General features: G+C 45.7%; 1 protein-coding gene across 1 annotated transcript; it reads right to left on the reverse strand.

The window, feature by feature from the left end:
• Positions 1 to 29,369: 29,369 nt before the first annotated feature.
• LOC141050104 (olfactory receptor-like protein I9) lies at positions 29,370 to 30,299 on the reverse strand. The gene has a single exon (XM_073546936.1). The coding sequence runs from the start codon at positions 30,297 to 30,299 to the stop codon at positions 29,370 to 29,372; it is 930 nt and encodes a 309-aa protein (XP_073403037.1).
• Positions 30,300 to 72,089: the final 41,790 nt, after the last annotated feature.

Raw genomic sequence — 72,089 nt, forward strand, 5'->3', positions numbered from 1 at the left:
GGAAGAGTTCAGAAATCAATATTTTGTGGAGTAACCATGATTTTTAATCACAGCTTTCATGCGTCTTGGCATGATTTCCACCGGTCTACTCCTGGTACAAAAATTTGAGCAGTACTTCATTATTTGATGGCTTGTGACTAGTGTTGAGCATTCCGATACCGCAAGTATCGGGTATCGGCCGATATTCGCTGTATCGGAATTCCGATACTGAGTTCCGATACTTTTTTCATATCGAATACCGGAATCAGAAGTTCCCATAATGCTATGAGCCCGCTAGATTTGATTCAGCCAATGGGAATCCTCAGAAGTGTGTGCACATCCAGTTAGGCTTGTAGGCATGTTAAATAATGGCATGGCTGTGATTGGCTGCTGAAATGATGTCATGATGCACTATAAAAGCCACCACCGCCGCCATTTCTGTTCACTCTGCTGTGAATTCAGTAAGGGACAGGCTGCTGTTGAAGACTGTGAGGGACAGTTAGAAATAGCAATTCTCAAAAAAATATTGTGCTTTACCCAGGCTACATAATCCACCACTGTAGCTTTCTTTGCCCTAGCAGCAGTGTTCACAGCTGTCTGCAAGGGCTGTGTGAGTGCAGCTCACGTTGTGGAGTAGGTCCTGCAGCCACATCTGGTTGTAGGCCGCCCAGCGTGCATCACTGCTGCCTCATACATATTTTTCTTTTATAGCAGTTCATTTTTTATTCTCCTATTAGTATGCATCCATCCGTATCCATATACGGTGGTTGCAAACACTATAGGAGTAGACAGCGGAGCCTTTCTGCAGCCTTTCAGTGCTAGTGCCCACTTAGCTGCACTGTTCACGGCTGTCTGAGCGGTCTCTGACTGTGTGGGAGTGCAGCTCACGCTGAGTAGTGTGTCCTGCAGCTACGTCTGGTTGTAGGCCGCTCAGCGTGCGTCACTGCCTCACACATATATTTCTTTAATTGCAGCTCATTTTTATTCTCCTATTAGTGTGCATCCATCCGTATCCATCTACATTGGTTGGTTGCAAACACTATATAGGAGTAGATAGAGGAGCCTTTTTTCTGGCTTGTGCCCTTCAGCTGCACCCAGATTAGTATTACCCAATTTTTCCCATTACTAGTAGTGTGAATGAGGACAGAGCAGGAGACCTTGCCGGACACACATCAGGGGATCAACTGACGTCACTGAGCCCCAGTAACACAGGAACAAGTGTGGATTGTGCAGACGCCACTTCAGAGCTATAACTGGCGGGGTTGGAGGCCAGGGGAAATACTAGAGACAGTGGAGCCAGAGGCCATAGTGGAGCACGGTTACAATCAGTAGTAGTGCACAACCTATATAAAACCTGCTGCAAGTTCGCCTCCGCCTGCTGCATGATTGATCCTGTGCTCCAACAAGGCCAGTTGGTGTTCAGAAGTGACGTCTTCACAGAGAAAAACACACTAGCTCCTGTGTTAGTGGGGTTCAGTAACGTCTGCTGTTCCCCTGCTGTGTAGACGGCAATGTCTCCTGCTGCCTCCACATGCCAAAAACATAAGGCCTCAGCCAGGTCCATGCTTCATCCTGGGCTCCAACAATGCCAGTTGGTGTTCAGAAGTTCCGTCTTCACAGAGAAAAACACACTAGCTCCTGTGTTAGTGGGGTTCAGTAATGTCTGCTGTTCCCCTGCTGTGTAGACGGCAATGTCTCCTGCTGCCTCCACATGCTAAAAACATCAGGCCTCAGCCTGCTCCATGCCTCATCCTGGGCTCCAACAACGCCAGTTTGTGTTCAGAAGTGCCGTCTTCACAGAGAAAAACACACTAGCTCCTGTGTTAGTAGGGTTCAGTAATGTCTGCTGTTCCCCTGCTGTGTAGACGGCAATGTCTCCTGCTGCCTCCACATGCCAAAAACATCAGGCCTCAGCCTGCTCCATGCTTCATCCTGGGCTCCAACAACGCCAGTTGGTGTTCAGAAGTGCCATCTTCATAGAGAAAAACACACTATTTCCTGTGTTACTGGGGTTCAGTCACGTCAGTTGATCCCCTGATGTGTGTCCGCCAATGTCTCCAGCTCTGTCCAGATTCCCATTACTAGTAGTGGGAATGTGGACAGAGCAGGAGACCTTGCCGGACACACATCAGGGGATCCACTGACGGGACAGAGCCCCTGTAACCCAGGAACAAGTATGGATTGTGCAGACGCCACTTCAGAGCAGCAACTGGTGGGGTTGGAGGCCAGGGGAAGTAGTAGAGACAGTAGAGCCAGAGGCCTAAGTGGAGCACGGTTACAATCAGAATTAGTATACAACCGATACAAAACTTGCTCCAAGTAGGCCTCAGCCTGCTCCGTGATTGATCCTGGGCTTCAACACGGCCAGTTGTTGCTTGGAAGTGCCGTCTGCACAGATAAAAACACTCGCTCCTGTGTCAGTAGGGTTCAGTAACGCCAGCTGCTCCCCTGCTGTGTGGATGGCAAAGTCTCCTGCTGCCTCCCAAATCACACTACATCTTATTTTCTACTTGCTCCAAGTAGGCCTCAGCCTGCTCCGTGGTTGATCCTGGGCTTCAACACGGCCAGTTGATGCTTGGAAGTGCCGTCCGCACAGATATAAACACTCGCTCCTGTGTCAGTGGGGTTCAGTAACTCCAGCTGCTCCCCTGCTGTGTGGATGGCAAAGTCTCCTGCTGCCTACACATTCACACTACTAGTGATTTTTAACCATGCTCCACTTAGGCCTCTGGCTCCACTGTCTCTAGTGTTTCCCCTGGCCTCCAACCCTGCCAGTTGCTGCTCTGAAGTGGCGTCTGCAATATCCTGCTGTATGGATGGCAAAGTCTCCTGCTGTCTACACAGTCACACTACATCTTATTTTCTACTTGCTCCAAGTAGGCCTCAGCCTGCTGCATGATTGACCCTGGGCTCCAACATCGCCAGTTGCTGCTCGGAAGTGTCTTTGGCACGGGCACTCCCTCCTGCCCAGCCTGGTTCCAGCACGCCTGCTGTTTCCGGGTAGTGTCAACGTCACTTTGCCACCAATACATTGTCCTGTCGTGTTGCGGTCGGGTAGCCGAGTCTATAGTGCCAGCAGTTTCGGTGCTTCCTATGTGGGCTGTGGGTTCTGGTAATAAAGGCTGGTTCCGTATTGCCAATAGGACAAGCACCCCCTGTTGGACTGTGGGTTTCAATAACTGCGTCCTGCTCGTGGCCTTGCAACTTTGTTGATTATGGGTACCTTCTGCTGCCCCTCCGGGATCCAGCATCGTCAGCTGGTTTTCGGCAGAGCCTTTGGCCTAGGTGCCTCCTTCTCGGTATCCGAGTTCCAGCAACGTCTGCTGGTCCTTGGTAGTGCTTTGGAGCACAGGTACCTCCTGCTTGGTAACCGTGTTCCAGCTCCGTCAGCTGGTCCCCGGTTGTACCATTGGCTCTTGTTCCTTCTACTGCCCCTCCGGGTTCCAGCACCGTCAGCTGGTTCTTGGAAGTGTCTTTGGCACGGGCACTCCCTCCTGCCCAGCCTGGTTCCAGCACACCTGCTGTTTCCGGGTAGTGTCAACGTCACTTTGCCACCAATACGTTGTCCTGTCGTGTTGCGGTCGGGTTAGCCGAGTCTATAGTGCCAGCAGTTTCGGTGCTTCCTATGTGGGCTGCAGGTTCTGGTAATAAAGGCTGGTTCCATAGTGCCAATAGGACAAGCACCCCCTGTTGGACTGTGGGTTTCGGTAACTGCGGCCTTGCAACTTTGTTGATTATGGCACCTTGTGCTACCCAGCCGGGTTCCAGCACCGTCAGCTGGTTCTCGGCAGAGCCTTTTGCCTAGGTGCCTCCTTCTTGGTATCCGAGTTCCAGCAATGTCTGCTGGTCCTTGGTAGTGCTTTGGAGCACAGGTACCTCCTGGTTAGTAACCGTGTTCCAGCACCGTCAGCTGGTGCATGGTTGTGCCATTGGCTCTTGTTACTTCTGCTGCCCCTCCGGGTTCCAGCACCGTCAGCTGGTCCTCGCTAGTTCCATTTACTATTGTTCCATCTGCTACCCATCCAGGTTCAAGTACCGTCAGCTGGTTCTCGGCAGTTCCTCAGCCTTCTTGTACCTTCCGCTACTTTTCCAAGTTCAAGCTTGTGGAAATGGTTTTTGATTCTCACTCTGGATCTCCCTGACGATGACCATGAAGACGACGGCCCTGAAGACGACACCGAAGAAGACCAAAAATATAACCCTCAAGAAGATGACCAAGAGAACAAAGAACATGAAGACAACCACCAAGATGCAGAACAACAAGTGACAGAAGACCAAGAAGCAGAAAAACCAAAAGCAGAAGAACATTAAGCATAAGACTAAAAATAAGAGCTCATGATATTATCTAAATTATAAGCAGAAGAAGACTAAGCAGTGTATAGGGGTGAGTCCGTTCCTCCTTGTGGTGCCCCTTGAAAATGCCTGCTGCTGCAGGCCAAACTGAACGCGGACAAATCCTGTTGTAAATCTTTTGTGACTGGCAGACCGGAAGGTGTAATCTTCAAACTTTTATAGATAACAACTACAGGAATGCCTGACACAAATAAAAATATGATGAAGAAGAAGAAGAATAGGAAGAAGATGAAGAAGTAGAATTTGAAGAAGAATAATAGTTGAATAAGAAGAATATGAAGAATGTAAAAAAAAGAATAATAGGAAGAAGGTGAAGAAGAAGAAGATGAAAAAGATGCTGCTGAGGATGAAGAAGGAGAAAGTATGGGAGACGTAAAAAATAAGGTGAAGAGCATGGACGTAGTGAAACATACATATCTGACAAAATATTAAAGAGGTTAACATAGTCAATATCTTTGTAACTACGAACGTCTTTAAAAAAAAAAATAATTCCTGCTATTACATTTGATTGGGCTAAACCTCTATGGCTTTAATGTCTCCTACACCTCCCACAATACATTCTACATTATTATTAGTTGTTTTTCTTCATGTAGAATAAACCTACAATGAAAGAAAGGGGTTTTTTTCAGTTCCGATATTTCTGTTCCATTTACTTGAGTTGGACTTCTGGGATCGGAATCGGCGATACCCGATACTTTTTTTTAGATCGGCCGATCCAATCCGATCCGATATTTTTCAATATTGGGTGGTATCGCTCAACACTACTTGTGACTATTCATGTTCCACTCTATTACATTCCAGAGGTTTTCAGTGGGGTTCAGGTCTGGAGATTGGGCTGGCCATGACAGGGATTTGATGTGGTGGTCCTTCATCTACACATTGTTTGACCTACTGTAGCTGTGTGGCATGGTGCATTGTCCTGCTGGAAAAAACAGTCCCCAGAGTTGGGCAACATTGCCTGAGCAAAAGGATTCAACTGTTTTTCCAGGATAACCTTGCATGCGGCTTGATTCATATGTAGCCCTCTTCTGTCTTAGTTTGGCATTACAACTTGTTTTTCTGATTGGAAAATAAGTGGCAGTTGGAGGTGGTGTGAGAGACTGAAAACATGTTGTTACGTGTGGTCTTGGTGGTGAGAGGAGGTAGGAAATTGAGGCTCCTTGTCTAGGACAAGCAGGTAATACAAAGCAGCTTTTTCTTGGAGTGCCCCGCGTTTACAGCAACAGAATGCTGAGACAAGCGAAGGAGCTGCAGAGCTGTGCAGCAGATTATCCGGATACACTGATCCGATTAAGGTCAGCTAATCCTCCCCCTTCACGCAGCACAATGAGTTATATGAAAAGTTACTGCCATCATCCCAAGGCCGGAAACGAGAAAAGGCTTTGACTAACACAATGTTTAAGGAAAATTGTATCTGTTAACCCTGACTGTTTTATGGAAAAACATATGAATTGTTTCAAGCCTTCAGTAAAATTCACCTTTCAAGTTTGCACGGATCCTCTGGTGTATGCTTCTTTCCTCCGAGGCTTCATACCTTGCAGGTATCAACGTAACCCTCAGTCTCATATATCCGGAAACTCCCCCATTTATAACTGCCACCTAGAATAGGGATAGTTAGAGCCAACGGAGTCACCATGACTGAACCACCCTCCGAGATACTAGGCCTGCATCCCAACAAGGCTGTGTGACACATACATCCTTCCAAAGATTAGCCTGCCCAATTCCAGCCTTGATGAAGCATCCCCATATCATCACCAATCCTCCACAAAATTTCATAGTAGGTGCAAGACACTGTGGCTTGTATGCCTCTCCAGGTCTCCGTCTAACCATTAGACGACCAGGTGTTGGGCAAAGCTGAAAATTAGACTCATCAGAGAAGATTACCTTACTCCAGTCCTCTATGGTCCAATTCTTATGGTCATTGACAAATTTCAGCCTGGCTCTCCTTTGCTTCTCATTGAAGAAAGGCTTTTTTTCTAGCTTTACATGACTTGAGCCCTGCCTCTAGGAGCCTGTTACAAACTATTCTTGCCATGCACTTCACCCCAGCTGCCATTTGCCATTCCTTTTGTAGGTCACTTGATGTTGTTATCCTGTGGTTGCTGATTGACATTCGAATAAGATGACGTCATCCCGATCAGTGGAGAGTTGTTACCACCCTCTGCCGGTCTGTCATTTTCTTGTCCCAAATGTCTGCTGCTTGACCTTGTTGTAATGGACTGCCATCATTGAAATTTTAAGGATGGAGAAACATGACGCTCACTGTATCACTCTGCTAGTAAAGCCAGAATTGAGCCCTTCTTTTCCTCACTCAAGACTTTTCTTTTCAATTCCTTTGGCATGGTTAAAAGTTATTTTTTCATTCCTATTACTTTTGGGATATTACTAGCACTTGTTTTGCCATCCAGCTTGTCCTATTCCATGAGGATTGTGAACACCACAGCAGGGTTTTTTATACTTTTTCATTAATTAAGATTTGGTTCATGTGATCACCTAATCAGAAGCACATTAAGTAGAATGAGGAGTACTCTGACTGGAATTCAATTGACACTGGAATGGAATGGCGAGAAGCTGATTATTATAAAACTGTGTGTTGGTCTCTTAATTTTTGCCAGAGCTGTATATTGTCCAATCTGGATAAATTCTGTTTTGTATCACACTATACAAGTTTTATAAAATCAATCCTATTCAACCTATAGACCAACAATAATTTTTTTTCAAAGTTCTAATGGAAAACTAGTAAACCCTGTTTTGATTAAAAAAAAAAAGCAGAGAAGTCATCCCACCGCATCAAGGTGCACCACAATCGGGAATATGAAAACCTTACCATGTGTCAAAAATGACCTCAATGTTAATGAGATAGAGCAGGGCTGAGGCCCGACTGTTGATACCCAGCCATGGGAAGCTATATAAAGGTAAATAAAAAAAGAAAAGAACCAGCTTGTCCTTCAATAGAGTATGATCTGCACAGGAGCTCGTGATCCACGCCATTGCTGGACGTTGGGTAACACAGGGAAGAAAGGATCGATCCCGCTTCTAGTCCACAAATCCAAGATAAGTTGAAAATGATGAATTTTTTATTTCCATAATTAAAATGTAGTTTTAATATTTTTCTTTCTTGAGTAAACATGCAAAAAAAAGTTTTCAAACCAAATCTAAGACAGCACCTTTATTCGAAACCCATCTGTTAGCCTAATATTTTCTTTTTTTCGCCATGTGCCCCCTATCTTTAATACATTGTTTCTACATGGAAATAAATAATTCATCATTTTAATACATCTTGGATTTATAGTCTAGAATTTGGATCAATCCTTTCTTCCATATATAACTGTCAGTAGAAAAAGCTAAAGAAAAAAAACATGAAAAATGAGCAGTGGTATAAGGAGGTTCACTCTGGCCACTAAACCGACAAAACCTAACATGTAAACAAAATGAACACACACCCTGCTGTAATAAAGAAAGAAAGGCAATAGTGCATATAAATAACAGAGGGGACTTGGTTAACTCCGTTTCTTATTAAAAAAATGTAAAATATATGTACTATTATATTTTACTCTCAGCTCTGTTTGCTGATTTTATTTCTAAAGTACTAATGAAGTTATAAATTAATACTTTTCTTGCTGCATTTTTAAATTAATCACTGTTGATATGTTCCTGCTTTCTTGGCAGCAATAACACTGCATTCATGATGTCCGTTTCGTACCATTTTTACTGCGTTTTCGCAGGATTATTGTTGCATTTTATTATTGTACCATTTTTTTTTGCAGAGTCTTGTCGGTGCAGTTTACATTTATGCTATGTCTAAAGAACATGTTTAATAAAGCTACTTGTATTAACCAAAAACGCAAAGAAAAAAATGCTATGAAAATGCTGCAAAAACATTTCTTGTGTTTTCACAGCACGGTTCCACCTTCTCATTGCTTTCTATTGTTGAAAATATTTTGGAAAACACTGAATTTTAAAAACGCTGGAAAAAAAAAATAAATGCGTGCATGAGATTTCGGAAATCTCATACCTTTTGCTCGTTTTGTGAAAAGCAGTTTTTGATTTGCTTAAAAAAGAGCAGGAAGAAAAAGGCTGTAAAAACACCGCATGTGAACATAACCTAAACATGTGAAATACACTGTGAAGCAGAGGGGGAGAACGGATCATGTAACGCTTAAGTCAGGTCTTTCTTCTACATGATATTGTGAAAGCCTATGTTATACCATGCACATATATTAGACATTTCTGAGTCTTTTCCGGGTTAGTATTTTAAAAAAGTCTTTAAAATCTAATGTAAGAATTGTAATTATCAATGAAGGCATCGGCTCCATTATTAAAGAATGAATTGATGAATGCTTCCTGCAAAACCGAAGGGGAAAAATGGGACAACAAAAAATATACTTCAAGGATAAGAATAAAAGAAGATAAATTATTAAATTTGTATCCGGACATCAAGCCTCAACTTAGACGGGTCAAGTAGTATTGGGCACTTGATGGATTCCCGGTCCCAGGACTTACATTAGAAATGTTCATGTTTTAAGACTAAATTTTCATAAATCTGTCCAATTCTTAGGAAACTTCTGCCAGACAGGTAGACGCTCAGTGCGATTCAATATGTCACATGGCTGAGAAAGACACGGCCATCACACACAGTGGATACAGCGCACTGTATATACTCAGGCTGAAGCCGGGATATTGTGTGCGGTGAATCCATGGAGATTGTTCTCTTGTGTCTCATTTATTTCTGGTCATTACTGTATAGAAAGCTAAAATTGTCTATAGTAAATGTCACGTACAGCTTCATTATTGCTGTAAAATGACGGCTTCATGGGAAAGTAAATAGGAAATTAATTGTGATGAGCTAATACATTCGGCACTATTGGTTAATTGCTTGAATAGTACGCTATTCAGGCTACTCATTCATTATTCGGCGAGTGATTCGGTATTTGCCTCGGTATATTTGAGTGACCCGCTCAGAATGTTTGGCACTTTATTTGTAGCCAGTGTACATGCTGGACTGGCTTGTCATTCACAGTAATGCCGGCACCCTCTTTGGTGTGGCGTTACTGTGATTGGCTGGCCTTCCAGCGTCATAAGGGATATTTAAGGGCTGTGGGTGCCATCTTGTGCACATTGCAGCCAGAAACAGAGTAGGGAGTGTGACAGGAGTTTACAGTGAGCATAATTCATTCAAAAAAAAGCTCTTTTAATTGCTGAAGATTGTGAAGAATAGATTTTGTTAGGTGGGGATTAAGTAGTGAGAGATTTAATAAAATGGAGAGTAAAAGGCAGGCACCTGGGTGTCCTCATCATTGCCTGTGACACACCGCCTTGTGAGATGCAGGGCCTAGCACCTCGGAGGGTGGTTCAGTCACGGTGACTCCGATGGCTCTAACAATCCCTAGGTTAGGTGACAATTATAAAAGGCGGAGTTGACGGATATATGAGACTGAGGGTTATTTTGATGCCTGCAAGGTATGAGGCCGCTGATGAAAGAAGCATACACCAGGGGTCCCGTGAAAACTTGAAAGATTAATTTTACTTAATACTTGTAACAAGTCTTATGTTTTTCCATATAACAGTCATGGGTAGCAGATACAATTTTCATTACACATTGTGTCAGTCAAAGAATTTTCTCGTTTCCGGCCTTGGGATGATGGCAGTAATTTTTCATATAACTCACTGTGCTGCGTGAAGGGGGAGGATTAGCTGACTTTAATCGGATCGGAGTACCGAGAAAGTCTGCAGCTCTGCAGCTCCTTCGCTTGTCTCAGCACTCTGTTGCTGTAAATGCAAGGCATGCGTATTTGTACTACCTGCTTGTCCTAGATGAGGAGCCTCAATTTCCTACCTCCTTTCACCACCAAAACCGCACGTAGCACACCCTTTTCAGTCTCCTTCACACCTCCAACTGCCACTTATTTTCAAATCAGAAAATCAAGTTGCAATACCAAACTAAGGCAGAAGAGGGCAGCATAGTACTACAAGGTGTAATACCATAACAAGGCAGGAGAGAGCAGCAGAATAAATAATTTACCTCCTCCCAAGGCAAGACGGGAAACCGTTGTCACAAATGCAATCATGTAAGGAATAGAGGACACCCTTACCATATGACAAATAACATTCATTAGTAATGTTTTTTTTTGGTCACTACACAAGTACATGCTGCAGATCTCTGCTATTTTCCACTGTGTGGTATAGTAGATAGTAATAGGGGCAGACCGTCGAATTAGTATGAAATACGGAGGGTTTCATCCATTACAAAAATATAGAAATCAGCTATTTGTAGATGGAAATAATATTAGGTAGTACCAGCATATGCAAAACCATTTTTTGGGAGCTAAATAATATTCCTGTGTAGCAGCCTATAAAATTATTTTTTACAGCAAAATAATGTTCTTCAGAGGCAGCATATAGTAACATCCATTTTAAAATCTAATCGCTAAATAATATTCCTCATCTATTGCTTAAAATAGCGCATCTTTATTTAGCAGCTGTGCGACTGGTGCAATCTGGGAAGAGATAATCTTATGTGACAATTTAGCAAGGGCAACAATATTCATTACTTTGCATTTGGAGTGTGTTGGGCTAGTTTCACATTTGCATTTGGAGGCGCAGCGGATGCTCACTGTGAAGCTCCTCCCCCTGCCACGCCTCCTCCGTTCAGCTCCACCCATGGGCGCATGCCGCTGCATGCGGCCTGTGTACCCTATCTTTAGAATTGGGCATGCAGGCCGTGTGCAGGTATGCATTTGCCGCCACATGCATCGTTTTGACGGTGCGGCGACCTGCGCCAAACGCACCGTGTTGCATTTTGGTGCGGTCGCCGCACAGTCAAGATGACGCGTGCGGTGGCAATCGCATACCTGGGCATGGCCTGCATTCCCAATGCTAAAGATAGGGTATGCAGGCCGCATGCAGAGGCATGCGCCCATAGGCGGAGCTGACCAGAGGAGGCGTGGCAGGGGACAGAGCTTCACGGCGAGCGTCCGCTGCGGATCAAACGCAAATGTGAAACTAGCCTTAGCAAGGTGATCTTTAAAAGAATCATAATTTTCTATTGGTAATACAGTATCTTTATCAAGCAGTTGTGTGCCTGGCGCAATCTGGGTACAGATAATCTTACATGACAATTTAGCAGGGGCAATAATCTTCATTACTCTGCATTTAGAGTGTGTCAGCAAGCCGACTGAAAAAGAAATCATCATTTTCAATTTGTTTAAAAAATAGTGTTTCTTTATCTAGCAGTTGTGCAACTGACGCAAAGCCTAAAGAGATACCAAACGTGACTATTTAGCTGTAATTTATGTCAGTCTGCTGCTGCTGTGTATAATCAAGCTGCGATCTCCAAAAAAATAGCCATACATTTCTAGATACAGGGAATTTTCACATAAGACCTTTGTAAGGGTACTTGTGAAAAATAAAGCCCAGTATATTTTGGTTTCATAAGCATAGCTCATTCAGGATGAGAAAGGGTGACGTTAAGGGATGTGGATGTGGTGGTGCCCACCAAGCCTGTGTGACGGATCTGAAGGTGACTGTATCTACATTCCTGTCAAAATTTGGTCAGCGCGCTACACCACTAACGAACCCAGACAAGTGTGAGAATGTTGTAGCTAAACCAAGCTAAGAAGAGGCAAGAACACTGCCAACCTGAGAACCACCAGCTTACAAAGCACATGGCAGCCAAGTATCTTAGTAGGTGGGTGGAACGCCTGGGTACCAAATATGTGTCTGAGGGTGAAACCACTGCACCTTCCCTTGTGTTATGGACTTCCAAATCTGCTGACCATGAAGCAGGCGCTGATGCCTCCTGCCCACAACCAGAGGTTGCACACAAACAACAGTCAGCATCCATGGCCAGTTCATTGTCACAGAACAGCGTTCAGTTTTCCTTGCCCCAGACGTTTGCTAGAAACCAGAAATATACAGCCACCCACCCACAGGCCAAAACGATAAACACCCACATTGCCAGATTGCTAGCCCAGGAAATGTAGCCGTTTTGACTTGTGGGAACTGAGTCTTTCCTTGACCTCTTGGCGGTGGCGGCCCCACAGTACTCAATTCCCAGCTGACTCTATTTTTCCAGGTGTGCCATCCCCGAGTTATATAAGCACATGTTACACAATATCAGCCGTGCTCTGGTCAACGCAGTCAAAGGGAACGTCAACATAATCACAGACACGAGGACAAGTTCTTGAGGACAGGGATGGTACGTTTTCTTTACGGCACACTGGATTAACATGGTGAAGTCTGGGACAGTCAGAATCTTGGACATCACACATCTTACCCACACCAAAAATAATGACCCCAACTTCCATCAGGGTTTCAGTCTCGTCGTATTCCTCTTCCAGTCTCTCCTCCTCATCCTCAGTGTAAATAGCCTCCCCATCACTCCCTAGCTGAGAAATCTGTAGCACTGCCTTGGTGAAGCGGCAACATACTCTGCTGAAGCTCATCTGCTGAGGTGACCTCCAACTAGGTCTGGTTGTGGGCGTAACTTGGTGGCAGCTTTAATGCTTGGGGCAAGCTGGTACACATTCCATGCATGGCCCACGTGCTGAACTGGGTTGTACAGTGGTTTTTAAAAACATACCTTGACTTGCCTGACCTACTTACCCAGGTACGCTGTGCCAGAGCACATTTCTGAAGGTCATCTCAGGCTTTCGATGGTCTAGCTTTGCTGCAGCACAGCTTTAATTAGCCTTGTCATCAACTGATTTGTGACCTGCCCACATGCTGGAATTCGACCTTCCATATGTTGGCAAGGCTTAGTGAGCAGCAGAGGACAGAGTCTGAATTCCAGCTTCTCAATGACCGTCAGAGTAACACTCAGCTCTCACAAATAAAAACTGCCAAGTGAGTGTGGATTACTGACCTATGTGAGGTTCTTCAAAACTTTTAGTAGTGCACCAAGATATTGAGCGCTGATTACACTATTATGAGCGTAACCATCCCAATTCTCTTTCTATTAAAACCAGAGGCGTATCTAGGATTCCTGGCACCCGGGGCAAGAATTTGGTTCGGCGCCCCCCCAAAATACATATGCGACTTGCACACTTAGCCATGTACTCACGAGCTGCTCTCCCTAAAGATCTCAAAGTTCAGTAAAAAACTGAAAGCTGGAAGAGAAGCTCGTTGTCAAGTATGAAAATCGCATATGAGTGAAGTGTCCGTGTGATGACTACTGGAACCTGCAGAGCTGAATCCTGACATTGCAGCTTCTGAATTCTCACAACTAATGCACTGCACACTTTTAGGATTCTCCCTTGCCGATGTACAGTCATGTCAGCACAAGTATGTGAGTTATATACTTCTGGCCACACTCCGACTAAACGTGCCCGGCCTCGCTCCGTTCATTTTCATTGATTGAGGCCACACACGTCTAGTCAGCATGTGACCGCATCTATGTAAATTACCGGCACAAGAGAATCCTGGCAGCGTTCAGTGAGCACTGTGAGAATTCAGAAGTCTGCAGTCACATAGAATGACTGCAGACTCCGTACAAACCTGGACAACCCCTTTAATGTTCCTAACAAATAAAAACATGAGAATAAGTCAGTATCACAAATAACATTTACATCCAGGTACCTTATAGATGACGTCTCTGGAGTCGTTCTCCTTTTCTTCTTCTTGTCCAAACCCCATGGTGAGTTTTCTCATCCACATTTCGTCTCTGCAGACTTCCATCTTCTCCGGTCTTCTGCAGCAAATCTCCACACGATGCCCTTAAAGATAGAAGTGTCATTATAATGCTCCTGAATAAAAATATCTGCAATATACTGTCTCCTCACACTATTCCCCTCCCTCCTCTAACATCCCTCTGTTCACCATACTGTCTCATCATATATTTACCCCCTCACTCTCTATACCGTCTGCTCACACATACCCCTGACTCCCTATACTGTGTCCACATACATTAACCCGTTCGCTCCCTATACTGTCTGCACCCAACCCCCAAACTGTTTCCTCATACATACTGTGTCCTCAAATCTCCCCACACACATTAAATCCCCCCATCCCCACTCCAAATCCCTCAGACACATTATGTACCCCCCACTCCAAATCCCCCACACATTAAATAACCCCCATCCCCACTCCCAAATCCCCCCACACATTATGTACCCCCCACTCCAAATCCCTCACATATTAACCCCATCCCTACAAATTAACCCCCCCAAACAATAACACCCATCCCCACTCATTAATTCCATCCCCACTCATTAACACCCCCGTCCATACTCCCAAATCCCCCAACACATTATGTACCCCCCTACTCCAAATCCCCCACACATTAACCCCCATCCCCACTCATTAACCCCCATCCCCACTCATTAACCCCCCACACACATTAACCCCATCCCCACTCATTAACCCCCCACACAGTAACCCCCATCCCCACTCATTAACCCCCCACACAGTAACCCCCACCCCCACTCATTAACGCCCCACACAGTAACCCCCATCCCCATTCATTAACCCCCCACTTAATGACTCCCATCCCCACTCATTAACCCCCCACACATTAACCCCCATCCCCACTCATTAACCCCCCACACATTAACCCCATCCCCACTCTTTACCCCCCACACAGTAACCCCCATCCCCACTCTTTAACCCCACTACACATTAACACCATCCCCACTCATTAACCCCACTACACATTAACCCCATCCCCACTCATTAACCCCCATCCCCACTCATTAACCCCCACACATTAACCCCATCCCCACTCTTTAACCCCCCATACATTAATCCCCACATTAATCTCATCTCCACTCATTAACCCCCCACATTAACCTCATCTCTACTCATTAACCCCCCCACGCATTAAACCCATCGCCACACATTAACACCCCCCATCTTCGGTGGTTTCTTCAGCTCCACATTGGAGCACACTTACCACCAGCACTGAGCGTTCACTCTGGGCGCCGGGGAGTGACGTCAGCAGCGTGATCACATGACATGTCACGCTGCTGACGTCGCTCTGGCCCGGCGGTCAGAGCTGCAATTGTACTGGCGTCTATACAGATGCCAGTACAATTGTTCCCTGGGAGCCGGCACGCGCACCTTCTCTGCGCCAGCTGTCAGCTTGACAGCTGACACAGAGAACCGCCGACTCTCAGGCCAGGGGGCAGCAGAACGCAGCCGCCAGGGAGGACACTGCGGACCGCTGCATTAGGCGGCCCGGACTGCGCCCCCTACCGGCTGCGCCCGGGGCAACTGCCCCGGCTGCCTCTCCCTAGATACGCCCCTGATTAAAACGTTCGCTACAGAATCTGAAAGAGGAAACTTTGAATGTCGAGCAGGTGGCTATGGAGCAAGATTTTACAGTGGCTGATACCACACAGCCCAGTCTCACACAGTATTCTCAGGCCACATTGAGTGTTGACGAGGAACAGGAGAAGGTGGAGGAGGAAGAGAAGGAACAGTATTTTTACTCTGCGCTAGCGGAGAATTCCAATCCTAGCTTCATGGCTGTCCAACATTGATAGCCTGAAGAGGAGGAGGAGGGAGAAGAGGCTATGCTTCATGAGGAGAGGATGGTTACTGTTCATTCTGGTGAGGACACTGATCGTTTGACTCTTTGTAGTCTTCCACACATTGCAGAGTTCATATCCAGATGCCTTTCCCAAGACCCTTGTGTCAAAGACATTTTGTCCAGTATGAAATACTGGTTGTGCAGCTTTCTTGACTTCAGATTTGCCATTTTCAGTGCATGCATGCAAGAGGGCCGTAGTGAAAGACTTGCTCAAAAGATTACCCTCAGACAATGCTGTTGGCAAAGGTACCGTCTCTTTTCAACTACAAGGATTACAGGGGAGGACCAAAAACACCAGGTGCAACTCAGAGGGGAGGGAAATTTCCACCAACTGGGTCTTTTTGATGAGACAGTCCCATCAGCAAGGGCTATCTGTGGGTGTAACTATGATGAGGAGGGAGAAGTTGACCAAGATGGTTAAGGACTACTTAAGTGAACATATGAGCATCCTTTCCGATTATTCAGTGCTCTTTAACTATTGTTTGTCCAAGCTGCACACTTGGCTTGACCTCTCCTTGTACGCCTTGGAGATGCTGCCATGCCCTGCCACGAGTGTGTTGTCCGGGTGGGTTTTAAGTTCGGCCGGTGCAGTCATAACGGATAGGCACAACACCTGTCATCGGAAAATGCAGACAGGTTGACTCTTCCAAAATTGAACAAGGGCTGGATTTCCTCCAATTTTGTAAGCCCTATGGATGACAGCAACATTAGGTAAATGCAGGCCAAATTTTTTTTGGGAAGTTGTCTTAACATCCATCCCTAAGCATCCAAAACGATTTTGTTCAGGAAATCAACTACTTCTCCTGCTTCTGCAACAAGTACTTAATGTTCATCTATGTATACCCCATGTGGGTATTGTTTTTTACTTTTTGAAACCTCTGCACATTGTGCAATGGTGAAACTTGTACTCGTCTATCAACCTAAAAACGATTCCATGGCAAGCTGGATAATCCCCTCAGGCCAAAAGTTAGCACCAAACAAAAAAACACAATGATCTAAATCGAGAATTGTATAAACAACTCCTAATGACATAAAAAAGGTCTAGTAAGTGGAAATATAATCACAATAGAAAGAGGATTTTTACAAATGTATTCAATTTTATTGCACATATCTTATAAAGATATACAAAGTGTTTAAAATGGGGTAGATAGAAAATAGCAGCCAAACAATAATGGCATAATAAACAGATGGAAATTAAAGTGCTAGACAGACAAAAAGCATCTCAGGGCTGAAATCTACTGTCAAACCGGGATAATAGTAACAGCAATTCCAAGCCTGATCATAGTAAGCTAAAATATAGAACATGAAAAAAACACCTGTATGATTTAAAGAATAATAATCAATTTTTGTCTTAAAGTGTTATCTCAGCATGCTCGACGTACTTAGGTTATATAAATAAAGCCTATAATAAGGCAATATCTCATCTAGCTGAGCAGTATAGTCCTAACATGTCCAAATAGTTAGAAGATTAATACCCATAATCAGGCAAAGAGCTGTATTATTTCCCATCACTCAGACGCACCCTGTACATGCGCTGTGCCCGGCCCATGGCGCTGTGGTCCCCTGGTTGCGGTATCACTCTCCCCATATATAGTGGTCCTCGGGGAGAATTCTTGGTTGGAGTAAGTCATGTGAGGGTAGATGTCTGAGGGAGTGCATCCAGGTTGCCTCCACTGAGGTCCCGGCAGATCTTTCCTCGCTTCCCAAACACTATCGACAGTATGTGGATGTGTTCTCCAAAAAGGCGATGGAGACCACGTCCACATACTGTCGATAGTATGTCTATGGCTGTCCTATTGACCTCTTGCCTGGTGCTGAGCCTCCCAGGGGTCGAGTCTATCCCCTCTCTCCCCCAGAGACAGAGGCCATGTTTCAGTACGTCAGGGAGAATCTGGCAAGAGGATTCATTAGGAAGTCAGTGTCACCAGTGGGGGGGGCGGGATTCTTCTTCGTCCAGAAGAAGAGTGGTGATAAGCTCCTCCAGTGTAACGGGAATCTCCCTGGTGGCCAGAGCATCCTTCACATGGCCAGCCAAACCTCTCCAGAATGCCGGAATGAGGACCTTATCTGACCACTCTAACTCCGAGGCCAGCATCCGGAACTGGATGGCAAAGTGGCTGACTATGGACGAGCCCTGTGACAATGCCAGCAGCCGGAGAGTGGTGTCATGGGTGACTAGCGGTCCCAGGAAGACCTGCTTCAGAGTGTCCAAGAACCATGAGGCACTTTGCACCACATGATCACAATGCTCCCACAACGGTGTGACCCACTCCAAAGCCCTGCCCGACAAGAGGGAAATAATAACTCCCACTTTAGTCCGCTCGGAGGGGAATCGTGCTGCCAGCAGCTCCAGCTGTATCGAGCACTGGCTCACGAAACCCCTACAAGAAGCACTATCACCCAAAAACTTCTCGGGCAGCGGGAGGCGGGACAAAGTCGGGGCAGGGATGGCAATGGTCACAAGGGAGACAGCCTCTGTGGCTGCCTGAACAGCGACCGCAGGAACATCCGCAGCTGAGGCTGAATGCTCGAGAGCCGCCAACCTGCTCTTCAGCTGCCGGATGTTCTGCAGCAGTCGCTGTTCGTCCGCCATTACTAGCCAGACCCTGGCGCTAGGATAAAGTTACGGGCTGGCAGAATGCACCAAATATTAAAGATGGTATTTAGGTACGTTCGCAGCCCGGGGTCCACCATGCAGAGGTGTTAATTGCTGCTCGGTAATGGTGGACGCGATATGGCGGTATAATAATGGAACACACAGGGTTAACCTCACCCAGTGTGTACAGAGGCTGACTCTGTTATCTCACAGAGCCGCACAACTGCCCAATAATAAATGCCGCAGCCTGTTATTGCTCACAGAGCTTGGCAGTGTGAGCGCCAGCGTATAGTCACAGAACTCAGCCCTTAGACCACAGGACTGAAGTCCCTCTAGACCGCTAGCGCTCGGCACCGCGACTGTGATGCCAGCAAGGGTTAAATAAATAATGTGTGCAAGTGTGCACAGTGCCACTCAGGTGGACGCCACTAATCACCCTTGGTTGGGCCAGATTAGTGCACAGGTTACACAAGGCGTTGCACCGGCGTGGCTGTCACTTGCCGCGGTTTGATAGTGCCCTGCAGTGGGCGACACCATCGGACACTAGTGTGCAGATGGCTGGTATGCACTGTGGCCTATAGACTAGCCACTGACAGGCGCTGACTCGGACTCTAAACCCTACCAACATACGTATCAATAGGGAAGGGGTTTCATAATGAGTCAGTCACCAGACACATGCATCCATCATCATACACTCCAAACTATTTGAGTCTATACTAGCGCATGGCCGAGCGGACATGCGACCCTTTTATAGCAGCGTCCTTCCGGGACCTTCCTGACCTTTCTGATGGTCCAATCCGAGCCGGAGAAGGACCTGAGCATTTGACCTCCGATCTCCAATGAGAGGTCGTCCCATGGGCATGCTCAGTGGAACGAAAGGACGACTTAGTCCCTGGAGCAGCTCGCTGTTGGCCAGCATGCGTTGCAATAGCTGTACCAGAGGTGGCAGCAGCAACTAAACCTACAGAGCTAGTCTGGGCAGAGCGCCGAGACCGATGGGTCTGCTGAGCAGCCTCCTGTGTGGCTGGAGAGGAATGGGAGACTGCCGAATGCAAGGCTCAGGATTCCTGCTGTGCAGTGACCGGAACCTGACACCTAACAGTATCTAAAAAAGGGTTGCCGTGACGTGGCGGGATGGCTTGTACGTTATTTTGATCAAAATTATGTTTACTAAATATCCTTATTATTATTATTACCTTTATGCATTATTTGCAGTATATTTTTTACCTTTTAGTTCAGGATATTTGTGTTTTTTGCTTTTTGTTTTCTCTGGTTAATGGTCATGTGTTAATATGCACTTACATTGTGCATACACATTAACTTACTTTTCTCAGTTCAGATTTGTTTTTATTCATTTCATTGTGCATTCAGTGCATATATGGGTGTGACCGCCCTCTTTCTGAGCTGGGAAAGCCATCCAGTCTGGCCTAAGCTGTTACTAGTGGTTCAGCCGCTCGATTCTTATTCACATTCACGCCACTTGGCAAGTGAAAAGGTTTTAAATACTAGAGTAGGGACTGTCCCACAAGGGTTGCCGTGACGTGGCGGGATGGCTTGTTACATTATTTTGATCAAAATTATGTTTACTAAATACCCTTATTATTATTATTATTATTACTTTTATGCATTATTTGCAGTATATTTTTTACCTTTTAGTTCAGGATATTTGTGTTTTTTGCTTTTTGTTTTACCTAACAGTATCTGTATGTATTTGCAGTGTATGTGTGCATCTGTATGTATGGTATATGCGTGTCTGTATGTTCAGTATTTGTATGGTAAGTGTATGTTTGCACGTGTGGTATTTGTATCGATGTGTATGTAGAGCAGACATCAGAGGCTCCAGGGTCCCATTGCCATCATAATAAGCAGTGTACCCATAAGCAGGGAGGGGGGGCCTAGACACATTTCTTGAACCGGGGCCCCAACCTATTAGTGTCCGCCCCTAATAGCGGCACACCATGCAGCTGATATGGGGCCCATCTGTTGCCAGCAAAGCTGAAGAGGTTGAGGTATTGGAGCCTTAAGCTTCTCTCTATATGGGCTTAAATAAAAGTTCAGATTTGATTCATCCTCACTATTAATTAACATGTTATCCATATTTCCTGATGTCTTTAGATATGTGTACTGTATATGTTTTATCCCTGTATATTTAACACATGGATTTCTCTTTGTCAGTATTGTTTTAGTTTCATGCTACTCTTGTATTCATCTGTTGCTCGTCTATGTTTTGTCAGGCTGGACAAAGGACCATGCAGGTCTGAAACATGTTGCCTTGCAGTGCAGCAGATATTTATTTTCTGCCTTTTTTTATTTTTTGTGCTGTTGTGTTCAACAATTTTTTGTGCCTTTTATACTACTGAATCAATAAAGCAATTATTTTAAGAAGATGTGAGGGCTGGATATCATTTGGATTTTTGCTATTAGTGGAGTATTTTGCCGTGCACCAGGACAGGTGAGCTGATTGCTGCTTGTTTAACCTTTCTATCATTTGATGTATAAAACATTGTGTGATCATCCATGAACACCACAACCCTGCAAGTGTGGTAAAAAAGAAATTCTGATCTGATAGGAGAATGATAACTCTCGGATCCAATGTAGCTGTCCATGGAAGTAATAAATGGAAAATAATCTTTACTTCCAAGTATCTTTTTGTGTTACATTTTTATGCTAATTAGGAGAAAAACATTCAATTAGGCTGGTTTCACATTAGCGTTTTTTTAGCGCAGCGCACTGTGCGCGTCCATGCGCATGCGCCATACGCCCCTATTTTTAACATGGGTGCGCATGGTCTTACATTTGCACGCATTTGTATGTGTTTTTGTGCGCATGCGGTTTTTTGCAGTGTGCGCCTAGGCGCGCCGGACGCACTCTGTTGCATTTTTTGTGTGTGCCACCTGTGTCAAAAAAATGCATGCGCACAATTGTGCACGGAATGCGCAAAAAAAAAATCACATTATAGTCTATGGGAACGCAGGCATGCGCATGGACATGCACACGCCTACATTTAAAATCGCATGCGTTTTAAGAGTTAAAATGCTCTCTATCTGAAACTCAACCTCTCCAAAACTGAACAACTAATCTCCCTAAATCTGACATTTCCCTCTCTGTGGGTGGTACCACAATAACACCCCGGCAGCAGGCACGCTGTCTGGGTGTTATGATTGACACCAATCTCTCCTTCACATCCCATATATAATCTCTTCCCGCTCACACCTAAAGAACATCTCTAGAATACGCCCTTTTCTCACCATGGAAACAACAAAAACCCTCACTGTCGCATTGATCCACTCCTGCCTGGATTACTGCAACGCTCTATTAATTGGCCTCCCCATTACTCGACTATCCCCTCTCCAGTCCATACTTAATGCAGCAGCCAGGGTCATCTATCTGGCTAATCGGTACTCGGACACGTTCGCACTTCGCCAGTCCTTACATTGGCTGCCCATTCATTATAGGATCCAAATCAAAGTACTTGTTCTCACCCACAAAGTTCTCCACAGTGCAGCACCCCCCTACATCTCCTCCCTCATTTCTGTCTATCGGTCTACCCGACCGCTGCGCTCTGCAAACGACTTTCGACTAACCTCTGCACTAATCCGTACCTCCCACTCCCGACTCCAAGACTTCTCCCACGCTGCGCCAATCCTCTGGAATGCTCTACCCCAAGAAATTAGGACTACCCACAATTTTCATAGTTTTAGGCGTTCCCTCAAAACACATTTGTTCAGAGCGGCCTATCATGAATCATAGAATCATAGAATCATAGAATCGTAGAGTTGGAAGGGACCTCCTGGGCCATCTGGTCCAACCCCCTGCTCAAAGCAGGATTCGCTAAATCATCCCAGTCAGATGTCTGTCCAGCCTCTGTTTGAAGACATCCATTGAAGGAGAACTCACCACTTCTCGTGGCAGCTTGTTCCACTCATTGATCACTCTGTCAAAAAGTTTTTTCTAATATCTAATCTGTGTCTCCTCCCATTCAGTTTCATCCCATTGCTTCTAGTCTTTCCTTGTGCAAATGAGAATAAAGTTGATCCTTCTACATTGTGACAGCCCTTTAGATATTTGTAGACAGCTATTAAGTCTCCTCTCAGTCTTCTCTTTTGCAAACTAAACAATCCCAAATCCTGCAACCTTTCCTCATAAGACAGGGTTTGCAGACCGGTCACCATTCTGGTTGCTCTTTTCTGAACTTGCTCCAGTTTGTTGATGTCTTTTTTAAATTGTGGTGCCCAAAACTGGACACAATATTCCAGATGAGGTCTGACCAAAGAGGAGTAGAGGGAAATAATGACTTCACGTGATCTAGACTGTATGCTTCTGTTAATACATCCTAGAATTGCATTTGCTTTTTTTGCTGCTGCATCACACTGTTGACTCATATTCAGTTTGTGATCTATTAGTATACCCAAGTCTTTTTCACATGTGCTGTTGCTTAGGCCTATTCCTCCCACTCTGTATATGCTTTTTTCATTTTTATTGCCCAGATGTAGTACTTTGCATTTTTCCCTGTTAAAAACCATTCTATTAGTTGCTGCCCACTTCTCCAGTTTATATCTTTTTGAATCCTCTCTCTCTCTCTTTTCTAGTATTAGCTATCCCTCCTAGCTTTGTGTCATCAGCAAATTTAATCAGTTTACCCTCAGTTCCTTCATCTAAATCGTTGATAAAGATGTTGAACAATGCAGGGCCCAGGACAGAGCCCTGTGGTACCCCACTTGAGACATTCTTCCAACTGGATGTGCAGCCATTTACGACCACTCTTTGGGTCCGATCACTAAGCCAGTTATGAATCCACCTAACAGTTGCCTGGTCCATTCCATACTTAGTCATTTTTTCAATAAGGATTGGATGAGATACTTTGTCAAATGCTTTGCTGAAGTCAAGATATACTATATCTACAGCATTTCCTTGATCCACCCAGTGATTCCGTCATAGAAGGAAATTAAGTTAGTCTGACATGACTTACTAGTTACAAACCCATGCTGACTCTGTTTAATCACTTCATTCTTATCCAGGTACTGACATACATGTTGTTTAATAATTTGTTCAAAGATCTTTCCTGGTATAGAAGTCAGACTCACCGGTCTATAGTTGCCTGGGTCCACCTTCTTCCCCTTTTTGAAGATAGGAACAACATTTGCTCTTCTCCAGTCTTCTGGGACTTCTCCTGTTTTCCAAGAATTTTCAAAGATTATGGAGAGGGGTTCAAAAATTTCTTCTGCTATCTCCTTCAGTACTCTGGGGTGTAATTCATCTGGACCTGGAGACTTGAATTCATTTAGGTCAGCTAAGTGTTTCCTCACTATCTTTCTGTTTATAGATATCCTGGATTCTTCTATTCCCTTAATAGGACAGTGAAGAACAGTTGATGTCACATTTCCTTTCTGAGGGAAAACAGATGCAAAATAGGAATTTAAAAGTTCGGCCTTCTCAACATCCTGTCTTACCATTTCAACATTTTCATCCTGTAAAAATCCTATAGCATCTTTGACTTTTCTTTTACTTTTGACATATCCCCAAAATCCTTTATTATTGCTTTTGACATCTCTTGCAAGCCTCAATTCATTGTCAGCTTTAGCTAATCTGATTTGTGCCCTGCAGGTTCTGCAGACAGCATTATATTCTTCTTTAGATATGCCTCCATCTTTCCATTTTATAAACATTTTTTTCTTCCTTTTTAGCATGTGCTTAAGTTCTGTGTTCATCCATCCTGGCTTCCTTAAATGCTTCCTATTCTTCCCTCTTTTCGGAATTGTTAACAATTGTGCTTTGAGAATTTCATTTTTCAAGATTTCCCATCCTTCCTGGACATTTTTGTCTTTAAGGATATCCAGCCATTGGATCCCTCCAATTCTCTTTTTGAATCCCTTAAAATCTGCCTTTCTGAAATCTAACCTTGACGTCTGAGTCTTCACAGGTCTTCCGCCTCTAGTTATCCAAAATTCTAAAATAGCATGGTCGCTTCCTCCTAGGGTCCCAGCCACTTTTACCTCCTCAACCATTTCCTCCCTTTTTATCAGGATTAGATCCAAGGTAGCAGTTCCCCTTGTTTTCTCCCCTACCTTTTGGAAGATAAAGTTGTCAGCCAGAGAGGATAAGAATTTCCTTGACCTGTTAGTTTTGCCTGAGAGAGATTCCCAACAAATGTCTGGATAGTTGAAATCTCCCATGACAACTATGTCATATTTTTGGGAGAACTTGGCCATTTGATGCATAAAGAGTTCATCCATATCTTCAGGTTGCACAGGCGGCCTGTAGTAAATGCCTACAATGGTGTCCTTTCCATTGTTCTGTCCTTGTATTCTTACCCAAACAGTTTCCACAGAACTCCCAGTCTCTGAAGCTTCAATCTCTGTGCAGATATACGTGTTTCTAACATACAATGCGACACCCCCTCCTCGTTTATCAAGTCTGTTTCTTGCAAATAAGTTGTATCCTTCTAGTCTTGTATTCCAATCATGTGTATTGTCCCACCAAGTTTCAGTGATTCCAATGACATCATATTTCTTTTCCTGTGTTAGTAGTTCCAATTCTCCTTGTTTGTTGCCCATGCTTTGTGCATTAGTATAGAAACATTTTAGTTTGTGATTGGTTTCTCTTTCTCCAATATTTTTATTAATTAGATTCTTTTGTCTTTGTTCTTCCTTTCCACTTCTAATAGCAGAGTTCTCAATAGCATTTGTCAGGTGTATGGCTTTTACTGGTCTTTTGCTTCCCTTCCCATGTTGTTCTAGTTTAAAGCTCTCCTTACAAGTGTAGCAAGGCGACTTCCAAATACCTGCTTTCCAGTCTTCGTAAGGTGCACCCCATCTCTAGCAAGTAGTCCATCGTAAAGGTAACTCACTCCGTGATCCAGAAATCGTTGCTGACGGCACCATCGACGTAGCCAGTTGTTCACCTGCAGAATCTTATTCCACCTCCTTGTTCCATGGCCATCCACTGGGAGGATGGAAGAGAAGACCACCTGCGCTCCCAGTTCTTTCACTTTCTTGCCTAAGGCTTCAAAGTCTCTGCAGATGGTTTCCAGGTCGTTTCTTGCGGTGTCATTTGTCCCCACATGTAGTAGCAGGAATGGGTAGTCATCTGTAGGTCTGAAGAGTCCTGATATCCTTTCAGACACATCTTTAATTTTTGCACCTGGAAGACAGCACATTTCTCTTGAAGTTATATCCGGTCTGCAGATAGCGGCCACTGTTCCTCTCAACAGGGAATCCCCATGACCACCACTCTCCGTTTCTTCTTCACAACATTTTTCTGTCTCCATCCAGGAGGACTCTGAAGGCGTACAAGGTTGATGTTTGTGGGCAAAGTCTTATCCTGATGTATTTCTTCATTGGTTTCCTGCGTGAGAGCCTGGTACTGGTTCCTGAGCAGTATGGGTGCTGACTGCCTCCTGATCCTCCTGCTTCTCTGGGTCACATGTCTCCATTCCTTTGTTTCTTCAGGTGCACTTCGAATTTCTTCTCTTTCTGTAACATGAAGAGATAATTCTGCTCTGTCTAAGAACTCTTCGCCTTCCTTAATGATCTTCAACGTAGCTAACCTCTCTTCGAGACTTTGCAACTTTTCCTCCAACAGGGACACAAGCTTGCATTTGTGGCATGTGAAGTTTGGCTTTTCCACTGGTAAGTCTGTGAACATGTAGCAAGAAATGCAGCTCACCAAATGGCTCCTGGCCTCTTCCATATTGAGATTTCTTAAAAACGATGAAAGATGAGTCAAAATTCGCGCGCCGATAGACTCTTCCCCTGGTTTTCCGATTCCCTCTTTTCAGCTGCAACAGACAAAACCCAGTGATCGTTGAGCTCGCGGAGACTCTTCACTTATCCCAGAAGGCACTGGGAATATGCAAATAATGTCCTCAAGACTCATCCCCTGGTTTTCCGATTTCCTCTTTTCAGCTGCAACAGCCAAAACCCAGTGATCGTTGAGCTCACGGAGACTCTTCACTTATCCCAGAAGGCACTGGGAATATGCAAATAATGTCCTCAAGACTCTTCCCCTGGTTTTCCGATTTCCTCTTTTCAGCTGCAACAGCCAAAACCCAGTGATCGTTGAGCTCGCGGAGACTTCACTTATCCCAGAAGGCACTGGGAATATGCAAATAATGTCCTCAAGACTCTTCCCCTGGTTTTCACTAATGTTCACTAATCAAAGTCATTCTATGTGTAAGTGTGCGTGTGTAGCCCATTCACTCTCTCCATCCAGCCCTCACTCCTTCAAGATGGCTGGACCATCATTGGAAATACACCATTGTAAATACACACCTGTACTCTGTATCTCCCCCACTTCATTGTAGATTGTAAGCTCTCACGAGCACGGTCATCTTATTTAGTCTTATTTTGCTTTAATTATTGTATTGTTAACGTTGTTACTTATGACTTGTGTTTTGAAACTGTTAAACTGTAAAGCGCTGCGGAATATGTTGGTGCTATATAAATAAAGATTATTATTATTAGTAACATGGCTAGAAACTGATTAAAACGCATACGCCTAAAAACAGCAAACGCATGCAAAATGCATGACGCGTTTTTTGCACGCGATTCTATTGCACATGAAGCGCAGCGCTAAAAAACGCTAATGTGAAAGTAGCCTAAGGATAATTGTAAAACAAAAAATAATAAGTACAGAAAGGAAAAACCTCAACATTACAGTGCAAACCTGATGGACAAGTTATAGAGGGTTTTGGGGTCATATACCAGGGCTACTAAGCAATGGGATCTACTATATAATCATCTAATTCTGTCTGTCTGTTTGTAACGGAAATCCCGCATCGTTGATTGGTCGCGGCTTGGGCGCGACCAATCAGCGACAGGCGCAGTCCGGCCGCGAATTGGCACAGAATTCCAACGATGCATGCCACTGCTACCGTCTGGAGATCTACGGCGCTAGACTGTGAACAGTGTCAAAGTTATGTCACTTAGGGACTCAAGGAATTTGATGAGATGTGCATGTGCTAGTCTTGGGAAGAGAGTGGGGGTAAGGTTTATACATGGAGAGTCCAAGAACTATCCAATGGTCCAGGTCGTCAATGACTTGTTGCATGTTATACCTCCTTCCCACTCATCTCAGCTGAAGACTTTGCCTCATTTTTCAAGCAGAAGATTGATAAAAACAGAGACAGTTTTGGTCGACAACACCCAGAGACCTTCCTCCTAAGTGCCCAGCCCTCCCCCTCCAAAACCAACTTCTTCACCATTACAGAAGATCAACTCTCCACTCTCTCAAGATCACATCTCACCACCTGTGCACTTGACCCAATCCCATCCCACTTCATCCCAAACGTCATCACAGTTAATCCCAACCCTAACCCATCTCTTCAACCTATCACTAACAACTGGTGTTTTCCCCTCAAGCTTTAAACATGCCTCAATCACACCTATCCTCAAAAAGCCCTCTCTTGACCCATCCTCTGTATCTAGCTATCGCCCAATATCACTTCTCCCCTATGCCTAAAAACTACTGGAGCAACAAGTCCATCTTGAACTGTCCTCCCACCTCACTTCTTGCTCCCTCTTCGATCTCTTACAATCTGGCTTCCGGTCGCACCACGCCACTGAAATTGCCCTAACTAAGGTCACCAAAAACCTATCAATCGCCAAGGCCCAGCGACACTACTCTGTCCTCCTGCTCCTGGACCAGTCCTCTGCCTTTGACACAGTGGACCATTCCCTATTACTACAGACCCACTTATCTCTAGGCATCACTGACTTGGCCTTATCTTGGATCGCATCATACCTAACAGACCGGACATTCAGTGTCTCCTACTTGCACACCACCTCCTCACTGCGCCCCTATATGTTGGAATCCCACAAGTTTAAGTCCTAGGGCCCCTGCTCTTCTCCATTTACGGCTTCAACCTGGGACAGCTCATAGAATCTCACAGCTTTCAGTATCACCTCTATCATGACACACAGATATACATCTCTGGACCAGATATCACCTCCCTACTAACCAGAATCCCACAATGTGGCCTCCCCTTTAACACTCTGGCACCCATCCAATCTATTCTAAACTCTGCTGCCCAACTAATCCACCTGTCCCCCTGTTATTCCCCATCCTCTCCCCTCTCTCAATCCCTGCACTGGCTTCCCATTACCCAAAGACTCCAGTTTTAAACGCTAACCATGACATACAAAGCCATCCACAACCTGAGTCCTCCATACATCTGTGACCTCATCTCCCGATACTTACCTGCACGCAACCTCCGATCCACACAAGATCTCCTTCTTTACTCCCCTCTTAGCTCCTCTTCCCACAATCACACACGATTTCTCCCACGCATTCCCCTACTCTGGAACTCTCTACCACGCATACCATTGAAACCTTCAAAAAGAACCTGAAGACCTACCTCTTCCGGCAAGCATACAACCTGCAGTAACCACCGATCCACCAAACCGATGCACGACCAGCTCTATCCTCGCCTACTGTGTACTCACCCATCCCTTGTAGATTGTGAGGGTCTCAGGGTCTCCTCTCCTTTTGTATACATCGTGACTTGTATTGTTTAAGATTACTGTACATATTTTATTATGTTTAGCCCTCCTCACATGTAAAGCGCCATGGAATAAATTGCACTATAATAATAAAAAATAATAACAATAATATTGTTATTGGTTGACATTTTCTGCTATTCTGTGACTTATTGGCTAAAGCAGAAGTCACAGAATGTTTATTTAGTGTTACATCTTTGTGTGCAGAAGACATTGTTTTTGGTTTTGAATCTCTTGGAGCTTTAGTAAAGCAATAAAACTGCACATGTTTGGACCAAACCACATTGCCTGTGTGAACGCTGCCTAATGCCTACCTGAGAATGGGAATCTCTATACTAGACAGTTTAGAGTTTAAACATAATTGGTTTGCGGCTAAAATGTTTTTTTCTTTCCATATTTTATGGATAATTAAAATAGATTAAAAATATTTCTGAATTTTTTCCTGCACGGCTTTCTTAATATCTTTGTTTCTAAAACTATATATAATGGGATTTATCAATGGAGTAAACACAGTGTATAGCAGGGATAGGATTTTATTAACGTCAGATGTTTGTCCACTTTTTGGAAGAATGTACACACTGGAGAGACTCATATAAAATACAGAGACCACGGTGAGGTGGGAGCTACAGGTGGAGAAGGCTTTCTGTCTGCTGATATTAGATGGGATCTGTAGGATGGCACGGACAATGTTCACATAAGAAATGATTATTATTAGGTTGGGAATACCCACAAACGGTATGCTTAATAAATATATTTGTAGTTTTATAGGAAATGTATCAGAGCAGGCAATGTCCTGTAGGGGAACAAGATCACAGAAGAAATGGTCAATGATATTCGGTCCACAGAACTGTAGTCCTAAAATTATTATACTGTAAATGAATGAGAAGAAAAAACAGAGCAACCAAAAGGTGAAGACCAACTTCATACACAATGGTCCTGTCATGATAGAGATGTAATGAAGGGGTTTACAGATGGCCACATATCTGTCATAGGACATCACCGTGAGGAGAAGACATTCAAATAATTCTGTAGTACAGAAGAAATACCACTGGGCCATACAGCCGATATAAGTAATAGTCGCCCCATTATTGAGTAGAATGTAAAGTGTGTAGGGGACAATATCTGTGGGCAACAAGATGTCACTGATGGACAGTTGTGAGATGAAGAAGTACATTGGAGTGTGGAGGTTCCTGCTGGTGGACACCAGGGTGATGATCAGGAGATTCCCACATATTGTCCCATTGTAAGCCACAAGGAGCAAAGAGAACAAAAACATTCTCAGCTTCTGGTTGCCTTGAAAGCCTAAGAGAAAAAACTCGCTGACCTCGGTCAGATTGTTCTCCTGCATCGAAGACAAAACACAATTCAAAAGCAAATTACATTTTTCCTCCAATCTGGATAAATTCTGCTTTATATCTTTCTGTACAAGTTTTATAAAATCAAGTCTATAAAACCTATAGACCAACAATTATTTTCGTTTCAAAGTTCTAATGAAAAACTAGTAAACACTGTTTTTGATTAAAAGATGCATGAAGCCATCCCACCGCATCAAGGTGAACCACATTCGGGACGGTCCTATACTGTCTCTAATATGAAAACCTTACCGTGTGTCAAAAATGACCCAAATGTGAGTGAGGATAGAGCAGGGCTGAGGCCCGACTGTGGATACCCAGCCATGGGAAGCTATAGAAATATAATGCCCAGCTCAAAGAAAAGGAGGCCTCACCCTCGTTTGTACTAGCACAAAAGCCTAAAGAAAACCAAGAAAATGAGCCGTGTACTCTGGCCACTAAACAGGCAAAACCTAAGATGGGAACAAAATGAACATAAACCCTGCTGTAAGCAAATAAAGAGAAGCAATAGTGCATATAAATAACAGAGGGGGCTTAGTAAACCCTCTTTCTTATAAAAAAAAAGGATAAAATACTTGTACATTTTACTCTCAGCAAAGTGTTTGCTCATTTTGTTCTATCTAAAGTTCTAATGAAGTTATAAATTAATACTGACTTTACAGAATTTTTAAATTAATCACTGCTGTTGATATTTTCCTGCTCTCTTGGCAGCAATAACACTGCGGTCATCATGCCCGTTTTGTACCATTTTTACTGTGTTTTCGCAGCATTATTGTTGGATTATTTGCAGTGTTGTCAGAGCGGATTACATGTTTGCTTTTTCTAATGTACATGTTTATTAAAGTTTGCTTTGTTCACCAAAAATACAAAGAAAATGTAATGAAAATGCTTCACAAACATCTCTTGTGTTGTCGCAGCGTTGTTTTACTTCGTCATTGGCTTTTATGGATGAAAAATGCTGCAAAACAAAGCAGAGGGCAAAAAATGGATCATAACACTTGTTTCAGGTTTTTGGTCTACATGGTATTGTGAAAGCCTATGTTATACCATGCACGTATATTAGGCATCACCGAGTCTTTTCTGGCTTGGTATTAAACAAAAATGTCTTAAAAATCTAATGTAAGAACTGTAATTATCAATGAAGGCATCGGCTCCATTAGTATATTATAAACTGATGAATGTTTCCTGCAGAACCGATGGGGAAAAAATGGGACAACAAAAAAATATCCTTCAAGGATAAGAGTCTAAATGAGTCCATTTTTCACTGGACATCAGTCCCAACATAGACGGGTCACGTAGTATTGGGCAATTGATGCATTCTCGGTCACAGGACTTACATTAGAAATTTCCATGTCTTGGAAATAAATTTTCATAAAACTTATTCTTGTTCAATTCTTAGAAAAATTTGCCAGAAAAGTAGAAGCTGAGTGTGATTCAATATGTCACGGGGCAGACAACGACACGGTCATCACACACAGAGGATACAGCACACTGTATATACTCTGTCTGAAGCTGAGAGGTTGTGTGTGCTGATTCCATGGAGAATGTCATTAATGCTCTCTTGCGTATACCGCAATTAATTTCTGGTCATTACTGAATAGAAAACTGAAATTATCTTTAATAAATGTCCCGTACAGCTGCATTACTGCTGTAAAATGACGGCTTCATGGGAAAGTAAAATAATAATATTAATCATGGATCGATTATTCACCAATTCTGGAATGATTGAATATTGTCATGGTCACAAAATGTGAATAGTCAATGCCTGGATTAGTTAATTGTGTTTCAATGAAAGCGATCAGTAAGGTCTGATCAATTATACTAACAATGATCAGTATTATCAAGATTTTATTTAAGTATTATATCACCAGCTGCTAATTTCTATCCAACTTTTAGCCCGGAATCCTACATTCTAGTTAATGTTTGAATAAATCTGCTATAAATTGGCATATCACAAAAAACATAGCCTGTACCATATCACACACTGCTGATGACGGCATCAGAGGACAGTGAAAATGAGGATGAATGAACTCATGGAGATCAACATCCAACACTGCGGAGACACCATCACATGTTTCTCAATGCAGTGATTCTAGAGCACTGCCCCCATCCCTTATGGGAAATAGGTAAATATATGCAAAACACAAGCCGCGGAGACACCATCACATGTTTCTCAACGCAAGCAATGACTAGCCAGGTCTTTCCCCGGGAAGGAACAACCACGGGAAGGGCAGTCTCCAATGAAGGAAACCACCTATGCCAAGACATGGTATCCATCCACCGACAGCTGTTTCGGGGTATTGCCCCTGCGTTGAGAAACATGTGATGGTGTCTCCGCAGTGTTGGATGTTGATCTCCATGAGTTCATTCATCCTCATTTTCACAGTCTTCTTCTAGGCATTGCTCCTACTAGCCAGTTTCCTACTCCACACTGATGAGGGGCAATACCGCTAAACAGCTGTCTGTGGATGGATACCATGTTTTGGCATAGGTGGTTTCCTTCACTGGAGACTGCCTTTCCCGTGGTTGTTCCTTCCCGGGGAAAGACCTGGCTAGTCATTGCTTGCGTTGAGAAACATGTGATGGTGTCTCCGCGGCTTGTGTTTGGCATCAGAGGACAGACCCATGCATCCATCTTTATAAAAACTTGCAGCCAATAAGTGGGGACTGTAAAAGAGACTATAAAACTTTTGGTCAGGGTAAGAGATGGGCAAACCCTTAGGCTGTGTGCACACGTAGCATTTTTGTAAGCGTTTCCACAGCGTTTGAGCTGGCTCAGACGCTGCAGAAACGCTTAAAAGAAGTTTCCTATCCAATTTAATGCATTTTTGGCTTTTTGTGCCAATGCATGCGTTTTTAAATGCTCAGGAAGCGCTTAGCAGCTAAAAACACAGCATGCTCATTAATTTCCACATTGCTGAGCATTTTTAGCCTTTTCCAATGTTCCCAGAAAACGCGCGGAAAAAACGTGTCAAAAACGCGCAAGAAACGCGCGGAAATAAAATGCACGTTTTCTGGGAAGGAGATCAGTTTCCTGAGCATTTAAAACCGCTAACGTGGGCACAGAGCCGAATGGTAAATTTTGAGTCCATACAGAACACCTAGTGTTTGTACACGTGCCTCATACAGGGACTTCTCCAGGAAGTCATTGTTACTGTGTGAGTACGGCAGGTGTCTCCATGCTGTCACCTGTGTGACAGCACGACAAACACCGGAGGCTCTGATGAGCAGTAAGTTCATTAACACTGATCAGAGTGCTGCGGTACCTTGTAGGGAAGGTGACCTGATGGACGGACGGACTAGTCAGAGTGAAGAAGGAAAGGTTTGCACAGTGTAGGTAGGTGTCTGTTATTACAGTGGGGAAACAGCTAGGAAAGTGTGGTGGACGTGCAGTACCTTGGGTTGACCATTAGATGGTAGGGAGGAGTGTGAGCAAAGGACTTGACATCCGCTTAGGGCTTTAGAAACCGTTGGTCATGGGAGGCGGGGTTACAGTGACAGGGGACTGGGAGAGCTATAAATACTGAGGGAGGGTTCCAGAAGGTTCCAGTCCCCAGGGGGAGCTCCAGTAACAGGAGGACTGCGACAGTCTGTGCGCTGTGAGGAGAATCTAAACCAGGGGGACTGAGGAGAGAGAACGTCAGGGGGGTGGTCCTGACAGGAAGAACCGCAGAAGGGACCAGGCACTGGGTGTGAGACACCGTATTTGACACGACGACTGATCAGTGGAAGCGCTGTTGGTTTATGGGCCTAAGGCGGCCACAGTGACAGACCTGTCAGGAGCGTCGATGAGTGAGGAGGGGACAGTGTGTGCATACACGTCCCCAGTGTAACGTACGGTGTGTGGAATGCGGCCCTGGAAACGGAGGGCCGTGAGGTGAAGGAAGTGCGGTGTGCTTCTGAGGCCGTCAGGTGAGAAATAAACTTGGACTTGTTGCACCCAGAACCTGCCTTCTTGTCTCTGTTTTGTCTCTGCGCGGTAAGTAGAGGGACCACCCCCCAGCCCGGCCCACCGACCCTACATACACATTCTGTCTTACAGCTGACAGAGCGTGAGCCAGCAGCTGTGATCAGCGTAAATGTTATCACCGGTCACAGGCATCAGCTGATGCACCATCTCACACCTGCTCTTGCTCATAGCATCAAATCCAGGTGTACAATGATGGGAGTATTCAACAGCTGGCGCCTATGCAATCAATAAATAAATTAAAATGACGTGTGGTCCACTTTTTTGATAAGTAGTGCAGGCAAAACTGTTAGCTTTGGGCTGCAGTCCTCAGCTGTCATCTTTATCATGGCTGGTTATCAAGAAACTAGATGGTGGCCCAATTCTAATGCATCGGGTATTCTAAAATTTGACCAGCGGGAGACCGACGTTCAAAAGATGGTCCAGGATGATCCACCATGATTGGCGATCTCACAGCGGGGGCCTGGTCGCTGCTGCGTGTCACACTGAGGCTAAGTACCCACGTTAAAACCACAGAAATAATCCGTATGTGGTTTTCATGTTAGAGTAGGACGGGCAAGTGTAAGGAACTTTGACGTTAGTTTGCCAGCTTCCGTATTATGGCCATAATATTAATCAATACCTACATATATTGATATGTTTTTGTGCACTTTTTATCTTTTCAGGGTGCAGTTGGGCCCAAATGGTTCTGCTTCTTGTGGCCTCTGTTCACATGGGATGCATTATAGTTAGCACTGGGCAGCCCCCCTATTTGGTGTTACTGAGAGGCTGTGAACCAGAAGCCCTGCATTCCCTGTGTGAACATTGCCACATACAGATTATTTTTTTTTTTGCACTGGTGTGCCACACGGCCAATCCCTGATTGTAGGCTTGCTGTTTCATTAGGTATTATTGCACCTGTGCAGTTGCCATTTTACTTGGGTCTGCTGCACCCTGTTAGTGCATTTATATTGATGCTTGTCTACACAAGTAAGCATCTCTGCCTGTTTAACCCCTTCACCCCCAAGGGTGGTTTGCACGTTCATGACCGGGCCAATTTTTACAATTCTGACCACTGTACCTTTATGAGGTCATAACTCTGGAACGCTTCCATGGATCCCGGTGATTCTGACATTGTTTTCTCGTGACATATTGTACTTCATGTTAGTGGTAAAATTTCATTCAAATAACTTGCGTTTATTTGTGAGAAAAACGGAAATTTGGCAAAAATTTTGAAAATTTCGCAATTTTCCAACTTTGAATTTTTATGCCCTTAAATCACAGAGATACGGCACACAAAAAACTTGATAACTAACATTTCCCACACGTTTGCTTTACATCAGCACAATTTTGGAACCAAAATTTTTTTTTTGTTAGGAAGTTATAAGGGTTAAAAGTTGACCAGCGATTTCTCATTTTTACAACACCATTTTATTTTTGGGACCACATCACATTTGAAGCCACTTTGAGGGGTCTATATGATAGAAAATACCCAAAAGTGACACCATTCTAAAAACTGCACCCCTTAAGGTGCTCAAAACCACATTCAAGAAGTTTATTAACCCATTAGGTGCGTCACAGGAATTTTTTTGAATATTTAAAAAAAAAAATGAACATCTAACTTTTTTCATAAAAATAAAATACTTCAGGTTCAATTTTTTTTATTTTACTAAGGGTAACAGGAGAAATTGGATGCAAAATTTATTGTGCAATTTGTCCTGAGTACGCTGATACCTGATATGTGGGGGGGAACGACTGTTTCGGCGCATGGCAGAGCTCAGAATGGAAGGAGCGCCGTTTGACTTTTTCAATGCAAAATTGACTGGAATTCAGATTGGACGCCATGTCACGTTTGGAGAGTCCCTGATGTACCTAATCAGTGGAAACCCCCTACAAGTGACCCCATTTTGGAAACTAGACCCCCCAAGGAACTTATCTAGATATGTGGTGAGACCTTTGAACCCACAAGGGCTTTACAGAAGTTTATAACGTACAGCGGTACAATTAAAAAAATCATATTTTTTCCACAAAAATGATCTTTTCACCCCAATTTTTATTTTCCCAAGGGAAACAGGACCCTAATAGTTATTTTGCAATTTCTCCTGACTACGCTGATACCCCACATGTGGGGGTAAACTACTATTTGGGTGCATGGCAGAGCTCGGAAGGGAAGCAGCGCCATTTAAAGTTTTTGGCTGGAATTGAGATCGGACATCATGTCGCGATTGGGAAACCCCTGATGTACCAAAACAGTGGAAACCCCCACAAATGACACCATTTTGGAAAATAGGCCCCCTAAGGAACTTATCTAGATGTGTGGTGAGAACTTTGAACCCCCATGGGCTTCACAGAAGTTTATAACATAAAGCCGTACAATTAAAAAAATCATATTTTTTCCACAAATATGATCTTTTCACCCTCAATTCTTATTTTTCCAAGGGTAACAGGACCCTAAAAGTTATTGTGCAATTTCTCCTGACTACGCTGATACCCCACATGTGGGGGTAAACTACTATTTGGGTGCATGGCAGAGCTCAGAAGGGAAGCAGCGCCATTTGACGTTTTTGGCTGGAATTGAGATCGGACACCATGTCGCGATTGGAAAACCCCTGATGTACCTAAACAGTGGAACCCCCCACAAATGACACCATTTTGTAAACTAGACCCCCCAAGGAACTTGTCTAGATATGTGGTGAGCACTTTGAACCCCCCCAGTGCTTCACAGAAGTTTATAACGCCCAGCCGTGAAAATGAAAAATTCGTATTTTTTCCACAAACATGATCTTTTAGTCACCATTTTTTATTTTCCCAATGGTACCAGGAGAAATTGGACCCCAAAAGTTGTTGTCCAATTTGTCCTGAGTACGCTGATACCCCATATGTGGGAGAAAACTACTGTATGGACACACTTCAGGGCTCGGAAGGGAAGTAGTGACGTTTTGGAATGCAGACTTTGATGGAATGGTCTGCGGGTGTCATGTTGCCTTTGGAGAGCCCCTAATGTACCTAAACTATTGAAACTCCCCACAAGTGACCCCATTTTGGACACTAGACCCCCCACGGAACTTATCTAGATGTGTGGTGAGCACTTTGAACCCCCAAGTGCTTCACAGAAGTTTATAACACTCGGACGTGAAAATAAAAAAATCGTTTTTTTCCACAAAAATGATATTTTTGCCCCCAATTTTTTATTTTCCTAAGGGTAACAGGAGAAATTGGACCCCAAAAATTGTTTTGCAATTTGTCCTGAGTAGGCTGATACCCTACATGTGGGGGTAAAACACTGTTTGGGCGCATGGCAGAGCTTAGAAGGGAAGGAGCACCATTTGACTTTTTCAACTCAGAATTGGCTGGAATTGAGATCAGATGCCATGTTGCATTTGGAGAGCCCCTGATGTGCCCAAACAGTGGAAACCCCCAATTCTAACTCCAACCTGAACCCCAACACACCCCTAACCCTAATCTCAGCCCTAACCCTAACCCTAATGGAAATAAATACATTTTTTTTATTTTATTATTTTTCCCTAACTAAGGGGGTGATAACGGGGGGTTTGATTTACTATGTATGGCGGTTTTTATATTTGGCAGCTGTCGCACGCTAAAAGACGCTTTTTATTGTAAAAATAGTTTTTGCATTACCACATATTGAGAGCTATAATTTTTCCGTATTTTGACACACCGAGTCATGTGAGGTCTTATTTTTTGCGGGACGAGTTGACGTTTTTATTAGTGCCATTTTCGGGCACGTGACATTTTTTGATCGCTTTTTATTCTGATTTTTGGGATGCAGAATGAACAAAAACCAGCGTTTCATGAATTTCTTTTGGGGGGGTGCGTTTACACCGTTCCACGTGCGGTAAAATTGATAAAGTGGTTTTATTCTTCGGGTCAGTACGGTTACAGCGATACCTCATTTAGGTCGTTTTTTTATGTTTTGTCGGTTTTATGCAATGAAAACTATTTTATATAAAAAATAATTATTTTTGCATCGCTTTATTCTGCGAGCTATAACTTTTTATTTTTTTGCTGATGATGCTGTATGGTGGCTCGTTTTTTGCGGGACAAGATGACGTTTTCAGCGGTACTATGGATATTTATATGCGTCTTTTTGATCGGGCGTTATTACACTTTTTGTTTGGCGGTATGATAATAAATCATTATTTTTTGCTTCGTTTTTTATTTTTGTTTTTTTAAGGGATTCGCTAAAGGGGTTAACTAATGGGACAGTTTTATAGGGCGGGTCGCTACGGATGCGGCGATACCTAATATGTGTACTTTTATTTATTTTTTTTTCCAAAAAATGGATTTATTGTGGGAATATTTTTTTTTTTTCTAATTTATTTGGCGATTTTTTTAAATTATTTTAACACTTTTTTTAATTTTTTTTAACTTTATTAAATAGTCCCAGGTGGGACTCCTGTGACAGATCGCTGATCTGTCACATCACAGATCACTGTGACAGATCAGCGATCTGTCACAGGCAGTGCACAAGGCTTCCTCATGCCTGCGCTTTGCAGGCACTGAGGAAGCCAGCTTCCTGCAGGCCCCCGAAGGCCCCCGTCGACATCTTGGATTCGGGGGCCTGCAGGAAAGGAGCCCCCTGCAGCAGCGCTGCACATTGCGCTGCCGTGGGGGGCTCAGGGAAGCACGGTGGGAACCCCCCTCCCTGCCGATGCTTCCCTTTAACCCCCGGTACACCGCGATCATGTTTGATCGCGGTGTGCAAGGGGTTAACGTTTCAGGGGCGGTCCGTGACCGCCCCTGACACATTGTGCTGGGTGTCAGCTGTGATAATCAGCTGACACCCGGCCGCGATCAGCGGCGCTCACCAGTAGACGTACTATCCCGTCCATGGGCATGGGGCCCAGGTCCCATGGACGGGATAGTACGTCGGATGGCAGGAAGGGGTTAAGTACCCACGTTGCAGAAATGCTGCGGAATTTCTGCAGCATTTCCGCAACACCTGCCGTGGGAAAAACGCATGCGAATTCAAGCGCATTCCAAGCGATTTGAAGCATCGCTTGGAATGTGATTGACATGTTGGTCACACTTGTCAAGTATAGTGTTGGACAATTGTGATCAACTTTTTACTATTGATGCTGACTATGCAGCATCAATAGTAAAAGATAGATTGCAAAAAATAGTTAAAAAAATTAAAAAAAAGGTTATTCTCACTTTCCGACTGCCCCCGATATCCTCTCCACACTCCCGCCATCTTCCGTTACAAGTAATGCTTAGCGCGAAGGACCGGACGTCATCAGCACTCTCGGACAAAGCATTACTGGGATCGGAAGATGACAGGTGCGTGGTGAGAGGAGAGAAAGAGTCCGGGGGCCGTCGGAAGGTGAGTATATCTCTTTTTTTTATTTTAATTCTATTTTTTACAGGTTTATGGTACCCAGGGCCTGGACGAGAGTCTCCGCTCCTCCGGACCCTGAGTACCATGTGCACATTGAGTGCTGCGCCGGTCATCTCCCGGCTGTGTCGCAGCTGACCTCCATGCGGCAGGAGATGACCTGCAGCAACCGTCGGGAGATCAGCGGCTAGCGCTGCAGATCTTCAGATGGTAGCGTTGGCGTGCGTCTTTCGAATGCCGCGCAAATTCGCGGCCGAACTGCGCCTGTGACTGACTGGTCGCGCCCGGCTGCGACCAATCAGCAACGTGGGATTTCCGTTACAGACAGCCAGAATTAGACGATTATATAGTAGATGAGGGATCCCTACTGCTTTTTTAAAATATTCAAATAAAGACGTAGTGTCCCCATAATTTTTGACAACCAGCCTTGCTAAAACAGACCGCTGGGGACTGATATTCTCAGACTGGTAAGGGGCCATGGATATTGGCTCTCCCCAGCCTAAAAATAGCAGCCAACAGCTGTCCCAGAAAAGGCTAATTTGTTAGATGGTGCCCTGGTGCAGTGGTAAGTCGGTTAATCGTTATGGGTTTGATGTCAGCTTTGTAATGTCACGCTCGGACATGGATAAGTCCAGCAGTCAACACAGCATACAACAATGACGGGATGGAAAAGGGAGAAGAAGGCCCTAGCAGTAGGAAACAAGGGATGGGACACCTATTGATTCTAACCTGTGCCTGTCCCTAAGCACCCCTAACACCCTATGCAGGATTTTCCCCCCGCTGTCGTCACACGCATAGTCCCTGATTGTTACCTCTATATGCCCTGGAAAGTGCACTGGCCAGCAAGGACGCTAACATCACCACTGCAGATGGCAAAAATACAGGAGAAATGACAAACACAGAACAGGCAAAGATGAAGGAACAAAATACTCAGCTTCAGGCACCACAACAGCAAAGAATACAGCACCAGGATTCTGAAGTCCACCAGCAGCAGAAACACCACCGATACAAGAAAGCTCATCACTCTAGGCTGGTCTTCATGACCATGACGATTCATGACCATGACTATTATAGAATGGTGGGAGTGGTCACCACTCAATATCAGCTGAACAGCCAAAAAGGCACTGCCAGCAAGGATACTGATATTAACCCTTGTTGGACCAAAAGGAAAAAGCAACATTTAAATTATAACAGAACCAAAGTTGCCATGAATCCAATAATGAATTGTGACATGTAATGTCAGCTGATATCAAGCCCAGAGGGTAGTGATGGAGCACACACATGTGACGGACCAAATCAAGTGTGCACTGCGCAACAGAAAGAAAAAGGCTTTCAGCTCCCCCTTGTAGAGGAACTTGGATGAATTCGTTCTGGAAACTATAGGACTAAGTCTCTACCAGACTCCAAGATACCAAATAAGAAAAAGAGGAAAATCCAGCTTCCAAGCATGAAATAAAAAACCTTTATTTAAGAAAAAAGTATTAAAAACAAAGTGTTCTTAGCCTCAGTATTCGAAACGTGTTTGGTTCTCTCTCTAATATTTTTTCTACACTCACCATAACCCACTGCATCTGCGTATGATGTTTGCATTAATGTTACCCTTTGTTTTTTTATGTATTTTTCTAAATAAAGATTTTTAAATTCATGCTTGGAAGCTGGATTTTTTCTCTTTTGGTGCACTGACCAACATCATCAGTGGCAAGGTACATATAGTGACTGATAAGTGGACCAGTAATCATGGCCAGGGTCTTTATATCTCCCTAACAGCCCACTGTTTAAATGTAGTAGTGGCTGGGCCAGAGGCAGAAGGTGTTCTAGCTCATGTCCTACCACCACTGAGGATTGCTGGGTGTTATTTTGGTCAGGTTTTCGCTTCCTCCACCCCCTTGTCATCCAGCAGGCAGGGTTAGCATGGCTGATATGTGGAAAATATCATGAGCACGCCACAACATATACCGCCACCAAATGATACTGCCTGTGTTAGGCGTCAGGTTTCTGCGTCTGCTCTGCAGGAATCCAGAGCCTCACATCCTGCAGTCTCCTGCTGTCTATCTACTGCAGAGAAGATTACTTTGCAGCAGACCGCTCCAGAGACTAAGTACCTCTGTGCTCATACTGGGCATGCTTGTGAGACGATCTCCCATTGGAGATCGGGAGTCATGTGCCCAGGTCCTGCTCCAGATCTCATTGGTCCAGCTTGGAGATCTGGAAGGTCCCGCACAGCTATAAAAAGCACGCATGGCCGTTCGGCCATGCGCTAGTATAGATTATACTTGCTACATGTGAATGATGATGGATGTATGATTCTGGTGACTGACTTATTAAGAAACCCCTTCCCTCTGATATTACGCATGTGGATAGGGAATTAGTGCAGCAGTCAGCACCAGTCTGTGGCAAGCCTTAGGTCACTGTGCACACCGCACCTCTGCGCTAGCGTCCGACATAGCGCCTGCTTTGTAGCTGTGTCGTCCAGCGGCAGTGTCCTGCACTGTGCTGTAGTTGCAGCCCTTCTTGGCGCTCGCAGTAGCGACGCTGCACACACGGTAGGTCTAGACATACGCAGCCCCTCTGTCTTAGGTCCTGCTCCTGTGACCTGATACCATGTGTGCATTTACCTGAGGCCTGTGTCACTAACAGGCTCAGTGTTTTTGTATGTTTATGTTGCGGCACCTCTGTGTGTGAACAGAGCCCACTCTGTGCACTCCGGTGAAGTTGAACCCGTGCGCATTATACCGCCATATTGCTTGTCTGTCGTTACCTAGCAGCGGTGTAACACCTACTGCACGGTTTACCCCGAGCGGTGAACGCACTTTATTATTTATTTTTATTTAGTGCGTTCCGCCGTTCCTAACAGCCTGCATCCCTGTATCAGCAGGACACAGGTTTTCCACAACATGGTGGTTGAGTATGTGTCCACACATATCCACGTACTAACTGATCGGTGTGCCTAATTTAACTATCGGGTATACAACTTGGACACATGGACAAAGCTTGCCCTGTGTGCCTTGGAGGTGCTGGCCTGCTCTGCAGCAAGTGTCACGTTAGAGTGTGTCTTTAGTGTCATGGCAGACAAATTTATCGGCCTGTCAAAAGACAATGTTAGGCTTATAACATTCCTAATAGTGAACAAGGAGTGGATTGCAAAGACATGACTGTACCTTTAGCTGACTAGACTAGTCAACCAGCCGCACCCAGCCATGATTACACTGTATTTTGCATTTGTTTTATTTTGTTGTTCAGTTTTGCTTTTATTTTAAGCAATTTATTGAGGAAAAAAAATGTCCCACTCCTCTACTTCCATGTGCACCACCACATTCACCTCCACTCCCTTCTCCACTTGGACCTCTGTAACATGATTCAATTTTTTCTATGTTGGGAAATTTTTTGGTTAATATGCTATTCATTTTTAAGTTATTTGTTTAATAAAAAAAATTACAGGGGTCCCTGGGAGGTCTGACCTGGTGGCTCCGCCCCCAACATGGCAGCACCCACTGGGTATTTCTTCAGAGCATCTGCTTAGGTAAGATGCCTGATTATCTTAGCAGATTAGCGCTAGCGTCTTTGCGCCTGGCGCCTACCCACAACTCAGGCCCCTAACCTTTTGCCTGTCAGCTCTGTGCCTCAGCCTTGCCTGTCAGCACTGTGTCTCAGCCGTGCCTGTCAGCTCTGTGTCCCAGCCGTGCCTGCCCGTGCCTGTCTGTCCGGTGTACCTGCCCTGCCTGCCTGTCTACCTTGTGTCTCAGCCGAGTTCGTCTGTGCTCCTGTATCTCTTGTGGTGGGTCCACATCTCCGGTACCGTCCTATAGCTTCCTCCTTATTTTGTCCCTCTTTTTCCCTTACAGCTCAAAGCCCCCGCCAGTCCTGGTTTCCCTGGTTCTGTTGACCCCCTATACCTCCCGTTCCAGCGTACTGTCTCCAGTCTTACTTTCCCGTTCTCACTCAGTCCGGCCCTGAGTCGCCCATTTGGCTCCAACTGTTGTGGTTCCACCTCCCTTGGGCCTGCTCCTAACACTCCCTGTAGAGGGTGTTGTCTTCACCAGGTCCGTTTGCCCTTGGGGGCTCTGGAGCCATGACTCAGAGGGTCCACTCTTGGGTTTTTCACTAACAAACCCTAACTCTAACAGTATAATCAGGCAATGGACCCCGCTGGAGCCTCGGCCACCCAGAAGGAGCTAGTATATTTGTGGGAGAATCAGACGCGTATTATGTCATTCATGAAGTCTATGGACTCTTGACTCTCCATGCTACAAACCACTGATCCTGTCTCAGCTTGCTGGCCTGCAACAAGAATTGGCCCAGCAGCGAGACACTCAGGCCCATAGTCTTAGTTATATGGCCTCGGTGGACGACCATCTGCTGTCCTTGCAGTTGGCCGCCTCGTGTTCCGTCCAAGCCGTAACTCCCCACCCCCCTCCCTGTTTAGTGAAACCACCACAGTACAATGGCGACCCTAAACTGTGTCGGGGGTTCTTGAACCAGTGCCGTCTCTATTTCGAGCTGCTGCCTCAGCAATACCCTACGGATTGGGCCAAGGTGGCCTTCATCGTTTTCCACCTGGAGGGAGATGCTCTAGCATGGGTTAATCCCCTCTGGGAGCATGACGACCCTGTGGTCTCTCAGCTGTCAACCTTCCTGGAGACCTTTCATCGAGTATTCTATGAGCCGGGTCGCCTCGCTTCTACTAGAGTCACTTTATAACCTCCACCAGGGGTCCCTAACGGTTGGGCAGTACGCCATCTGGTTCCGTACCCTGTCTTCTTATTTGGGTTGGAACAACGAGGCACTGGTGGGAGCTTTCTGGCGAGGTCTTTCTGGGCGAATAAAGGACAAGTTAGCAGGCCGCGACACCCCAACTGCCTTGGAAGACCCAATATCTCTAGCCACCCGAATTGATCTCTGCTTCCAGGAGCGTGCCTGTGAGAGAAGAATTCCTCTTCCTTCTCCATCCACTCTTAGACCACCCAGTCCCCGGCCTGGGACGTCCACCTCAGCCTCTGCACCCGAACCGATGCAAGTGGATCAGCTTAAGCTCTCCGAGCAACGTTGTAAGGAGAGACGCACCCAGGGTCTTTGCTTCTATTGCGGGAGTGTGTCCCATTTGCTCCGAGCCTGTCCTGAAAGTCCGGAAAACTCCTTCACCTAGGCCAGGTAAGAGAGGCCTCCCTAGGTGTATGTGATACCTCTCTACCCCTCACCCTGTCCGTCTTGATGCATGTTGGTGGTAAACATCCTATGTAGATTCGGGAGCAGCGGGGAACTTTATTAGGCTCGAGGAGGTTATTAAATTTTCGGTCCCTGTGAGTACTTTAGAAAATCCTCGGAACCTTGCATCCGTAGATGGCAAACCCTTACAGGAGACTATTGCTCAGGTTACACAGAAGGTAGAGTTTCAAGTAGGGGCTTTACACAAGGAAAAAATTTAATTTCATGTTTTAGCGGGCATCTCCCATCCAATCTTTCTTGGCCTTCCTTGGTTGCGGACTCACGAGCCCACCTTTGATTGGCGTAATGGTAATATTCTGTGCTGGGGGGATTCCTTTGGGGTGAGGGGGCATACACGGCTCACTTTCCAGGACTCTTGGCAACCTTTCTAGGTATACTTTATGGCGGTCTTATTAGCGGTTACCTTAATGGGAGTCTGATTCTTTACAGTATATGTGTTTCTGGGCTAGTTAATCTCCCTTTGAGAAATTTTAGTGTCATTCTATGTAACACAATTTAATCAGCCTGCCTTTATGATCTTTGGTAATCATGGACCTGGTGCAATATGTGACCTTATATTATTTTTGATATATATTGGTGTGCCTTGTATTCGAATTTTTGTGATTTACTTTCACATTGGAATTATATATGGAGTGACACTTTGGTGCCCCTTCTGGTTTTACTGTTTTTGCCTATATTCTGTGCCACATTTTTTATGCATATTTCAATTCAATACTAAAAAAAATTTACATTTTTAAAATTATGCATTTTTTCTTGGATCTCTTCTTTGGGTCTGTTGTTTCATGACACCAGCTACACTTTTTGGGTGCTCATGTTTCTTGAAGTGCCATGTTCAATATAATTTTGGGACTAATTTTTTGTCTATCTGGTCCAATGGGAGCAGCAATAGGACCTGAGCATGTGACCTCAGTCCTCCAATGAGAGGACTTCCCACGGGCATGCTCAGTGGGCCGAAGAAGGACTTTGTCCCAAGCTGCTCACTGCTGGCTCTGGCAGGTTACTATAGTTGAACCCCGATTGGCAGCAGTAACCAAGCCACCAGCAGTAGACTGAGCAAGATGCTGGGAATGACAACTTTGCTGAGCAGGCTCCTCTGCGGCCGGAGAGGAATGGGAGACTGCAGGGGGCCAGGCTCCTGATTCCTCCGTGCAGAGGCAGGAACCGGACGCCTAACAAGTTGGAACCGGGAGAAGAAAAGCGACCATCTGGCCTTGTGAGAATTTAGCCGCTGGGCCGTCTGCAGGTACACCAGGGTTTTGTGGTCGGTATATACGTGGAAGGGGAACCGGGCACCCTCCAGGAGATGTCTCCACTCCGAGAAGGCCAACTTCATTGACAGCAACTCCCTGTCCCCTATGGAATAGATCCTCTGCGCCGGTGAAAAGGTATTGGAGAAAAAGAAGCAGGGTTGCTTCCGACCTTGAGCATCCTTCTGGAAGAGGACCGCTCCAGCACCGACAGAAGAGGCATCCACCTCCAAGAAAAAGGGTTTGTCCACATCGGGATAAAGTAAAATGGGAGCACTGGCAAAATGAGTTTTGATGGAGGAGAAGACCTTGGAGACCTGTTCTGACCACACCTTGGGACTGGCTCCCTTCTTGGTGAGGGCGACTGTTATGAATGAGTCACCGTAGGAGGCAAAAACAGAAATGCTAGCTAAGTCCAGAAAACCAGAGAAGTTGGCAGCTATCGGATTGCAGACCCCTGAACCTATCAACAACAACTAGCAGTAGCCGTGGGGGGTTCCTACGATGCCCTAGACCCCTCGATCACAGCCGGAGAACTGCCTAGCCTAAAGACAGAAAGGGAAATCTAAACTGCCCCAGAGCAGACCCCAAAGCAAAAGGCAGCCCCCAACACACAACGACGGCGAAGCAAGAAGAAAAAACACCAACACAGACAGAAAGACAGACTGAGCAAACGATGGGGCCCAAGCCAACCAGATAGGACAGGACAGGAAAGCCGCTGTCTGCAATCCGCGAAAAACCCTATGAAAATAAGAGCCAACAGACTGACAGGGAAAAAGGCCCCGAAGACGCCAGGCTTCAAAAAGACCACGCCAGCACTCAGGTATTTTCTGAAGACAGAGCAATCGACTAAAAAGGAATTCAGCTCACCCCAGCAGGGAATGGCAGAATCCAGAAAAGCAAGGCAAACTAAAACCAAAACACAAATGCAAAAAGGCAAAGCAGAAAACTTAGCCCTTGAGGAGCAGGAATCAGACCGGTCTCCCAGAATTCCACAGAGAAATCACCAGCGAGGAGGAAGGGCGTCGGCTGCCTTATATCCAGTCAGAGATCCCCGTCGCCCAGTCATCCTCTCCCAGCTCAGGTGCTTGGTAATCAGTCTCACTACCTTCCTTCACCAGAAGAGGGAGTTCATCAGACCTCAATGGTGAAGGGGAAAATGAACTCATAACAGTACCTCCCCCTTGAGGAGGGGTCACCGAACCCTCATCCATGCCACCAGGGCGATCTGGGTGAGCCCGATGAAAGGCACGCACCAATCTTTTGGCATGAATATCAGAGGCCGAGACCCAGGAATTATCCTCCTGACCATAACCCTTCCACTTAACCAAATACTGGAGTCTCCGTCTAGCCAGACGGGAATCCAGTATCTTCTCTACCTCATATTCCATGTTACCTTCAACCATTACAGGGTCTGGAGGTGCCATTCCAGGAACTACTGGTTCAACAAACCTCTTCAACAAGGACTTATGAAACACATTATGGATATTAAATGTGACAGGAAGAGCCAACCGAAAAGAGACCGGATTATGATCTCCAAAATCTTGTAAGGCCCAATAAATCTAGGCTTAAACTTAACCAAACCATATCACCCACCTTAAACTGGGGACCAACAGTCCTATGTCGGTTGGAAAACCGCTGGGCCTTTTCCTGGGAGAGAGATAACTTATCCACCACTTGGTCCCAGATCTGGTGCATTCTATCCACCACAGTGTCAACACCTGGGCAGGCAGAAGACTCCACCTGCCCTGAAGAAAATCGAGGATGAAACCCAAAGTTGCAAAAAAAAGGTGGCATCAAAGTGGCAGAACTAGCTCTATTATTTAAAGCAAATTCGGCCAAGGGCAAAAATGAAACCCAATCATCCTGATCAGCGGAAATAAAACATCTCAAATACGACTCCAAGGTCTGGTTTGTTCTCTCCATCTGCCCATTGGTCTGAGGGTGAAACGCAGAGGAGAAGGACAACTGAATTCCCAGCTTGGAACAGAACGTCCTCCAAAATCTAGACACAAACTGAACTCCTCTGTCAGATACAATGTTCTCAGGAATCCCGTGCTAGCGAACCACCTGTTGCAAAAACAGGAGCACCAACTCAGAAGAAGATGGCAACTTAGGGAGTGGTACAAGATGAACCATCTTAGAGAACCTATCACAAATCACCCAAATAACAGTCATTCTCTGAGAGACAGGCATATCAGAGATGAAATCCATTGATTTATGGGTCCATGGCCTCCTGGGGACCGGCAAAGGCATCAACAACCCACTAGAGCGAGAACAAGGTTTAGACCGGGAGCAAGTCCCACAGGACTGCACAAAATTCCTGACATCACGAGACAATGCGGGCCACCAAAAAGACCGACTCACCAGATCTCTAGTACCAAAAATACCTGGATGACCAGCCAATGCAGAGCAATGAACTTCAGACATCACTCTCTTCTTCCACTGGTCAGGAACATACAACTTTCCACTGGGACAACGCTCAGGTTTGTCCTCCTGGAACTCTTCCAGAGCACGTCTCAAATCGGGCGAGATGGCAGAAAGAACTACCCCTTCGCCTAAGATGGTAGCAGGCTTGGTCACCACAGGAGAATCAGCAAAGAAGCTCCTAGAAAGAGCGTCAGCCTTGACATTCTTAGTGCCAGGAAGAAAAAAGACCACAAAATCAAAACGTGTAAAAAACAAGGCCCATCTAGCCTGTCTAGGGTTCAAGCGTTTGGCCGACTCCAGGTAAATCAAATTCTTGTGGTCAGTGAGGACCACGACTTGATGCTTAGCTCCCTCAAACCAATGTCTCCACTCCTCAAATGCCCATTTCATGGCCAACAGTTCCCGATTCCCCACATCATAGTTACGTTCAGATGGGGAGAACTTTCAGGAAAAGAAAGCACAGGGATTCATTTTAGATGTTACAGGATCCATTTGGGACAAAACAGCTCCTGCACCAATCTCAGAAGCGTCCACCTCTACCTGGAACGGGAGTGAGACATCAGGTTGCCTCAAAACCGGGGCAGAAGTGAATCTTCGCTTCAGCTCCTGAAAGGAAGAAACAGCCTCCGGAGACCAATTCAACACATCAGCACCCTTCTTAGTCAGATCAGTCAATGGCTTGGCAATACTAGAAAATTTTGCTATAAATTTCCGATAAAAATTAGCAAAACCCAAAAACTTCTGAAGGGCCTTCAAAGAAGTGGGCTGAAATCAATCATAAATGGCCTGTACCTTGGCCGGATCCATTTCAATAGTTGACGGAGACAAAATAAATCCCAAAAATGAAATCCTCTGTACCCCAAAAAGGCATTTTGATCCTTTGACATACAGGGAATTCTCCCTCAAGATTCGGAACACCGTCCGAACATGTTCCACATGAGAATCCCAATCCTTGGAGAAGATCAAAATATCATCCAGATAGATAATCAAAAATGTATCCACAAAGTCTCGGAAAATGTCGTTCATGAAGCACTGGAAGACAGAAGGGGCATTAGTGAGCCCAAAAGGCATCACCAGGTACTCAAAATGTCCCTCTGGAGTATTAAACGCCGTCTTCCATTCATCCCCTTGCTTAATGCGGATAAGATTATACGCCCCCCTGAGGTCAAGCTTGGTAAACCAGCAAGCACCTTTAACTCTGGAGAATAGATCCAAAATCAGGGGTAACAGATACTGATATTTAATAGTAATTTTGTTGAGGGCACGATAATCAATACAAGGCCTTAATGAACCATCCTTTTTGGCCGCGAAAAAAAACCCAGCACCTAATGGTGAAGAGGATGGTCTAATATGACCCTTCTCCAACGCCTCCTTAATATAGGATCGCATAGCCTCGTGCTCGGGTACAGATAAATTGAAGAGCCGACCCTTGGGAAATTTACACCCCGGGCTCAGTTCAATTGCACAGTCATAACTCCTATGAGGAGGCAAAGATGCAGACTCATTCTCACTAAATACATCATAAAAGTCTGCCAAATAGTCAGGAACATCATGCGACTGAGGAGAGGTGGAAAAAACTGGAGCCTCACTAAGGGCACACCGACAACTCCAACTCACCACAGACACAGATTTCCAGTCCAAAACTGGATTATGAATTTGCAACCAGGGAAACCCCAGAACAATGGTATCATGCAAAATTATGCAACACCAAAAATCTGCAATTTTCTTGATGGTTTGGGGCGACCCGCATTACCACCTGGGTCCAAAGCTGAGGTTTATTTTTCGCCAAAGGAGTAGCATCAATCCCCCTCAAAAGGATAGGCGTCTGCAGAGGTGTCATAGGAAATCCACAACGTTTTGCAAAATCCAAGTCCATTAGGTTCAGCGCTGCTCCCGAATCCACAAAAGCCTTGGCGGAAAATGTGGACAAGGAGCAGATCAGAGTAATTGCCAGAAGAAACTTAGGTTGAACACCCCCCACAGAAAACGTGTGTGCAAAACGTTTCTCTCGTTTAGGACAGACAGAAATAATATGTGAGGCATCTCCACAAAAAAAACACAGCTTATTACGCTTTCTGAACTCCTGACGTTGCTCCCTGGACAAAACTCTCTCACATTGCATAGGTTCAGACACTTGTTCAACAGGTGGCAACACCTCTCGTGCAGTCCTGCGTTCACGTAAATGCCGATCAACCTGAATGGCTACTAATGACATAGAATCGTCAAGACCAGAGGGAACAGGAAATCCCACCATAGTATCTTTTATGGCTTCTGACAAACCATTCCGAAAGAGAGCAGCCAAGGCATTATCATTCCAGGCAGTAAGGACCGCCCACGTTCGGAATTTTTGACAGTACAATTCTGCAGAATCTCGGCCCTGGCTCAATGCCAACAGGGTCTTTTCAGCCTGATCAATAGCATTAGGTTCGTCATACAACAACCCCAAGGCTTGAAAAAATGCATTCACATTAGTCAGACTAGGATCATCAGGTTTCAAAGAAAACGCCCAATCCTGGGGATCGCCATGCAGCAAAGAGATGACAATTTTAACCTGCTGCGTGGAGCTCCCTGACGAGTTAGGCCTCAAGGCAAAAAATAATTTACAATTATTTTTGAAATTCAAAAATTTAGACCGATCCCCAAAAAACACATCAGGAGTAGGGATCTTTGGTTCAGCAGCATGTGAATGAGCAAGGTAGGTGGAAATTCCCCGCACTTCCACAGCGAGCTGATCCACACAATTAGACAATTGCTTTATCTCCATTGAGAGAAAAAAAAATTCCCCCTACGGCCTCAGAGATATAGAGGAAAAAAAATATACACTTTTTTTTTTTTAAATTCTTTCCTGCTATTGAGTACCCTAGGATCTGTTGTATGGCTGGTGATTCTGTTATGAATGAGTCACCGTAGGAGGCAAAAACAGAAATGCTAGCTAAGTCCGGAAAACCAGAGAAGCTGGCAGCTATCGGATTGTAGACCCCTGAACCTATCAACAACAACTAGCAGTAGCCGTGGGGGGTTCTTACGATGCCCTAGACCCCTCAATCACAGCCAGAGAACTGCCTAGCCTAAAGACAGAGAGGGAAATCTAAACTGCCCCAGAGCAGACCCCAAAGCAAAAGGCAGCCCCCAACACACAACAACGGTGAAGCAAGAAGAAAAAACACCAACACAGACAGACAGACAGACTGAGCAAATGATGGGGCCCAAGCCAACCAGATAGGACAGGACAGGAAAGCCGCTGTCTGCAATCCGCGAAAAACCCTATGAAAATAAGAGCCAACAGACTGACAGGGAAAAAGGCCCCGAAGACGCCAGCACTCAGGTATTTTCTGAAGACAGAGCAACCGACAAAAAAGGAATTCAGCTCACCCCAGCAGGGAATGGCAGAATTCAGAAAAGCAAGGCAAACTAAAACCAAAACACAAATGCAAAAAGGCAAAGCAGAAAACTTAGCCCTTGAGGAACAGGAATCAGACCGGTCTCCCAGAATTCCACAGAGAAATCACCAGCGAGGAGGAAGGGCGTCAGCTGCCTTATATCCAGTCAGAGATCCCCGTCGCCCAGTCATCCTCTCCCAGCTCAGGTGCTTGGTAATCAGCCTCACTACCTTCCTTCACCAGAAGAGGGAGTTCATCAGACCTCAATGGTGAAGGGGAAAATGAACTCATAACAGGCGACTAAGGGAGCCACCAAGGTGAAGTGGGGAATGAACTGGCGATAGTAATTTACGAACCCCAAAAAGCACTGCACCGCTTTAAGGGAATGGGATTCTTACCAGTCCATTACCGCCTGCAATTTGGCAGGATCTATAGCCAAACCCTGGGCAGAGATGATATAGCCCAGGAAAGACAAGGACTCCTGCTCAAACAGGCACTTCTCCAACTTGGCATAGAGGGAGTTAGCTTCTAAGCGGGCGAAGACTTAGCCAACCTCTCACCGGTGGGAGTACATATCTGGAGAGAAGATGAGGATATCATCCAGATAGACAACCACCGAGGTGAGAGCATATCCCAAATGATATCATTGACAAAGTCCTGAAAAACGGCCAGAGCATTACAAAGACTAAAGGGCATGACCAGATACTCATAATGGCCATTCCTGGTGTTAAATGCCATCTTACATTTGTACCCTTCACGGATACGTATCAGGTTATAGGCCCTCTACAGATCTAATTTGCTGAAAACTCCTGTAATCTATCAAACAGTTCCGATATCAGGGGCAGAGGATAATTTTTCTTAACGGTGATGGCGTTAAGACCCCTGTAATCGATGCAGGAGCGCATGTTATGAGCGGGTCACCGAGGAGGAGAGCAGGCCCAGGCAAAGCCACAGAAAACCAGAGAGGTTGGTAACTAAGCGGATTGCAGACCCCTGATCATATCCACACAACTAGCAGTAGCCGTGGAGCATGCCTACGATGATCCTAGACGCCTCAACACAGCCAGAGAGCTAACTAAGCTTAAAGCAAGAAAGGGGAAATCTAAACTGCCCCAGAGCAGACCCCAAAGGAATAGATAGCCCCCAAACATATATTGTCGGTGAGACAAGATGAAAACACAAACGCAGGAAGGAAAATAGTCTGAGCAAATGATGGGGCCCACACTGACTAGACAGGACAGGAAAGACGCTGATTGCAATCACGCAAAAAAACCCTGCAAAAAGTCCAACACGTCTGATACAAAAAACACTGAAGTCGCACAACTTCGCCCACTATATCAGTACTCTGGTATATTCTGAAAGCAGAGCAAAAAGAGGCCAATCTAATAAGGGACAAAAACAAACTGGCACAAGCAGTAACATATGGACGGTGATTCAGCACAGCCCAAGCCGGAGCTGGCTGACCAGCACAAAACTAACTGAGATAGACAAAACCAGATCAAATGCAAACAGAATAGCAAATGAACACTTAGCTTAACATGCAGGGACAGAGCTGGAAACATCAAACCTCAGGAGGCAAGGAAAAAATCACCAGCAGGGATAGAGGGAGTCGGCTGACTTAAATCCCAATCTGAAACCCCAGATCTCCAATCGTCATCCTTATCATCAGGTGGCAAGCCTCTGTTAATCAGACCAGCTCCATTACCTCCAGTAACCACCAGAGGGAGCCCAGAAAGAGAACTCGCAACCCCTCTGTCAATCTGACCAGATCCTCTACCTTCAGTAATAACCAGAGGGAGGCCAGAAAGCAAATTCACAACAGTACCCCCCCTTGAGGAGGGGTCACTGAACCCTCATCCACGCCACCAGGCCGATCAGGATGGGCCCGGTTAAAAGCACGAACCAATCTTTCAGCATGAATGTCAGAAGCAGAGACCCAAGAATTATCCTCCTTGCCATAACCCTTCCATTTGACCAAGTACTGGAGTCTCCATCTAGCCAAACGCGAATCCAATATTTTCTCTACCTCATATTCCACATTGCCTTTAACCAATACAGGGTCAGGAGGCACCGCCATAGGAACTACTGGCTCCACAAACCTCTTCAACAAAGATTTATGAAACACGTTATGGATCTTAAATGTAACTGGAAGAGCCAATTGGAAAGAAACAGGATTAAGGATCTCCAAAATCTTATAAGGTCAAATGAATCTTGGCTTGAATTTTAGAGGCGCAACCTTCACAGGAATATTCTTTGAAGACAACCAAACCATATCACCCACTTTAAACTGGGGACCAATGGTCCTATGCCGGTTGGAAAACCGTTGGGCTTTTTCCTGAGAGAGGGACAACTTATCCACTACTTGGTCCCAAATCTGCTGCATTCTCTCTACCACAGTGTCCACACTTGGGCAGGTCAAAGATTCCACCTGCCCTGAAGAAAATTGAGGAAGAAACACAAAGTTACAGAAAAGGGGCGACATCAAAGTGGCAGAATTAGCTCTATTGTTAGGCGCGAATTCGGCCAAGGGCAAAAATGAGACCCAGTCATCCTGATCAGCAGATATGAAACATCTCAATTAGGACTCCAAAGTCTCTCAGTCTGCCCATTGGTCTGAGGATGAAATGCAGAGGAGAAAGATAACAGAATTCCCTGTTTGGAACAAAAAGCTCTCCAAAATTTGGAAACAAACTGGACTCCTCTGTCCGACACAATGTTCTCAGGAATCCCGTGCAACCGAACCACCTGTTTTAAAAACAAGGGCACCAACTCAGAAGAAGATTTCAACTTTGGGAATGGCAAAGATGGATCATCTTAGAAAATCTATCACAAATCACCCAGATAACAGTCATTCTCTGAGAGACAGGAAGATCGGAAATAAAATCCATTGAGATATGGGTCCATGGCCTCCTGGGCACCGGCAGGGGCATCAACAACCCACTAGAATGAGAACAGGGCTTGGACCGAGAACAAGTCCCACAGGACTGCACAAAATTCCTGACATCACAAGATAAGGCAGGCCACCAAAAAGACCGACTCACCAAATCTCTGTTACCAAAAATACCTGGATGACCAGCCAACGCGGAGCAATGAATTTCAGACATTACTCTCTTCCTCCACTGGTGAGGGACATACTATTTTCCCATAGGGCAACGTTCAGGTTTGTCCTCCTGAAATTCCCCCAGGGCACGTCTCAAATCAGGTGAGATGGTGGAAAGAACTAGATCCTCATTTACAATGGTAGTAGGCTCGGTCACATTAAGAGAATCTGCCTTAACATTCTTAGTGCCCGGAAGAAAAGAGACCACAAAATTAAGACGCGTGAAAAACAAGGCCCACCTAGCCTGTCTAGGAGTCAAGCTTTTGGCTGATTCAAGATAAATCAAATTATTGTGCTCACTGAGGACCACAACTTTATGTCTAGCTCCCTCCAACCAATGTCTCCACTCTTCAAATGCCCATTTCATGGCCAACAATTCCCGATTCCCCACGTCATAGTTACGTTCAGATGGGGAGAATTTTCGGGACAAGAAGGCACAGGGATTCATCTTAGAAGTCACCGGATCTTTCTGGGACAAATCAGCTCCTGCACCAATCTCAGAAGCACCTACCTCCACCTGAAATGGGAGTGAGACATCAGGTTGCCGTAGAACCGGAGCAGAAGTGAATCTCCGCTTAAGCTCCTGAAATGCAGAGACTGCCTCTGGAGACCAATTCACTGCATCAGCGCCCTTTTCGGTCAGATCAGTCAATGGTTTAACAATACCAGAAAAATTACTTATAAATTTACAGTAGAAATTAGCAAAACCCAAAAACTTCTGGAGAGCCTTCTAAGAAGTGGGTTGAACCCAATCATAAATGGCCTGTATCTTGTCCTGGTCCATTTCAATAGCAGACAGGGACAAAATGAATCCCAAAAATGAAATCCTCTGTACACCAAAGAGGCATTTCGATCCCTTAACATACAGATAATTTTCCCTCAAAATCCGGAACACAGTCCGGACATGTTCCACATGAGAATCCCAATCACTGGAAAAGATCAAAATATCATCCAGGTAAATGATGAAAAACTTATCTACAAAGTCCAGGAAAATATTGTTCATAAAAGATTGGAAGACAGAAGGGGCATTAGTGAGCGTAAAAGGCATCACCGGGTACTCAAAATGTCCCTCCGGAGTATTAAACGCCGTCTTCCATTCATCCCCGTGCTTGATGCGAATAAGATTATACGCCCCCCTGAGGTCAAGCTTAGTAAACCAGCAAGCACCTTTAACTCTGGAGAATAGATCAGAAATCAGGGGTAACGGATACTGATATTTAACAGTGATTTTGTTAAGGGAACAATAGTCAGTACATGGCCTTAATGAAAAACACAATGAATGGGCAGCATCAAACTATTAATTTGCAAATATCACCACGGGGATCACCACATGCAGGTAAAGTGAACCATAAGAAGTAGCAAGAAAAGGACTATGCATATATGTAGGATCACCACGCAGAAAAAGGCTTATTTCAAAAAATATATATAACTAGCTGAAGAGCCCGGCGCTGCCCGGGCATAGTAACTAACTGTGGTTAGTTATAGCAAATTATAATTATCCTCCATCCCATAGTCCCGTGCCCATATACCCATCACACATCCTCCATCCCATAGTCCCGTGCCCATATACCTATCACACATCCTCCATCCCATAGTCCAGTGCCCATATACCCATCACACATCCTCCATCCCATAGTCCAGTGCCCATATACCCATCATACATATTCGCCATCCCATAGTCGAGTGCCCATATACCCATCACACATCCTTCATCTCATAGTCCCATGCCTATATACCCATCATACAAATCCTCCATCCCATAGTCCCGTGCCCATATACCCATCACACATCCTCCATCCCATAGTCCCGTGCCCATATACCTATCACACATCCTCCATCCCATAGTCCAGTGCCCATATACCCATCACACATCCTCCATCCCATAGTCCAGTGCCCATATACCCATCATACATATTCGCCATCCCATAGTCGAGTGCCCATATACCCATCACACATCCTTCATCCCATAGTCCCGTGCCTATATACCCATCATACAAATCCTCCATCCCATAGTCCAGTGCCCATATAACCATCACACATCCTCCATTCCATAGTCAACCATTATGACATCATAATGAGTGGCGGGGCTTGCAACCTATGATGACATCAGCGTCGCCATGGCAACCATTGTGACATCATAATGAGGGGCGGGGCTTGACATGCACACACTTTTTCCCCATTATGTAGATAGGGACAAAATTGTTTGGTGAATTGGAACGCGCAGGGTTTAAACTTCACCTCACAACATAGCTTAGGATGCTCTCGGGGTCCAGACGTGTGACTGTACCAAATTTTGTGGCTGTAGCTGCGACGGTGCGGATGCCTATCCCGGACATACACACACACATACATACACACAGTGAGCTTTATATATTAGATTTTATTATTCACAAAAAAAGCATCAAGAAACAGCACACAATTGATTAAAAACATTTAAAAACAGTGCAAAGGGACAAAAACATCACCAAGAAATCACAAACAATGTGACTGATAGCATAAAGCCCCTGGCTGTAAGAAATTATTGCACTCAAAAAATCAATATCCAATCATTATAGTCAAACTGCTAATATTATTCAATATAAACAGACAGAATAACAGGGGCTGATCAACAAAGGAGTAGTATATATGTAGTGAAGTAGGCTGCACTGCTCAGCCCAGCTAAGGGTTCTCTATAATATATTGTTTACAGCAAAACATGCACCAAAGTAACACAACCGGTGGACTCCTATCAGAATTGTCCAGGCTACAAAGCATGAGAATGTCCAACCCCATAGAATACCCCACCAGGAGTTTTCATAGATGTCCTGAGCCCAAGGAACTCATAATGATAATGAATAACAAGGAGCACAGAACCAAATGAATGATAGAATACTTCACCATAAGCTGATCAGTCAAAAAGAAAGTCACAGTCACCCCATAGTCTGTAAGAAGTGCCCGCAGCCAGAGCGGGATGCAGAGACCCACACGTTCCGACACCTAATGTGTCTTTCTCAAGGTGAGTGTAACTGATGCTATTCCATGCAGCTATTTAAACTCAAATAATCATCAATTAATAGTCACCAGCTGACCGCTTGTGGTGTGCAGATACTGGGAGACATGGCGATGACGCTTTGCGCGCCCCCCGGAAATGAACCTTGTTCCTTTCTTTTGCCCCTTTTCTTATTTCATTCCCTTCACCTTTTTTCATCATTTGTGGTTATGCACACAACTTTTTTCCCTCTTTTTTTAGGTCCTTAGGGCTCAGTCTTCAGTCTATTCCTCTTTGATGGATCTTGTCTTTTTCTTTTCATGGATGAAGATCTCCTTGGCAGACAACTATCGGAACATCTGAGAATGCTGATAACAGGATGGATGGTCTCTGTTCGCTGGCCGATGAATACCTCTGTCATAAATGCTATTTTGGGACTTTCTAATAATGTTTGTAATATGATGGTAATGACCTCAATGTTAAACCTTGGCTTCATAATTTGTTCTGGGTTCACCTTCTGCTACTGTTTTTGTCTAGCGTCAATTAGTGGCCTTCACATGGCCCTTTTTGTATTGGGACAGCTCAGAGGTGCCCCAGATCTCTTTTCAATCCTTAGTCTTGCTGCTAGAGTTGAGCGACTTTTGGTTTTTTAGGGTCGAGTTTCGTTTCATGAAACCCGACTTTTCCAAAAGTCGGGTCGAGCAAAATCGGCCGACTATAGGAAAAAGTTGGGGTTCCGACCGAAACACGAAACCCAAAGTAAGTCAATGGGGTATTAAAGTCGGCAGTGAGAGGAGGGCAGGAAACACACCTACAGTGCCCATTTGAATGCCAAAAGCATCTGTCATGATCTGACAGTTTTAAATTGCACTGGGTGAACTTTTTTTACTTTGGAAAGTTCCAAGGTGTCTTGACTGTCCCCGGTGGAGGTTATTGGTATCGCACCTTAGGTTTCAGTTTAATGTGAACGTAATTAGGAATCAGGTGTGGGGCTCTATAAAGGAGTCTCAGGGTGTGTAATCACGGCTGGTGATATTGATTCTTTCATTTGAGTTGGTGAGAGCCTGGTGGAAGGATGGAGCTGAGGAGGAGTCCTGCACAGCTTAGCCAGGGGGGACGTGTGTCAGCTATGGTGTCTGGACGAAGGGCTGGCATGGCATGGTGGGGTCGCAGTGATGGTGTCAGCAGGAAGTGTCTGCATGGACTGGTGGAGTGGCGACTATGGAGAGTGGCACTCACCATGTGGGACTTGGCTGCTGAGCTGGACTCAAGCATGCTTGACTTCGTGGCAGAAGCTGAACTCGTCCTTGGGACTCTGTTATTAAGCTGCAGCAACTGGTGGTGGACTCTGCTCCTAGGCAGCACTATGGTGCAGGATCCTGTTATGGTGATGGATCCGGGTGGAGGAGAAGACACACGCAGGTGGAGGGCTCTGTTGCAGGAGCATAAGCACAGAGCATAAAGCTAAGTGGTGTTCCCCGGTATTGTCTCTTTCCCTCATGTGTGTTATTAGTGCAGTGGTGGGATTAGTCTCCGCACCGACCTATTCCCTAGTGAGGGTTTAGGGTCAGGGCGAGCTAGGGCTTTGAGGTACGCGTGCGGCGCCCGGTGCGAAACCGGCATAGGGAACGTTAGGAGTGCAGGGACACTGGCTCAGGGGAGCTCAGGAGGTCTCCAATTCCCTTTTCCCTATTGCAGGGCCCACCACTGTTAATGTTTCCCAGGTCCCCCTTATTATTTAAATTCGCCGTACTGGAGGCGGGGTTTCCAGAATGTTTATTTACGTGTAATACCTAAATTCGCCAGGTGGAGGCGGTGTATCCATCTGCACAATATTATTATTTAAATTCGCCCCACTGGAGGCGCTGTATCCAGGGTCACGTGTGTTATGGGTTCGCCTTGCGGTAACACCTGCGCCCAGACACACAGTGACCATGACAGCATCAATTTTTATTACTTAAGCTTGTCAACCTTAATTTACTTCATAATACTAGTTACGCACTGAAAAATGGGGGTTATTTGGCTACAGTTGTGGGGGGGTAGGGCTGGCTCCAGGTTTTCGGGGGCCCAGGGCCAAAGAGCGCCCCTTTAACACATACCACAACTCATGATGCTCCGATGCGGCAGAGAAATAGCAGTATAGTACAATGAAAAATACTACACTTCTTACATCTCATGACTGATATCCATTTTAAATTCTCCAATACCTCCAAAAACGGACAGTATATAACTCCATACAGTGTTATGGCCAGCGCTTAGTACGCTATACAGAGTAATGAGGCCCATATATTTCTCCATATGGAATCATTGATCCCATATAATGTTTCAAACCGTATATAATGAGCTCCACATAATGCTATGGTATATGTTGGTCCCAATGGATGAAGCTCCACTGTCTTATGGGCCCAAATAATGCTCCATATATAATGGGCCCCATTTCTACTGCTCTAGTGTATAATGGGCCCTGTAAATGCTGCTCCAGTGTCTGATGTCCACCTTTGGAATGCTCCAGTGTATGGTGGGCCCCATATATCATTCACCAGAGTATAGTGCTCCCCAAAAATTGCTGTGCCAACATTGAAAACAATTACGTAAGTCTCCTTGCTAGGGAATCCCTGCACTACTCTGAACTCCTTGTCGTCCCCATCTTCCATCTCACTGCACTTGGCTTAGGCCCTCCCACCGGCAGAGACACTTTTGCGTACTATGCGGTGCCCTGTGCCAGTGCCATCGCCCATGAGTATGTCCCCCCACCTGCTCAAGGAACCTGCACTTTCATCTGCACCTTCCTCTTTGTCACCGTGTAAGGTGGTATAGTATGTGGGAAGGGGAACCTGAGTTTCCTCTGGGTCAGATTCTGGCAGTGCAGATTTCGAGGGGAATGTAGTGGTCTGGGTCAATGTACCGGCAGCATCATCTAGCAGTGGCTGGGCCTCAGTGCACTTGTGGCGTCCCCAAGGGTACGGTCGTCACTGTGGCATTACCTTCCTCCTAGGGAGTGTGTTGTCAAGCTTGGGAGCAACGAAGGATCTCTCTAGCAGTGAAACCAACACACAACACATTTCCCACTCCAGGCTAGCAGGGAGACCTCTGAACCTGACTGCTGAGGAGCTGCTCTCTGTGGTTGGGAGGAGGTAAGTTAGGGCACTCTGTGCAGGGAAGGGGAAGTGTGTGGACGTGAGAAGGGGAGCTGGAGGATGAGCAGAGTTAAGGCTCACTCCTAGCTGGAGCGCATGGTCTCGATTCCGGTCTCCAAGTTTGTAGGGACACTGTCGATCCTGCAGCAGAAACCGGGGGAAGTAGCAGCTATAAATGCTCTGTACCCAACTAAGGCTCGGAGGCCTTAGCATCGACGTGTGGGAGCCAGAAGGAAAAGGCTACAGTTGTCTGCCATACAAGTAAAGTCTGAGGAACATCTGTTAGACAGGAGGCGCTTCAGTGAACCACGGTCCTGTGAGTGCTTCCCCCACAAGCGCTAGAAAGGAGACGTTCAGGAAGGTACATGTTGGCGGAGTGTTGGAAGGTAGCTTTCCATTTTGGTCCCGGAGGTTGGCTGAGGTCCTGACCCGGAGGACACAGCACGGAGGCAGGCATCTGTGTAACCTGCAGACTGTGAGTAAAGCATTGGAAATGCACGCTCTGGTGTCCTACAGTTATTCCAGCACCGCTACATCTGGGTACCAGCACCTACACCGCCTGTGCCTTTCCGCCATCACTACATCTACACTTCCTTGGTACTCCAGCTCCACCTGTGGGGAGCTTCACCATCTTTGCTGCACAACACCATCAGTTCCAGAGGATCTGCATGCAGCGTCGGCCTAACATCTATGTTGCCGAACACCACAGGTGGCGTCAAACTATCTATATAAACTCTTTATCATTATACCACGCCATTTACATGGGTGCCTAGGGCCACCATCCGGGTCACCGCTGCTGTGACATATCCCACTGACACCGGCCCGGTACCGAGTACCCCACAGCCCTGGGGGGCGACCCATATGCCGACTGCTGATCGGGCGGCGTTATTCCCACGAACCTCCATACAGCGTCCATGAAGGCAAAGTTTTTGGTTTCCGGGGGCAGTATGATTGCAAAGCTGAACCTTAAAGGAATGTCCAAAAGGGCACCACCAGGAGTGGAGCCTGTGGCTTAATTGGACTCCACCCGGGAAAACACAACCATGCCACCTAAAGAAAAGATGCACACTTTGAAAGCTTTGTCGATTCAGTGTGTGGTGTGGTATGTGTGTTTGTAGTTGTGCTAGCGATTTCTCTGCTTTATTCCGTTAACAACCGAGACTCCGGCATGCCCCCGCAGTACGTGTCAAGCTTACTAGAGGGATAAGCGAGGCTCTGGCACGTGGGATCGAGTAATAACAGGTCTAGCATTCCCGTACATGTCCAGGGCTGCATGCACGCTACACTGAAAGGACCAGCTTTTGTCGCTTACAGGTGCAGATAACCTGCTGAACTCCGTTAGTGATGAGGATCTGGGATTCAGATTATTCCCCGCGAACAAACGATGATTTCCCAGTAAGATCTGGTCAACCGCAAATCCGGAGTTAGGAATAACCGTCATTCCTGAAAAAATTACGTGTCCAAACCACAGGTGCTGTAGCTTGCTTAACAGCTCGGCAGCCGTTCTCAGGCCCAGTATGGATTCAACAACATTGTAGAAAGTTGATAAAGGGTACAGTTTCACCGGATAACACGTATATATGTAGCCTAGTTTACACATTAAAAATATATGTCTATAGATCAGGAGGCAGACTCGGCTGTTCTCAGGCCCAGTATGGATTTGAGCAGATTGTACAAAGTTGAGAAAGGGTACTTTATCACTGGATAGCAGGTATATATAGCATAGTTTAAACATGTAAAATCTGCATGTTCTCAGTATAGATTACACAGCAATCTAAAAAGTGGAAAAAAGGAAATGCATTTGAGGCGTACACAACTATATACTTTTGGTGTTATTTTTAAATCTTCATATATATTTCTGTCTCAGTAATACAGTCCAGCCTCTCCGCAATAGGAAATGAGATGCATACAATTACTGACATAAAGGCTAGCGATTGCAGAAATCTAGGAATTACTATTCACGGGAAAAACTGCCATCACAATTCTCATAGGCGATGCTGACCCTCAATTAATTTGTGTTGAGACAGTGAAAACATTTCTTTGTGAAGAAAGTCTTGCTGTATCGCACTTCCGTTGATTCCATCACTGTTACTCATCTCAATCAAATTTTTATCACAGGGAGCGATGTAAACATGGTGCTCACTGGCTATCATGATCTGTCACGTAACTTTGGAGTGCAAAAGACAGAAGCCACAGGCCGTAGGCGATTCTATTTGATTGGCATGAGAGGGCACATTTTAAAACGTGCGCCGGAATGTCACACGTTTGTGAGTAGGAAAACTGTGAAAGCTGATGATAAACCACCACTGCATGTCATTGTGAGTCGACGTCCATAAGAAATGGAAGCCATTGATCATCTGGAGCTAGAGCCCGGCCAGCAGGACAGGGCATAGCTACATCTTAACCATCATCTTTCAGTTCAGTCAATTTGTAGTGGCACTCCCAGTGAAGGATTTGACAGCCAAGACTACACAGCGGAGGAGCAGGGAGAGGTAAACATTGCAAATGCTGGGGCCCTGCCCAAGCAAGGGAGGCACACTCATGGGTGTCGGCACTGGCACTGGGCCCCTCATAGTACGGCGGTGTGTCTGACGGCGGGTGTGCACCACCACCGTCAGAGATAGTTGATTGCACTATGAGGGACCCTGTGCCAGTGCCCGCGCCCAAGAGTCGGCCTACCCACCTGTCCAGGGCAACGGCACTCGCACGGTTTCGTGCGCTAGGTGGTGACCCCAGCCATGGGGGGGCAGCCCAGTTAGGGCGGTTTACAAAGTGGCATATGTTGATGTGGGACATTCAGCTGCTGCAAAAGGCGAAATAGGTCAAGTTCGCGGAATGGGAGGAGGACAAAAGCAAGCCATTTTTCTGGCAACCTATGTGTCATCAAGGGAAGGTGGGACAAAATCCTTGGAAACCCATGCATGGTTCATTTTAATGAAGGTTAGATCATCCACATTTTGGGTTGACAGACGGGTCCTTTTTTCTGTCAGGATTGATCCAGCTGCACTGAAGACTCTTTCCGATTTCACACTTGCAGCTGGGCAAGCGAGCTCCTGTATGGCTTATTGTGCCAATTCAGGCCAGGTGTCCAGTTTAGTGGCCCAATAGTCAAAGGGGAATGACCTGTGTGGGAGAACATCGATATGGGACGAGAAGTAGTTTGTAACCATAGTTGACAACTGCTGTCTCCTGTCACTTTGCATCGATGCAGTATTACCAGTTGTGTGAGCGGTACTGGAAAAATCAGTCCACAATAATGTCATGAAACCCCTGTCTCCAACGCCACTTCTGCTGTGTGCACCACGAACACCTCTGCCAAGCTGGCCCCGGCCCGTACGGCTCGTGTGAGAACCATCACCGCTGCTGTGTGCTGGGAATGCCTCAACCAACCGGTTTACCACAGTTGCTTGTTTATTAGCCAATATTAGGTCAAGGTTCTCGTGTGGCATGATGTTTTGTAATTTGCCTTTATAGCGTGGATCCAGGATGCTGGCCAACCTGTAGTCATCATCGTTCATCATTTTGGCAATGCGGGGGACCCTTTTTAGGATCTGCAAGGCATAATCTGACATGTGGGCCAATGTTCCCGGTGTCAATGATGCACTGCGAGTGCTGGTTGGAGGAGCACTTTCTGGCAAATCCACATCCCTCCAGTCACGCACAAACCCTGTACCAGACCTTGCCACGCCAACATTTTCACTTGCCCCACGAGATGCATCCTCCTCCCCTAAGTAATCATCCCCATCATCATCCTCCTCCTCCTCTTCTTCCTCCACCTCGTCCAGGAGAGGTCCCTGAGCAGACAATGGCTGAATGTCATCAAGGATTCCCTCCTCCTCTTCCTCCTCGTCAACATTGGCTGCAGACGCCTGCTCCTTAAGGTGCGTCAAAGTTTGCATGAGCAGACGCATAAGTGGGATGCTCATGCTTAGGATGGCGTCGTCTGCACTTACCAGCCGTGTGCATTCCTCAAAACACTGAAGGACTTTACAGAGGTCTTTCAGCTTCGACCACAGCACACCTGTCAACTCCATGTCTGCGCTCAAAGTGCCTGGCCGTGTATCCTCCCACAAATGCATTATGGCCTGCCTCTGTTGGCACAGCCACTCAACCATGTGCAGGGTGGAGTTCCACCTTGTTGCAATGTCGATAATGAGGTGGTGGTTGGGAAGGTTGAGCAATCGCTGCAGCTTCTGCATACGAATGGAGTGTACAGGTGACCGGCGGATGTGCGCGCACAGTCTTCGCACCTTCTGGAGCAGGGCTGTTAACTCCGGATAATTGTTGAGGAAGCACTGCACCACCAGGTTCAAGGTGTGAGCCAAGCAAGGTATGTGGCTGAGTTTTGAAAGGGCTATGGCTGCCACAAAATTACGGCCGTTATCACTAACTACCTTGCCTGCCTCAAGATGTATACTGCCCAGCCATGACTCAGTTTGTCGCTGCAAGTACTCGGCCAGCACCTCCGCGGTGTGTCTGTCGCCCAAACACATCATCTGCAACACAGCCTGCTGACGCTTTCCACTAGCTGCTCGATAGGGGGACACCTCGTGTGCAACAGTGGCAGCTGCAGATGGAGTGCTCGTACGACTGCGCTCTGTGGACGAGCTTTCGCTTCTGGAGGAGGAGGGTCGAACGCCTACAGCCAACTGTTTCCTATACCGTGGGCTAGGCAGCACTCTCCCACCACCGCTGTCCCCTGTGGACCCTGCATCCACCACATTAACCCAGTGCGCAGTGATGGACACGTAACGGCCCTGGCCATGCCGACAGGACCATGCATCTGTTGTGAGGTGCACCTTTCCACTCACTGACTGCTTAAGTGCATGGACAATGCGGTCTTTCACATGATGGTGGAGGGCTGGGATGGCTTTGCGAGAGAAGAAGTGGTGACTGGGTAGGTCATAGCGTGGTACTGTATAGGCCATGAGTTCGCGAAAAGCTGCGCTTTCCACCAACCGATAGGGCATCATCGCTAACGAGATTAGTTTGGCAATGTGGGCGTTCAAACCCAGTGTACGCGGATGAGAGACTGAGTACTTTCTTGACCTACTCATAGTCTCTGGGAGGGTGAGCTGGACTTGAGAGCTGCATATGGTGGAACTAGCAGTGGACAGGGTGGACTGAGAGAGGGTTGATGATGGTGATGGAGTTGGTGTTCTTTCTGATGGCCTAGATTCAGTCTTTCGTTGATATAACAGTGGGATTCCCTGACTGCTTTGGCCTTGCAACAACACCTCAACATTTGCTGCTGTGCTAACCGGTGGGCTTACAGTGGGGGAAACAATGTAGCGTTGCTGACTACCTTCTTTGTGATCAGTTGCACATGTGGTACTTGAGGTTTGGTGTTGTGTCCACGCTTGCAAGTGCATGCTGGTTAAATGTCTAAGCATGCAACTGGTATTCAAATTTTTCAGATTTTTCCCTCGGCTAAAGGTCTTTGCGCACTTCTTACAGATACCCTTAGCCTGATCATGAGGATTTTGTTAAAAAAAGTGACACACTGCACTCTTCCTACTTCGGAAGACATTTTGCGGCCAGTACGCTGTGCTATTTTGACCATCTGGACAAGCTGTCCAGCAACTCTTTTGATTTTTGGAGCCTGTCTTTGGAGTGCTCTGGGCCTGCCAGATAACAGCTGTTGCGATGTCGATGTCTGCTGTGGATGCTCCTCCTCCTCATCTGAGCTATTGGAAGCAGCACCCTCTTCCCCCAATGGATGCCAATCTGGGTCAACAACTGGGTCACCCATCACCTCCTCTTCAATGGCATGTGCACCTTCCTCTGTGTCACCATGTATGGTGGTATAGTATGCGGGAAGGGGCACCTGAGTCTCATCAGGGTCAAAATCTGGCTCATTACACTGCGAGGACAATGTAGTGCTCTGAGTGAATGTACCAGCAGAATCATCTATCAGTGGCTGTGCATCAGTGCACTCCATGTCAGATTCATCTTGGCCTGGGTAATTCACCATTTCACTTGATAACCCAGGCATGGTATGTGAAAACAGCTCCATGGAGTAATCAGTTGTATGGCCTGCGTCATCCTTCAATCTTGGTTGGGGTGAAGGACACAAGGAAAGGTGTGGTTCATGAACATGAGCCTCCAATGACGACTCAGTGCTTTTATTTTTTACAACTTCAGAAGAGGAGGCGATAGAGCTGGAGGATGAGTCAGCAATGTAAGCGAAAACTTTTTCCTGAAGCTCTGGCTTTAAAAGCCAAGAAAACTAAGCCTTCGAGGCCTTGTGTAGCCAGACGATGACACAGGCTCAACACCTCCTGCATTCGGTCCTATTTTGCTTTTGCCACTACCATCAGATCCACCACCAACACCATCATTACCAGCTGGCAACCCCAGCCCAATTCCACGGCCTCTTCCACCAGCCTTCCTCATTTTTGCTAAAAATGTACACAAAATCCCACAAACTATATAGTAATGTAAAACAAGGTACAAGGTGTATATAGGACAGGGGAGATGTAGAATTTCTGAACACACTTGTGGACACTGTTGGATTGTGTGAGGCCCAGTGAATATCACACCGCTATGTCACAGGCTCAATGTCGCAGGTGTGAAAAATATCACTATAGGACAGGGCAGATGTAGAATTTCTGAACACACCTGTGGACACTGTTGGATTGTGTGAGGCCCAGTGAATATCACAGCGCTATGTCACAGGCTCAATGTCGCAGGTGTGAAAAATGTCACTATAGGACAGGGGAGATGTAGAATTTCTGAACACACTTGTGGACACTGTTGGATTGTGTGAGGCCCAGTGAATATCACAGCGCTATGTCACAGGCTCAATGTCGCAGGTGTGAAAAATGTCACTATAGGACAGGGCAGATGTAGAATTTTTGAACACACTTGTGGACACTATTGGATTGTGTGAGGCCCAGTGAATATCACACCGCTATGTCACAGGCTCAATGTCGCAGGTGTGAAAAATGTCACTATACGACAGGGGAGATGTAGAATTTCTGAACACACTTGTGGACACTGTTGGATTGAGTGAGGCCCAGTGAATAACACACCGCTATGTCACAGTCTCAATGTCGCAGGAGTGAAAAATGTCACTATAGGACAGGGCAGATGTAGAATTTCTGAACACACTTGTGGACACTGTTGGATTGTGTGAGGCCCAGTGAATATCACACCGCTATGTCACAGGCTCAATGTCGCAGGTGTGAAAAATGTCACTATAGGACTGGGCAGATGTAGAATTTCTGAACACACTTGTGGACAATGTTGGATTGTGTGAGGCCCAGTGAATATCACACCGCTATGTCACAGGCAGAAATTGGCTAGTGTATGACAAACTACAAGATGTATATAGAATTGGCCAGAATAGGAATCTCCCTAGAGTGTAGGTCTGTAAGAACGGAACATGTCCTCGACTTATTCTTACAGAGTTACACACAGATAGCTTCACTATGGCCGTGATAACAGCCGTTACACGGTACTGAGAGAGGAGCGTGCACGTACACCGCTGTCCTGTGTCCGTAAAATTGTCTAGCTCCGTGTTTTTTAAGTATACGGACTGACACATGCTGTCTCTCTATAGTTTTGAATGTGAATAAACAGCAAATCTACTTAAATGCTTGAAAAACAGACAAAACTAGAAGGTGGAGGTCCGTAAGAACGGAATATGTCCTCGACTTATTCTTACAGAGTCACACACAGGTAGCTTCACTGTGGCCGTGATAACAGCCGTTACACGGTACTGAGAGAGGAGCGTGCACGTACACCACTGTCCAGTGTATATAAAATTGTCAAGCTCCGTGTTTTTTAGGTATACGGACAGACACACTCTGTCTCTCTATAGTTTTGAATGTGATCAAACAGCAAATCTACTTAACTGTTTGAAAAACAGACAAAACTAGAAGGTGGAGGTCTGTAGGAACGGAACATGTCCTCGACTTATTCTTACAGAGTCACACACAGATAGCTTCACTGTGGCCGTGATAACAGCCATTACTCGGTACTGTGTGAGGAGCGTACACCGCTGTATGGTGTGAAAAAATGCACGCTCAGTACCTCACCAGGACAAAAAAAAAAATTTGGATTGCTTTTAAGAAAGCAGTTTTCAGAGCAGTGGGAAAACAGCAATGCAGCTATCAGGAAGCCTTATAAGGCAGCCTAACAACCAACACAGCTGATCCAGCAAAATATAGCCTCCACTTGCACTGCACACACAGTGACTTGTTGTGAGTTCATTTTCCCCTTCGTCACTGAGGTCTGGTGAACTCCCTATTCTGGTGAGGGAAGGTAGTGAGCCTGATTATCAGGCACCTGAGCCTAATGATGTTGACTGGCTGAGTGGAGTCACTGACTGGATATAAGGCTGCCGACGCCCTTCTGCCCTGCGGGTGATTTCTCTTTGGACTTCTAGGACACCAGTCTGATTCCTGCTCCTCTAAAGCTAAGTTTTCTTCTTTGCCCTTTTGCATTTGTGTTTTGTTTTTTGCCTTGCTTTTCTGGATTCTGCCATTCCCTGCTGGGGTGAGCTGAATCTCCTTTTGCCTGTTGCTCTGTCTTCAGAATATTCCTGAGTACTGACATAGTCTTTTTGAAGCCTAGCGTCTTCAGGGCCTTTTTCACTGTCTGTCTGTTGGCTCTTATTTTCATAGGGTTTTTCACGGATTGCAGACAGCAGCCTTCCTGTCCTTTCCTATCTAGTTAGCTTGGGCCCTGTCTTTGCTCAGTCTATCTTTCTGTCTGTGTTGTGTTCTTTCTTCTTGCTTCACCGTCATTATATGTGGGGGGCTGCCTTTTGCTTTGGGGTCTGCTCTGGGGCAGTTTAGATTTCCCTTTCTGTCTTTAGGCTATCTAGTCCTCCGGCTGTGATCGAGGGGTCTAGGGCATCGTAGGAAACCCCCACGGCTACTGCTAGTTGTGTTGATAGGTTCAGGGGTCTGCAATCCGATAGCTGCCAACCTCTCTGGTTTTCTGGACTTAGCTTGCATTTCTGTTTTTGCCTCCTGCGGTGACTCAATCATAACCGAATCACCCGCCATACCGAAGATCCTAGGGTACGCAATAGCAGGAAAGAATTGTGTTTAAAAAAAAAAAAAGTGTGTATATTCTTTCCTCTATATCTCTGAGGCCGCAGGGGGATTTTTTTTTTCTCTCAATGGAGATAAAGCAATTATCTGATCGTGTGGAGCAGCTCGCTGCGGAAGTGCGTGGAATTTCCACCTATCTTGCTCGTTCGCATGCTGTTGAACCAAAGATCCCTATACCTGATGTATTTTTTGGGGATCAATCTAAATTTTTGAGTTTCAAAAATAATTGTAAATTATTTTTTGCCTTGAAGCCTAACTCGTCAGGGAGCTCCACGCAGCAGGTTAAAATTGTCATCTCTTTGCTGCGTGGCGATCCCCAGGATTGGGCGTTTTCTTTGAAACCAGATGATCCTATTCTGACTAATGTGAACGCATTCTTTCAAGCCTTGGGGTTGTTGTATGACGAACCTAATGCTATTGATCAGGCTGAAAAGACCCTGTTGGCATTGAACCAGGGTCGAGATTCTGCAGAGTTGTACTGTCAAAAGTTCCGAAAGTGGGCGGTCCTTACTACCTGGAATGATAATGCCTTGGCTGCTCTCTTTCGGAAGGGTTTGTCAGAAGCTGTAAAAGATACTATGGTGGGATTTCATATTCCCTCTGGTCTGGACGATTCTATGTCATTAGCCATTCAGGTTGATCGGCGTTTACGTGAACGCAGGATTGCACGAGAGGTGTTGCCACCGGTTGAACAGAAGTCTGAACCTATGCAATGTGATAGAGTTTTGTCTAAGGCGCAACGTCAGGAGTTCAGAAGGCGTAATAAGCTGTGTTCTTTCTGTGGAGATGCCTCGCATATTATTTCTGTTTTTCCCAAACGTGAGTAACGCTTTGCACACACGTTTTCTGTTGGTGGTGTTCAACCTAAGTTTCTTCTGGCAATTACTCTGATCTGCTCCCTGTCCACATTTTCCGCCAAGGCTTTTGTGGATTCAGGAGCAGCACTAAACCTAATGGACTTGGATTTTGCTAAACGTTGTGGATTTCCTATGACACCTCTGCAGACGCCTATCCCTTTGAGGGGGATTGATGCTACTCCTTTGGCGAAAAATAAACCTCAGTTTTGGACCCAGGTGGTCATGCGGGTCGCCCCAGACCATCAAGAAAATTGCAGATTTTTGGTGTTGCATGGTCTGCATGATGCCGCTGTTCTGGGGTTTCCCTGGTTGCAAATTCATAATCCAGTTTTGGATTGGAAATCTGTGTCTGTGGTGAGTTGGGGTTGTCGGTGTGCCTTTAGTGAGGCTCCGGTTTTTTCCACCTCTCCTCAGTCGCATGATGTTCCTGACTATTTGGCGGACTTTAATGATGTATTTAGTGACAATGAGTCTGCGTCCTTGCCTCCTCATAGGAGTTATGACTGTGCAATTGAACTGAGGCCGGGGTGTAAATTTCCCAAGGGTCGGGTCTTCAATTTATCTGTACCCGAGCACGAGGCTATGCGGTCCTATATTAAGGAGGCGTTGGAGAAGGGTCATATAAGGCTGGTTTCACATTAGCGCTTTTTAAGCGCACGCACGGCCGGGGGTAGCTCCGCCCCCGAGCCGGCTCTCTGACCGGCGTGCCCGCCCCTTGCTTATAGCGCCGCCTTCTAGCGGACAGCGGCGCCTGCGATCGGCGCACCCTATCTTTAGCATATCGAACTTTTTGGATTTTGGCGCGCACGGCGCACCGTCAGAAGTGCGCAGCGCAGGTCAAAGCGCAACTAGCGCACGACCTGCGCACGATCTGCGCACCCTATGCTAAAGATAGGGTGCGCCGATCGCAGGCGCCGCTGTCCGCTTGGAGGCGGCGCTATAAGCAAGGGGAGGGCACGCCGGACAGAGAGCCGGCTCGGGGGCGGAGCTACCCCCGGCCGTGCGTGCGCTTAAAAAGCGCTAATGTGAAACCAGCCTTAGACCATCCTCTTCACCCTTAGGTGCCGTTTTTTTTTT

The sequence above is a fragment of the Dendrobates tinctorius genome, unplaced genomic scaffold, assembly GCF_039654945.1.
Source record: "Dendrobates tinctorius isolate UK_male_01 unplaced genomic scaffold, ASM3965494v1 ptg000151l, whole genome shotgun sequence".
In the NCBI taxonomy this organism is placed as follows: domain Eukaryota; kingdom Metazoa; phylum Chordata; class Amphibia; order Anura; family Dendrobatidae; genus Dendrobates; species Dendrobates tinctorius.

Coding starts and splice junctions, on each gene's coding strand:
- LOC141050104 (XM_073546936.1), bottom strand. CDS start 30,299: ATGCAGGAGAACAATCTGACCGAGGTCAGCGAGTTTTTTCTCTTAGGC.